At 38.4% G+C, this 72,089-nt stretch overlaps 3 protein-coding genes across 3 annotated transcripts in view; 2 read left to right on the forward strand and 1 right to left on the reverse strand.

The window, feature by feature from the left end:
- Nucleotides 1–3,204: 3,204 nt before the first annotated feature.
- On the forward strand, nucleotides 3,205–20,389 carry LOC104896096 (B3 domain-containing protein REM16). Its single transcript, XM_010682796.3, has 6 exons — nucleotides 3,205–3,484; nucleotides 17,548–17,926; nucleotides 18,341–18,496; nucleotides 18,685–18,795; nucleotides 19,647–19,786; nucleotides 19,879–20,389. Exons 1-6 carry the CDS (start codon nucleotides 3,365–3,367, stop codon nucleotides 20,161–20,163), a joined length of 1,191 nt encoding a protein of 396 aa, XP_010681098.2. The 5' UTR covers nucleotides 3,205–3,364; the 3' UTR covers nucleotides 20,164–20,389.
- Nucleotides 12,815–13,926, reverse strand: LOC130591926 (uncharacterized). The gene is made up of 2 exons (XM_057395918.1): nucleotides 13,523–13,926; nucleotides 12,815–13,426 (listed from the first exon to the last, which is right to left on the reverse strand). Exons 1-2 carry the CDS (start codon nucleotides 13,877–13,879, stop codon nucleotides 12,818–12,820), a joined length of 966 nt encoding a protein of 321 aa, XP_057251901.1. The 5' UTR covers nucleotides 13,880–13,926; the 3' UTR covers nucleotides 12,815–12,817.
- Nucleotides 20,390–46,712: 26,323 nt separating the features above from the next.
- LOC104896097 (uncharacterized) overlaps nucleotides 46,713–72,089 on the forward strand; it is a 29,034-nt gene continuing 3,657 nt past the window's right edge. Inside the window, exons 1-14 of the mRNA XM_010682797.4 lie at nucleotides 46,713–47,034; nucleotides 47,165–47,341; nucleotides 48,225–48,404; nucleotides 50,046–50,454; nucleotides 52,637–52,755; nucleotides 52,945–53,022; nucleotides 56,865–57,005; nucleotides 57,860–57,904; nucleotides 59,043–59,209; nucleotides 61,086–61,164; nucleotides 61,248–61,333; nucleotides 61,678–61,807; nucleotides 63,467–63,599; nucleotides 66,642–66,808. Coding sequence (XP_010681099.2) covers nucleotides 46,915–47,034; nucleotides 47,165–47,341; nucleotides 48,225–48,404; nucleotides 50,046–50,454; nucleotides 52,637–52,755; nucleotides 52,945–53,022; nucleotides 56,865–57,005; nucleotides 57,860–57,904; nucleotides 59,043–59,209; nucleotides 61,086–61,164; nucleotides 61,248–61,333; nucleotides 61,678–61,807; nucleotides 63,467–63,599; nucleotides 66,642–66,808 — 2,031 coding nt within the window. The 5' untranslated portion in view covers nucleotides 46,713–46,914. The remainder of the gene's footprint in view (nucleotides 47,035–47,164; nucleotides 47,342–48,224; nucleotides 48,405–50,045; nucleotides 50,455–52,636; nucleotides 52,756–52,944; nucleotides 53,023–56,864; nucleotides 57,006–57,859; nucleotides 57,905–59,042; nucleotides 59,210–61,085; nucleotides 61,165–61,247; nucleotides 61,334–61,677; nucleotides 61,808–63,466; nucleotides 63,600–66,641; nucleotides 66,809–72,089) is intronic.

The following is a 72,089-nucleotide window of genomic DNA, read 5'->3' on the forward strand; positions in this document are numbered from 1 at the left end:
GTTGTTATCTAATTACTTAATTAAACCTAGAACGCTCGGGCTAGGTTGTTACGCTATTAAGGGTCAGATTAGAGCGCTCGCTTAGTCTTACCACTACGTTAGGGGAGATTGAATCTTATGATTCACAATAGGGCGTTCAAGTAACTTAGGTGTTGAATTGTTCAATGATCAAGGGTTGAATTGGTTGTGAAGATTGATTGCCAAGTTCTCGTTTATTATTTGATTTTCCTTGTTTATGCTTTATTTGTTTCAGTTTCATTCCTCAAACCCCCCCCCCCAATTGTTACCATAGCACACGCCTAGTCAAACCAAACCTACCTTCTCCGTGGATTCGAACCTTACTCCCTTATACTACGTTTGTGTAGGGTAGTATTGATTTATTTGCGCGATAGCCGATACGACTTAGGCCTCGCCATCTTTATCATAAATAGTAAGCAAATTTCATATAAAAGAGTCCACAAATACGACGTCGTCCACATCTTCCAACTGCTCACTTTGAAACTTTGTTAATAAGAAAGGAAAAATAATTAATAACAAAGTAATAAATTTACAAGTTAAAGAAAAAGATAACATTTGTAAATTATAGCTACCTTTTTCAACCTTTTCTAAGTATCGCAAATTTTCTTCCACATCATCTCCATGCACCCAATTAGCACGAAACCAATCTTGTGTGCAAATGAGAGCTTAGACCTTCTTGTATGAACATTAAATTTAACAATGAATCTATTAATTAAAAATAACGCATAACAAAATAAAATTACCAAAGTTCTATTAGCAAATGAAAAAACAAAGATGCATTACCTTAGGAGTCAATGAACTCCTAATGGATCAAGACACCGTCCCCCGGCACTAAAAGCAAACTCTTTCACATCATTAGCAAGTATGAAGCCTCTTTGTTTACCATAAATGTTGCTAAGTGTCAATTCAACTACCGCCATCTTAGCATGCGGATCAAGTATTGCAGCAACATAAATTAGCTTATTCATCTTCTCAACATCCCCCAATACTATCATACTTCTTCTTCATTGAAGAGGCCATAGCTCTAAAATTTTCATCATCACTTTTCTCCCATTTGTTAAGCATATCATATAAAAGGGCAATCTCAAACAAGCCTTTATTACTAGTCACATAATGAGAACCAGAAATGCAACGAGTTAATAGGTAAAACCCTTTCAAAAACACTACCAACCTCTCCACTTTTTTCCAATCATCAAGTTCAGGGGGCCTTTCATTATCTTTCAAATTCACTCCATCAGGTAGGGATAATTCACAGCAGTGTCCAACATTGTAAAGGTTGAGTTCCAATAGGTGGGGACATCAAAAGACAAAGAAGATTTGCATTCTATGTTAGCTTTTGAAACAAGTTCCTTAAATCTTTGTATTCTTGCATGAGAATTTTTCACATACTTAACGATATTCCTAATTCTATCAATGCACACACCATATCTTCTAATACCATCCCACACAATAAGATTGATTATATGAGCCATACATCTAATGTGCAAATATTTTCCATCACCAATACATCCAGTTCGTTGAACCATTCTCCTAAGATGTGCATAAGCAACATCATTAGAACTAGTATTATCAACCATTATAGTGAAAAGTTTATCTTCAATACCCCAAGTTTTCAAACAATGTTCAACCGCTTTTCCAATAGCCTCACTTTTGTGACTAGAAATTGGACAAAAGTTAATGATCTTTTTATGCAATTTCCAGTCATTATCAATGAAATGGGCAATGAGACACATGTAATTAGTTCGTTATATTAATGTCCAAGTGTCAGTTGTCATACAAATTTATTGAGAATTCTTAAGCATTTCTTTCAACTTTGTTTTCACTATGATAAAGTTGAAGACAATCACGAGCAATGGTGATACATGATGGAATATGAAATCAAGGACAAACAACACCCATGAAACTCTTAAAGCCTAGTTTCTCAATAAATCTAAAAGGAAGTTCATCAATAATAATCATACGAACTAATGCTTCCCTAACTTCTTTAGAATTCACAATTCCATACTTCAACTTTCTTTCACCATTTTCATTTTCCACATCTCCATCTTCAGGTTGAAAGAACAACTCACTTTGTTTTCCTTTACCCTTCTCTTTGTTAACCGGATTAGCAACACACTAATAAGCATGATTCTTAACATTTTTAGAACCCTTTAAATTACCATCAGCAACAAAAGTCTTATCACAAAACTTAAATTCGGCTCGTAACTTTCTGTAATCTAACTTTTCGGAGTCCACTTGCACCGCTATTTTCAAGTGCTTAGGCTAGTGGAGTCGGGTTCTGTGCAAGGCTAGCTCCGGGGTTATTGTGAACTGAACTTCTAATCTTCACCCCACAATTACTTAAAATCGCCCAAAAAAAATAAAAAATTACATATATAACCTTTTCTTTTTTTTTTTCCTTAAATCACCACAAGCTGCCACAACCACTCACCTCCTGGCAGGCTACCACCACCACCTCCTGCTAGGCGTTCTCCACCACTAAAATTCACCTCCTGCCAGGCCGCAGACCCCACCACCCCACCTCCAGATAAATTTCGAGACTTTCTCTCATATCCTACCCGTTTCTCTCCTGCCGACGTTTCCCGATCTCACCACCATGGACAGATCTTTCGAACGCACAGCAATCAAACACCATGGGCACATAAATTTCGAGCCTTTCTTTCACCTGCTGCCGGCATATCTCTCACCTCCTTCCGGCGTTTCTCTCACCACCATGGCCAGATCTTTCGAGTTTCGAACACCATAAACAGAAAATTTTCGAAATTTTTTTGGACCACGGTGGCGAACGTCTCGCCTGGACGTTCGCCCCATGGCCCGAACGTCGGGCCTAGACGTTCGGGCCATGGGGCGAACGTCCAGGCGAGACGTTCGCCACTGTGGTCCAACAAAATTTCGAAATTTTGTTAGCAGGTTGGTGGTGGTGGTGGTGGCGGATGGCAGAAGGATGTAGGTGATGGTGGGAGGTGGTGGTAGGGTGGTGGGTGGTGAAATAAAGAACAAGGGTAAAACAGTTCAATAAAATAATCCTGGGGCGATTTTAAGTAATTTCAGGACGATGTTTAACAATCCTCTTTTTTATAAGATCCTCAAAGATTATTCATCTTACAGAAAATTAATATTATTTTATTATATATATATTAAAATTTTAAAAATATCACATAATTACAAATAGTGTAAGATTTCAGGTATAAACATCGAAAATAAAAGAATGAGTAACATTCATTCCCTAAAACGTTTTAAAGAGCTCCAGTTACTAAGCACTAAAGTTTCCAAACGCTATGCCCAATGAGTCTGTAATATTGTCTATTTCTTATTTTGTAAAAAATTTGGAAGATCAGCATTAGATATGGAAGAGCAGAAAAAGAATTCAGGGACATGCAGGAGCTGGGAAGAGGAAACTTATTGGAAACATTTTCACTTTGTGCATTTCTTTCAAATTCTTCCTACTTATTTCCTTCATCACCTTGTAAGTTTTCAAAACCTTTTTCCTCTTTTCTCTTCTGTTTTGAGTTTTTCTTAACAAATATTGGTAGTTTCCTTTGTTACAAGAGTATACTTTTAGTATGTAACATTGGATATCTTGGGTTTTTTTTTTATGATCAAGTATGAGAAATTCACAACAGTTCTGAACTTTGGATTTTTTAACAATTATAATACAATTTTTTGTCTGTTCTCTCGCAATAATACAAACTTTTGATTATGTTTTAATAATACAAAATTTTGATTATTTTTTAGTAATACAAACTTTTGATTATTTTTTAATAATACAAACTTTTGATCAAAATTCCTTCAATAGGACAATAGTGGTTGTCAATTTGTTGTAGGAGGTAACAAGCTGAGGTGCTTCAGGTGGTATGGGGGTTGGGGGAGGAGGGAGAAAGAAAAAAGAACATTTTGTAATTTTTTTGACCTATTTTATCGGTTACTAGTCAACTTGATCTATTGGAGGAATTTCGATATAAAGTTTGTATTATTAAAAAATAATCAAAAGTTTATATTATTGTGAGAGAACGGGCAAAAGTTTGTATTATTGTAGTTAAATTTTTTTTTATATATATATATAAATGTCTTTTAATGTATAGTCCTCTGTACCTGTTTGGTGTGTTTTTTTCCAGCTTATCTAAACTTATTTAGAACTTATTAGATCTAATGAATCTTTTATTTGAACTTATTAGACCTTATTTTGTGAGTATATCAAATTTTATTTTTGTTGAATTGAACTTATTAAACTTTATTATTAGTTTTTATCTCAACTTATTTTTTTCTATAAGAACGAAAAGTGCTTTGAATAGAACAAGATCTTTATCTTTTTGCATGTAGGGTAGGAAAATAGGGAAAAATTATGGTTGAGACCATCACCATATAACTTTAAAAGGAGATACAAGACAAACTAAAATAGAAAATGGGGAAATCTTGTAGGAATAGAGTATTCAACAATGAATGTTGTATATGAAACAATTAATTTCTTAGTATCACAAATGGTGTATATGATAACAAAAGTATCACCATCATCCTATCATATATCATTCATCATCTGTAATGAGTAGGACATATATTGGGTTTCAATATACAACACTTGTGATTAAAGGTGGGCATGGGTTGAGCCAGCACAAGGCCCGGGACAGTTTGGGCCCGGCCCGGTCCGTTGTCCGCTACGTGGGTCGTGGGCCGCGAGCCTGTCACAGTTAAGAAATTTTATTTTAAGCCCGCACCGGCACGTGCCCGCCTAGATGACCCGTGGGCCGAACGCCCTTTCCTTTGTTTTTTAGCCTAAAATTGTCAAAAATCCAAAAAATAACATAAAACACGGGTCAGGTCCGCAGGAGGCACGAGCCCATGAGCCTGAGCCGGCCTGTGGACAAAATATGGAAATTTTAGGCCCGGCGCAGCCCACCACTCACGGGCTCGGGCCCGGCCCAGCCCATGCTCAGGTCTACTTGTGATCTATACAATGAAAAAGAAATAAAATGTATGAACAAACAAAAAAAAGTTGGCAATTGCTCCCTTTGTATAAGTATTAGGGTAATGCTGGAGGTTCGATGTTTGAAAGAAAGTGCATTGTGGACGAGGGAACATTATATTACTCCTGGAGATGTGCTAGAGTATGTCTAATTAATTATTGTGTAAGAAGTATGTAGGGTAATATCCATGTGAACCTAAAGGCCAATTCTATACTTCCATCACCATTAAGGTGCCAGGAGGTTCTACCTTTTATGAGGTACAATGGTAATGCAATAACGTCTATTAATTAACAATAAGCAAGAAGCATGGACATTATGATGAGCCATTTTTATTTGATCCATTACTCATCAAAGAGTTAATACTAGTTGTTGTAGCCTAAAAAATCAACGGCTCTGGTACTGACACGTGGCCTCATCTGAGCCCTACACGTGGCATATGTGCAGGGGAATAAAAGTACAAAAGGGCCTGAAGGTGACAGGCCTAAAAGTACGTTTCTCTGAAAGTGTACTAAAAAGACCTTCTTCTGGCCCCAAAAATTGTACTTAAGCCCAATAAGCATGATTTACACCTTTTTATGAAAGTGAGGTGTACTAACCAATTAACAGCTGCCACGTGTCCCAAAACTTTAATTAGCCAATCAGATGCTCCCAAATTAGGGTGACATCAAGGCACAGCAGTCATTTCAAACAGTATAAATAGTCCTTGATTTCAGGGTGAAAGGTACGTTTTTCAGAGCATAGTACTGTTACTCTGTCATAAATTCTTCTCTCTCTCTCTCTACTTTCTCTCTCTAAAAGTTCCTTTACATCCCTGATATCTGACTTAAGCATCGGAGGGGGAAATACCACCCAAACCTCCAGGGTGGGTCCCTTTTTTGCAGGTTGCTGGTCAGGAGTTTGCTTCGGGATTTGAACGCTCATTGTTGCACAAGTCTCCATTATAAGAACCATCTTTGGGAGTTGTGATATAAGTTGCTAGTTTTACACTACATAACATTTGGCGCCGTCTGTGGGGAGACGCAACAATGACGGACTGTCACTCTCGAAGTGGCAAGGAACAGAAGTTTTAGAGTTCAGGTGGAGATACTGTTGATGACGAGAGGCCACCCGAGGAGGGATCAGGGCCATGCTGCCGTTCACTATGAGGGAGGACTGTAACTCCAGTCATCCAAGAAAATCTTGACCGTCCAGTGACTGCTGGTCATTTGGAAAATGTATTGAATGACTTCCAGGCCAGGATGGCCGCTGTTATGGAAGACAGATTAAGAAAAAATTGCTATTTTTTCAGATGAGTCCGAGAGAAGAGGCAGCTGCGCCACTTAAAGGGCGATCCCAAGAGGGTCGTCCAGGACCTAGTCGGCCACCTCGGCCAGAATTGACTAAGCCGCCTTCCAAAGGAAAGCAGCCGGCAGTCAGTGATTCTAGGAGGAAGATGGACTGGAAGCTGGTGGTCCGTCCAGCAGATAATATCCCTCCTACTGGTCACATGATGGAGACTGATGCCAGGGAGTACTTGGAGGCCAAGAGGGCGGCAGCACAGCAGCGTTCGACCTCTGGCTCCACGCCATATATGAAGGATCCGTCCTTAAGGCTCCCGTCCAGAACAGTGGTGCGAAGCCGTGGTCCATCCGCTTTCCAGCCCAGGCAAGAGAAGACAGTTTTGCAGCCTATGGTGTACAGGCGTCAAGCCTTAGCTAACACCTCATCTAATCCGGTTTTGAAAGAGTACCGTCAGGAGCACATACCCATTGAGGGGCAGGTGGCGGCACTCCAGATCAATTGGCCCACTCCTTTCTCGGTCAGGATCATGGAGTCCCCTCCTTTCCCAAAGGTTAAGCTCCCACCATTGATCCTTTTGACGGAACTACTGATCCGGACGATCACCTATCAGCTTACAAGCATCAGATGTATGTCCAAGGGGTGGACGATGCTACTTGGTGTAAGAATTTCCCAGCTACTTTGAAAGGAGTAGCGCAAAAATGGTTCAACAACTTACCGCCTAATTCAGTGAATAATTTTACTGAACTTAGTATTCTATTCACCAGTCACTTTGTGGCTAATCGGCAAGAACAGAAAACAAGCATGCACCTGGTAAAGTCATCCAAGGTCCTAAGGAAGCCTTGAGAGGTTATGTGAAGAGGTTTAATCTGGAGGCGTTGCAGATCCAAGATTGAATGCGGGTGTGGCGTTTGACGCCTTCATCAGAGGTCTAAGACCAGGAAGTTTTAAGTTTGATTTGGTGAAGAAGAAAATCACTACTTTGACGGAAGCACTGAGGGAGGCTGAAGCATTCATTCATGCCACAGAGGTCTGTGCTGAGCAAAACAGCCAGAAGTGAAGAAAGTGAAGAAGCTGTTCAGCCAAAAAAGAATCCGCCCAAGAAGGCTGAGACTTGGGCCATGACTTCTATGACCACTTCGTCCAAGAGAAGTAGGCGGTCAGAGCCGGCGGCCTCTGTTGAACCAATAGAGTTCAACAAAGATCAATATTCCATTTTGATGGAAATAAAAGATCAGCATGACTAAAGGCGCCGGCCGAGATGAAGACGCCTTATGTAACAGGGACAAGAGCAAGTATTGTCACTTTCACAAAGATTGTGGACATGAAACCAATGAATGCAAGCATTTGAAGCGAGCACTAGAAGAGTTGGCTCGAAAAGGAAAGATGAACAATTACCTACCCTCGTCAGGAAGGAAGTTTCAGAAAAGGGATAACCGTCAAGGAAGAAAATGGACGGAGATAGCACGGATGATGATGTAGTGATGGTCATCTCAGGAGGATTTGCAGCTGGAGGTCCGACAAATCGCGGCCACAAAAACTATTTGAGGGAACTCAGCCAGGTTATGCTCACCAACCAGGCCGAGTCTGATCCTTTTCCAAAAATAGTGGTCAGCGAGTTGGACCGGGGAATATTAGGACGCCTCATGATGATCCGCTGGTTGTGGAAATGAAGATTGCCAATCTAAGGGTTAGGCGAATTTTGATTGATACTGGAAGCTCAACTGACATCATCAGTGCTGATTGTTTGTCTCGTTTAAAGTTTGACAAAAAGATTTGATGCCGGTCAATCATCCTATAATTGGTTTTGGCGGCGGGGTCATACACCCTATGGGAACCGTCACCTTGCCCGTCAGAGTTGGAGAAAAAGATGCGGCCAGGACGCTTTTTGTGAAATTTTTGGTAGTACGAGACTTGACAGCTTATAATGTCATTCTCGGGCGACCTACCTTAAATCACATCAAGGCCGTCATTGTGACCCATTTAATGCTGATGAAGTTTGAATGGGATGGTGGGAAGATTGGATCTCTTTATGGAGACCAGCAAGCTGCCAGAGAATGCTATCTCACCACACTCAAACCATCATCTTGGAAGGAAAAAGCAGAGTGTCCAAGGGCACAAGGAGATGATTCGGCCAAAAAGGTAAAGGCCAGATTGTGAGCTTAAGGAGGAAATTGAGAAGGTTCAGGAGTCGCCTCTTCCTGAAAGCAATCCGTCCATGCTTTTGCCTAGCAAGAAGAGAAAGTGTTTGGCTATTAAGGAAGAAAAGCATTCATCTGAGATAATGGCTATAATGAGTCTGGGACTAGAACGTCCAGAGCCTGTGGAAAGTCCAGTAGAGATTTGCTTGAATCCAGAGCGTCCGGAAAGGACATTGAAAATTGGATCAGTTTTGAGGTCGGAAATTCAGGACGCCTTAGTTGCGTTGCTGCGAGAATTTGAAGATGTGTTTGCCTATGCTGTAGAAGAGATGCCTGGGATAGACCCTGAGGTGGCCGTCCATAAGCTCAACATTGAGCCGGGGCAAAAGCCTATTCGGCAGAAGAAGAGGCATCTGGGGCCGGCCAGAAATAAGGCCGTTGACGAAATTCAAAAGTGCTAAATCTAAATTCATCCGGGAAACATACTACCCCGATTGGGTAGCAAATGTTGTGATGGTTCCAAAGCCGAATGGCACTTGGAGGATGTGTGTTGATTATACAGATTTGAACAAGGCTTGTCCTAAGGACAGCTTCCCGTTGCCAAAAATAGATCGTCTGGTTGATTCTACGGCCGGCCATGCCTGCTAGCTTTATGGATGCCTACTCTGGCTTCCATCAGATTCCTATGTGGCCGGATGATCAAGATAAGACTTCCTTCGTTACTGAGAAAGGGCTGTATGGATGGCTCAGGATGCCTTTCGGCCTAAGAAACGCTCCGGCTACATTTCAGAGGCTCATTAATACAGTATTTCAGCCGCAGCTCGGCCGAAATATGGAAGCTTATATAGACGACATGATCGTCAAGAGTAAAGAGGAGAAAGATCATCTGGACGATCTGAGGGAAACCTTCCTCACCTTGAGAAAATTCAAGTTGAAGCTTAATCCGCAAAAATGTGTGTTCGGCGTAGTTGTGGGAAATTTCTGGGATTTTTGGTTGATCAGAGAGGGATTGAGGCAAATCCCGACAAAATTCAGGCTATTATGAATATGTCTTCGCCGTCCAAAGTCAAAGAAGTTCAGAGGTTGACGGGCTGTTTGGCTGCTCTTGGACGGTTTCTCTCAAAATCAGGGACAAATGTCACCATTTCTTTGCTACATCAAGAAAAATGCCAAGTTTGATGGTCAGATGAAGCTGAGTGCGCTTCAGCAAGTAAAGATCATCTTCGGCAGCTGCCTAGGCTGATCAGTCCGGCCGAAGGAGAGAAGTTGTATGTTATCTGGCTGTATCACCTTCGCGTAAGTGCAGTCCTTTGGCTGAAAGAGACGCGGTGCAAATACCCGTCTATTTTGTGAGCCATGTGCTAAAGATGCTGAGAAAGATATTCTACCATCGAGAAATTCGGCCTGGCCTTGTTGATGGCTAGCCGGAAGTTAAGACCTTACTTCTTAGCTCACAGTCTTGTATATACAGATCAGCCGCTTAGGCAAGTGTTGCATAAGATGGATGCCTCTGGCCGAATGTTAAAATGGGCTGTTGAGCTGAATATGTTTGATTTAACATTTGAGCCTAGAAAGGCAATCAAGGGCCAAGCTTTGGCTGATTTTATTGTAGAGCTTACTCGGCCTACGATAGAAAGCGTCCAGGATCCAGCAGCAGGAAGGCGTCATTGGACCCTTATGGTGGACGGATCCTCAACTGCCAACGGATGTGGGGCAGGAATCATTTTTCAATCTCCAGAAGGGGATAAGTTTGAATATGCTATGAAATTCAAGTTCCAGGCGTCCAATAATGAAGCAGAGTATGAAGCTCTCTTAGCCGGCATAAAAATGTGTAAAGCGGCTGGGGCCTTGGAAATTGAAGCTAAACTGACTCTCTGCTGGTTGTCAGTCAGGTCAATGGTGAGTTTGAATGCAAGGAAGCGTCCATGAGCAAGTATATGAATTTGGTCAAGGAGAGATCAAGTCTTTAAAGAGGTTCGTCCTAGATCAGGTGCCCAGATCAGAAAACCATCAAGCTGATGCCCTCTCTAAACTGGCCAGCTCGGCCGAAGGAGATGTTCCTAGAACAGTCTTTTGGGAGGTGAAGGCGGCCAAGAGCATTGAGGCCGGAGAAGTACTGTTTCTCAGCCGAGATGATGAGTGGATGAGTCCAATCATTGAGTTCAAGAAGACCGGCCGTCTGCCTCTTGATCCCATTAAGGCCAAGTATGTGAGAGCTAGGGACAAGTGGTTTGAGTTGTGGAATGAGACCTTATACAAAAAGTCCTATAATCGGCCTCTTCTCAAGTGCATCAGCCGAAAGGAAGGTCTGGACGTTTTGAAGGAGTTGCATGAGGGAGCTTGTGCTTCTCACATTGGAGGAAGAGCTTTGGCAGAAAGGGCTCTCAGGACGGGCTACTTTTGGCCGTCCTTAAAAGAAGATGCACTCCTCTATGCCAAGAAGTGTGATAGTTGCCAAAAGCATGGTAATATCCATCAAAAGCCGTCCAATTACCTGACGCCCATTCTCTTTCCTCTTCCCTTTGCTAAATGGGGGATGGACATTCTTGGGCCTTTTCCTATTGCTGCCGGCCAGAAGAAATTTGTAATAGTAGCTGTAGACTACTTTACAAAATGGGTTGAAGCTGAAGCATTAAGGGGCATCACCACCAATGATGTCAAAGGGTTCATCTGGAAGAACTTGATTACAAGGTTTGGCATGCCCAGTCGATCGTCTTTGATAATGGGCCGCAATTTGAAAACCCAAGCTTCGTCAATGGTTGGCCGACCAAGGAATTAAGGCTCACTTTGCAGCAGTAGCTCATCCACAGGCTAATGGGCAAGTGGAGGCTTTAACAAGATCCTTTCGGCCGGAATAAAAAGAAGTTAGACAATGCAAAGGGGCTTTGGGTAGAAGAATTGCAGCTGGTCTTATGGTCAATTAGGACGACGGCCAAGAATTCCACGGAGAGACTCCCTTTATGATGGTTTATGGCTCTGAGGCTGTCCTTCCTATTGAAGTTGAGGAACCCACCTTAAGAGTAATGATGTACTCAGAAGATGCTAACTGGGCAGTCTTAGGACGGCTTTGGACTTAGTTCCTGAAGTCAGGGGCAATGCTCTGCTGAGGATGCAACTATATAAGTTAAGAATGGCAAGAGACTTCAACAAAAGGGTTGCTAGACGTCCATTAAAGATGGGAGATCTCGTCCTAAGAAAGATGGAAGCGGTTGGCCGAGCCAAAGAGTTAGGCAAGCTTACTCCTAACTGGGAAGGACCTATAAGATAATCGAAGTCGTTCAGAATGGTACCTTTCGTCTTGAAGGATTGGACGGACGTCCTATTCCTAGGACGTGGAATTCTGACACTTTGAAGAAATACTTTGTTTAGAGCACCCAGCTAAATTGTAATCTTTTCCTAATGCATTACAATGAAAAAGTAGAATGTAGACATGTACCTTGACTATCCGTCAAGCAAACTTCATATAATACAATTCTACTTCTCTATGACTTTGTTTTAATTGTTTGCTTAAGTTACATACTAACGTCAAAAGCTAACTAATTTTACAAAGCAAAAAGACAATGCACCTTTCATTAGGAGTTCGGCTGAACATGTTATCATTCTTAAACGGATAAAAAATGTCAGATTTGGCCGGTTGTTTACTTAAAGAGTTAAACATCTCCTGAACAAGGTCGGCTGGAAATAAGACGCCTTAGTAAAGGTATCTTACTGTCCGTCAAAAGCCACAAAACTTCGAAATAACAACCTTAGTAAAGGAACAAGTTATTTCTGATTCACAAAGATGGACGAGGTTTTCCAAAGAATCAGTTCTCCAACTATCATTCAGACGAGTTGCTCTCCAAAGAGGCAGCCCGTCAGAATATTAGCCTGGACGAGTTGCTTCTGGCATAAACCGCTCGTCCTAGTTGTTTAAAAATTATCTTCTTAACTCCTTCTTGAACAGGGAAAAGTTTAAAAACTCTTCGTCCAAGAAGGGGGGCATATAGGGGCATAATTTATAAATTGACTAAGTCTCTGTCCAAGGACGAACGGCACCCAGGGTCTGGCCGAGCAAACTCTTATACTTGGAAATTTTTAAAATCCAAAAATTAAAAGCAAGTCTTTGCTTGAGCATCTGGTTATGAACGTCCAGAAAAGAGCTACTGGGTCAGACCAGCCAAATATTAGGACGAATTACTTTTATACTTGAACATTGACGAATGTTGTAGTATAATCGGCAAAATGTTATGACGAACTACTTTTGTACTTGGTATAATCATGGAATTGTAAGACAATGCGTCCAAAACAGTAAAGCATAGAACAACAGAGATTGAAAAAGTTAGCTTCCCATAAATATAAAAAGATGATTACAACCTAAATTCATCTAAGTACAAAAGGAGAAAAAGTTACAAGTGGCTCACGGCCAATACAACAAAAGAACTAGGCGGCAGGAGGATCGTTGTCCTCTTCGTCCTGGGCCTCTGCATTGTCCTCTCCCTCTTCATCCTCAGAGGATTCTTCAAAGACGGGAGGTTCTGCTTTAGTTATGGTGGCCTTATGCAAGGCTTCTTGGAATTCCAGCCGACGAGCATATCTGGGGATATCCTCCTCCTCGGCCATCATCTCAAAAGCCTTCACCGCCCATTCTTTTGAGGTATCTATGATGGTGTTCATAGCCTCTTTGGCGCCGGCAATTGTCTCTGCAACCTCAGTTCGAAGGGCTTGGTTTTTGACCTTCAGGACGAGGTTTTCCTTGAAGAAATCGGCAGCCATAGTCATGGCTGAATTCCTCTCGTCCGTCAGAACACGTTCCAACGAAGCCCGTTCGTCTATCATCTCCGTCAACCGAAGAAGATAGACTTTGATCTGAGACTCCAGCTCAGCCGACCTTTTTTCCAAAGCAACTTTGGTTTGCTGGTGCAACACCTCTTGCTCGGAAATGACGAACTGAGCATGGTCGGCGGCCGCAGTTACGTCATGGACGAGCTTTTTATTCTCTTTTCTGAGCTCCTTCGCCCAGTCTTCTGTTATCATGCTGCGAGCAAAAAGCTGAAAACATAAAAGGATAGGGCATGTCAGGACGGATAATAAAAGTAAATGAAGACCAAGTAAAAAGCATAAGCGTCCGAAGAGGAAAGAATGTACCTCGGCAGCAAGCTGAGACATGTAACCTACATGCCCAGACGATGCTCCCCTTAACCCCTTGATATAAGTTTCGGGAAAGCACTTGAACAGCTCCGTCTTGAGCTTCTCACGATCAGACGACGACATCTTTCCAAAGGCTGGAGAAGATTCATCGTCAGAGAGGCTAGGGGAGCCGACAACAGCAGGACCCTTCCCTTTATCTGAAAGGTTAGACTCGTCAGTACACCTGATGGGAATAACCACGGTCTGTTTGTTGGACGGACTCATCGGACGCCCGCCAACCCGTAGTGTTCTAACTACGTTGGAATAGTAGGACTCACCAGAAGAACGGGAAGCCGTCCTATAAGCGGCCGGCATCTGGCCTACCAGTTGGGCCACTGGCCCAGAAAAGGCGGATCCGTCCACAGCCGCGTCCGGCTTGAGAAGATTGTTCAGTCGTCCAGAATGACAACCTCGTCAGGTTGCGAAGGATCGGGTTGCTCAGCCGGACCAGTATAGGCCACCAGGGCTCGAGAGTCAACTTCAGCTGGCTCCTCTTTGGCCTCCTCCTTGGCCGGAAGGTCGATCACGACCTTGGGAACCGGCCGAGTGGTCTTCTTCTCTTAGCAGTAAAACCCTTTGCCTTTTTGAGGGAGGGGCTTCACTGGTGCCTGCTGGCCGTTTCTTTGCGCGGCTTTCTCGGCCAGAGCTTTTGAAGTTGGGGCATTTTTCTGAAAAAAAAGAAAAGATTGAAATGCTCGTCAAGATATCAATCAGGACGAATTGATCCTCAAATAAGCAACTCGTCCAACACTATTCTAGACGGACTGCCCCTCGAAGAGGCAAACCGTCAAGATATCAACCAGGACGGGTTGCTGTTCAGATGAGTAACTCGTCCTATGCTACACCAGACGGACTGTCCCCTAAGAGGCAAGCCGTCAAGAATTCAACCTAGCCGAGTTGCTTCTTGGGAAGTTAGCTCGTCCTGTGTTTCTCTGGACGAATTGCCCCATGGGTAGACAAGTCGTCCAGGCACCATCTTGACGGGTTACCCTCCAAAGTAGCAGACCGGCCGGCTCAAAAAAAAAAAAAAAAAAAAAAAAAAAAAAAAAATATGAATACATATACAAAGCTCACCAAGGTGTCGGCCCTCTTTTCGGCACCTGACTTGCTGTACTCCTTCCATAGAGTGTCCGCAAATCTGGATGAGCTCATTCTCCTATCCAAGACTTCCTAGTTGCTCCTGGCTGAATCTGAAAGAGAAAAACAAATGTTGGACGAATGATAATAAGTCTAGAAATTTGTACTTGGAAGATTCTCAGTTGATATACCTCTGTCCTCGTCCTGCCTTAAGCCGGCAGCGACCAGGAAGTTGTCATGGTAAAACATTTCCTTAAAAGGAATCCAATTGGACGGACCTTTGAAAGAAACATCTTCCATAGTATACTCCGAAACCCGGAAGTACTCCACCATCTCTTCGGCAGAGTTACTCTCCAGTTCCAGTATGAGGCCATCCGTCCAGATTTGTGGTTGTCCGGCTAAAATACCGAAGACGGTTTGCCCGCTTTATGGGCGCCTGGACGAAGAGGAACTCGCCCTTCCATGAGTGCATCTTGGAAGTCTTATCCCAAGACGTCAAGAATCCTTGACGATTGCACACGCTCAGCCAGCTTCCTTCAATGGTCCTAGGGACCTTGGCAACATAGTGAATATGGGTGAAAGCGGCCAGAGAAGGGTCCTTTCCCTTTAAGTTGCAGACGGCCAGAAAGGTGAGGATATTTTGCCAAGAGTTAGGGGCAAGCTGGTTATGTCCTATGCCGTAATACTGAAGAAGTTGGCTGATGAAGGGGTGAAGGGGAAAGCGCAGGCCGGCATCTAATGCCAGCCGATAAACTGCAAAATGGCCTGGAGGAGCACTGAAAATAGTGTCCTCTCGGCCGGGAAGGACAAAGTGGTAGCCAGGCATGGGCATTGCCACCGAAAAAGGACTAAGGTCCGAGCCTAATCGTCCTAACCATGTGTTATCGGCCAGGATGAACCTAGGGTCAGAAAGGGGACCTAGCCGCCGTCTTATTTCAGACGAAGTGGTTGATGGCTCCTCTGAGCCACTAGCAGGGTCAGAAGAGCTAGCCGTCCTCGGCTCATCTGAGATCGTCCTATGTATGGACGGGCTGGCTTCTGGAGAGCCCCTGACTTCTGGTTCCTCCTCGGCATGTTCAGGAGAAGGAGTGTGGTAGGCAGGACGAGCGCTTTGGGTCTCTCGTTCTCCTTCGGCCGGAATTCGCCCAGTGGATTCCTCCCTTTCAGAGCTAGAGGCCGGCATGGTTACCCCTCTTCTGATGCGAGCCGTTTGCTTGACGCGCGCCAGATTACCCTGCACAGGTAAAGACTGGGTCGTCTGACTTTGCCGTCCATGGCTAAAGATAAAGAATGCATGCCCGGCCAAGATAGGACCAACTCTAGAAGATGCCGAGGAAGTTAGGCCCTCTGTTCTAGGGTTAGCACCAACCCTTGAGCGGCCGGAATTGTTCGAGGAAGAGGACGAATCCATTTTCTTAAAATATGTGTGCAATCAAGAAAAGAGTTGAGAATATACCTGTAGAAGAAAATTCGGACGAATGTGAAGATGACTTGAAACCTCGGACGAGCAAACAAACAATGCAAGAGCTTGGACGGGAGTTGTTCTTCTCTCTAAAAAGTTCAGTAAAAATTTGCAGAGTCTCTCTCTCTAGAAAATTTCTCAGCAAAGTTAAAATGATTCCAGGAGCGACTAAGGCACATATTTATAGAGGGGTGAAAATGACCCCCTCATCCGGTAAAAGTAACCGTTGTTCATAGGAAGTTGACCTGTGGAGACCGGCAAAATGGCGCCTCTTTTTTGAAAAAGAGAAGAGCAGTTCCAGGTCGGTTAAAAGAGGAAGATTAACCGTCTTGGCGCCCAAAAGATAATAACTCCCTCTTTTAAGGGGCAAATGTTGTAGCCAAAAAATAAACGGCTCTGGTACTGACACGTGGCTCATCTGAGCCCTACAGTGGCATATGCAGGGGAATAAAAGTACAAAAGGGCCTGAAGGTGACAGGCCTAAAAGTACGTTTCTCTGAAACGTACTAAAAAGACCTTCTTCTGGCCCCAAAAACTGTACTTAGGCCCATAAGTCTGATTTACACCTTTATATGAAAGTGAGGTGTACTGACCATTAACAGCTGCCACGTGTCCCAAAACTTTGATTAGCCAATCAGATGCTCCCAAATTAGGGTGACATCAAGGCACAGCAGTCATTTCAAACAGTATAAATAGTCCTTGATTTCAGGGTGAAAGGTACGTTTTTCAGAGCATAGTACTGTTACTCTGTCATAAATTCTTCTCTCTCTCTCTCTACTTTCTCTCTCTAAAAGTTCCTTTACATCCCTGATATCTGACTTAAGCATCGGAGGGGGAAATACCACCCAAACCTCCAGGGTGGGTCCCTTTTTGTGCAGGTTGCTGGTCAGGAGTTTGCTTCGGGATTTGAATCGCTCATTGTTGCACAAGTCTCCAATTATAAGAACCTATCTTTGGAGTGAGATATAAGTTTGCTAGTTTTACACTACATAACACTAGTCAAAGTTCAAGGTTCATGATTCGTGCATCGAGATTAAGGAGGGAGAAAGTAAGTTTGTAGTAGAGATCAGCCAGGGAAACTTTCTTGGTAAATGTAAACTCATTGTGGACAGATAGAGTAATGAATTAACATTTAGAGATAACATTCTCTCCAATATTTTTGTAAGATCACCATGGCTGAATTCTCTCCAATATTGTATTGAGAACTGGAAATTCCACTTCCTGAGAAGATATCGGAGATCTGGTCATCTGGATCCGTATATTTAATCCCACATGGAATGTATATCATATGTCAAGTTTTAACTTAATTAGAATGCTTAGAAATCTGAGGAATTTTTTTTTTGGATCTTTACTTCTCTTTTTGGGTGGTTTTCCTCTTCTCATTATGTCATTGCCAGATTTGTATCTAATGTAACATCTTGATTTTCACTGCCCTTACAATCAGACACTTCCGACAAAATTTACTGCAAATGAGATAGCCAAATTACCTGAAGTTGTAATTCTCAAAGGCCCCAATGAAATCATTTGGCATGTCAACTTGCTGAAAACTGACAGTAATCATGTTATGATAACTGGAGATGGTTGGAAAGAATTTGTCAAAGCTTACTCCTTGCAAAAGAAAGACCTCATTATCTTTAAGTATGACAGAGCAGGCAAATGCTTTGAGGTGTTGATCTTTGATCCAGCTAGTTCATGTGAGCGAGAAGCCTCTTATTTTGTCAGACAGCATAAACAAACACAAACTTATGGTGGTTTTGATGGACAAGCGAAGAGTACATCATATGAGTATGTCATCTGCTCTTCTGACAGCACTGCTAACACTGGTAATAGCGATATCTCTGACCGATACTTGTCTTGCTAAGCTACTCCCTCCGTTTCTTTTTGTTCTTCATGGTTGGAATGTTTCAACGGCAGAGGCAAATTTTGATCATGAATTCTTAATATGAAAGAAAAAACAATGTCAACTTTGTCAAGGGAGTTCCTGAAAAAATAAATGTCGAGGGATATCTTATTAGATTTGTCTAAATATGTATTTTCGATATACCAACTCTCTATGATTTTTATTAATACGTAATTAGAGATATCAATAGTCAAATTGTCAAATTGTGAACTGTGTGAAAACATGCTTAAAAATAAAGCGAAATGGAGGGATTATCTTGCTAGGATATAGTTAGACACCATAGTAATTTTATGTATTGTTAATATTACTGATGATCTTGATAATGAATGGGATGAAGATGAAGATAGGGAATCAGGCAAAGACAAGTCTAAACAGCAGAAAGCCGAGAAAGTTAATGTTTGTACTCAAAAGGGGGTGTCTACTAGCGTAGGTGCTTCTACAATAATTAGAGAAGTTCCATCAAATTATGCAACTAAAAGGAAGGCCATTAATGGTATGTATTATAAGTCCTTTTGGTGCTCTTCATTTTCGATATGAGTATGAACTTGTTCATGAAGATTTGGAGTTAGTGAGATGGATGCAGAGCAAGTAAAGATAAATAAGGTTTATTAAAGTATGTCAGGAAGATGAAAAAAACTGACTTATTTTAAATTTCCATGTATGATCACAATGCCCTGAAAGCACATGGTAATCCTTCAATAAAAGCTCGCATTTGCTCTGCTGCTCGTGGTAGAAATAGAAACAAAGAAGCGCCATTAAAGAAGCAGTCGGAGACAAGGAAGAGCTACAAAGGTATGGCTTCAGCTACTGAGCTACTATAGTTCATGGACCTTAAACAAGAGAAATGTTGTTTTTGATGCAGTAGGATACTTCTTTGCATATGGTCTGTTTTTCTCCACATTCAGTATGTTATTAGTATATGGCTTACTTTTTCGGATCAATGATTAAAAGAGAAGGGAACTGAAAATAAAGAGTTCTAAAAGAACAAATTACTAGCTAGGTTAGTTTTTCTTTTTGGGTGCAACATAATTTACCAAATAAGACCACTAATGAACTGGTTTGTATTGGTATAATATGGTTTTGACTTTTTGCTGATTAAGGCTTCGTTTGGTAAGGCGTAAAATGTTTTCAGTGTAAAATGATTTTCATGGAAAATAATTTATAATGGAAAACACAATTCCAAAATTAGTTTTCCGTTGTTTGGTTCTATGTAAGAAAAATAATGAAAATGAAAGAAATATGAAAGCGAAAGTAAGGAGGTAGTAAGAGAAGTGTGTAAGAGAGGTAAGGAAAACAGTTTTCCCTTCATTTTGAAAGGAAAATGGTTTTCCATCATTGGGAGTGTAATTTTACTTCAAGGAAAAATGGTTTTACACTCCTTTGCCAACCAAACAATGTAAAACTGAAAATAGAAGAAACCAGTTTTCGAGGAAAACGTTTTACGCCCTACAAAACGGAGCCTAAAATTAAATTTTAATGAACAATGAAACTGATTGTTATGGATAAAAAAAATAATTACCAACTCACTAGTTCTTTTATAATTTTATTGAAACATTTTTTTTTTCCAAGGAAAAGAAATTGTTCTGTGCATTTTTCTTTGAATCAGGGCTATTATAAAATGATTTGGTTCTGCATTATCTCAGGTCCTTGCTATATATCAAACAGAGGGCCTGTGACTGAGTCAGAAAAAAGCAAAGCTTTTGCAATGGCTTGCAAATCAGCTACCAATGAAAGCTTCATCGTGATCATGAGACCTTCGCATGTATATAAACGATTTTCTTTGGTAAATGTCTTCTCTTGTGAACTCCTTGGATTATTAAAATTAGTGTTTGCTATATTACTTTTTCAACCAATTCTTTTGGCACTTATACTCAGGTAATTCCGCGAAGATGGAAAGCCGAAAATTTTTCACGGAAAACATTTCAAGAGGTGATTCTTCGAATCAAAGACAAAACATGGGTGGTCAGCTTTTGTGCTACCAACAACCATGGACATGGTGGATTCGAAGGTGGATGGAAAAAATTTGCACTCGACAATTTCTTGGAGGAATTCGATGTGTGTTTGTTTGTGCCTGGTGGTCAAGAGAACAAGAGTTTTGTGCTGGATGTTAATATTTTTAGAGTTGTTGATGAACTTACTCCACTTAGCCCAGTAAACTAGTATGGAGATTTCAATACCTCATATCATTACAAAGTTCAAATCATCAACTACCCAAGATCAGATATGATGCCGTATTTTTCTTCCCAAGGTGGGAACACGTGCTTAGCCGTTTACTCCCCTGGATTTGATAAACTGTTAGGACTCTATATAATATGTATTATGATTGGGATTGTTATTTCTAGTAAGACTCTCTAAATAAGTTGTATAAATATATTCCTATGATGAATGAGTAGACTTGGCAAAGTTGATCCTGATCCGAAATATCCGATATGTGGTTCGATTTGGGGTCCGAACCTTGGTTCGAATCCGAAACGATCTCGTCCGGTCCGAAATAATCTTGATCCGAAACTCATGCAAAATTCAAATGATCCGATATGATCTTGCCCGATCTGAAATCAATCTGATCCAAAGGTAACCCGATCTCAAAGTAATCAGAAAGTATTGGCTTCCATTAGGCTTTGATTAGAAGTACCTGAAATTGACTCGTTTAAAAAAAAATGATTATCACAAGTACTTTTTGGCACAAGTTCTGACTATGCAAATTAGTTATGTATACCTTTAGAAAACACGAAGAGTGGTAGTTCCATATATACATAACAAAAGCTCATCCGATCCACACTCGTCCGATCCGAAAAGCATCCCTATCCAATGATGATCCGAAACATAATCGGAAATTCGGTCCGATTCAAAATAGTCCGGTCCGAATCCGGCTCGAATATAACTTGATCCGAAAACGGTCCGATCTGAATTGATCATGTCGAAATCCGATCCGATGGGTCCGATTGCCTGGTCTATGAATGAGAAACGGAACGAAAATTGACCATAATTTAACATGGTATCAAGAGCCTAAGAAATTTTTCTCTCCCACAAAAGAAAAGAGAAAAAAAAACACAAAACAAACCCACACATCAACAACCCACTGACGAACACCACCACCAACTTGAACCCAGAACCACAAAAGCTAACCGAAACAACCTTGACCTAAGACCAACCAACACCACCCAACTCCACCACAGCACAACGAAATCACTACAGCCAGCTGAAACCGAACCCCCCACGCCCGGCATCAAGACTCGCTACTTTTCGAGTTCTTCGAAAACCAAAATCACCACCACCCGAGCAAACCGAACACCACCGAAAACACCCACCAACAACAAAAACTCGACCCTAGCACACCGGAAACACCAAACTCCAACGGAACCGCACCCCAAAATCAGAAAAAATCGAACCACGACATCTGAAAATACGACTCAAGACTCAATTTTTTTCGAGTTCTTCTTTGATTAAACCGGCCACAGATTCGAATCTCACCCTCGATTTTATTATTGACCACGCTGAATCCGATCGTGCTGACTTTGAGGCCATCGATATGGCGAGGTATAAAGCAGCGTTGAAAATGAGGCATCCCGTCCAATTAAAAGAAGAGTGGAGATTTAAAGTAAAGAAAATGAGACAAAGAATGGCAGCGGAAATACCAATAAGACGGAGATGCTACTCTAAGGAGTAGATTATGAAACTCTAAATAGGTAAAGCCTTCAAAGACATTAATCAACTCAAAAGTCATATATATAAAAAGGGAAAATGAGGTCTCATACCCTCATTCCAACAAGTCTCAAAATGTCATAAGATTACCATAAGAAACCTCCAAAAGAGTAAATTCAAACCAAAAACAACTGAATCCGTAGTTCAAAACAAATGACAAACAAAGAGGTAGCTACTTAAAACCAACTAAGTAACTAGTCCTAATTCCAGCTTCAAAGTGCTCGTCCACTATAACAAGCACCACTTTCTTGCTCACATGGTTATAACGCGCAACCCCGGTCCAAACTGTGACAATTCTAAACAGCATCACCATCTGCACAATAATTCAACAACTTCCACAATCAGTGGGGAGTAACTAGCAGTTCTCCCAACTCAAATAGAAACAGATAAAGAACTTAAATAATTAGAAACAACATCAAAGAATACATCATCAAGATACCATACTCAGTACGAGGTACAATCGGTCTTAAATAACAAATAAGGCAAACCACTACCACAACAAATCCCCGTCAACCATGCAACAAATGCGGTCAACAAGCTCAAACACAACAGACCATGCCGTTTGTGAGTAGACTCATTGGACCATGCCGCCCAAGGCCTATGTTGCATCTTCGAGGAACCATACCGCCCTTTTCGAATAGCCAGCATATTCGAGGAACCATACCGCCCTTTTCGAATAGCTAAATTCTACGGATCATACCACCTGTAGTGAACCAATGGACCATACCGCCCAAGGTTAAGTAACCAAATCCTAGGACCATACCGCCCTTAGGATAATCAAACACAAGTTCCTAGAACCATACCGTTCTTAGGATCATAAACCTCTAGAACCATATCGTTCCTAGTATCACACTACTCAAAAACGTACAAGTATACACGTCAAGGTATACGCCAATTAATCCAAATCCAACTTTCAATGTATATACAACAAGTTATAAGAGCAAACCAAAACAATCTTACCCATCAAGGTTCAATCATGAGCTTACATAGCCAAGCACAAGCAACCGACCCATCTCAAGGCAAATAACCAGAAGCTACCCAACACGATTGGGCACATACCCTTAATGTAACACTTAAACCAACCAAAGTTTACTCAAACACCCTTAGTATACGAACCTAAGACCAACCAAGCAAAGATACATAAGCTGTAAACCAAATAGGAATTTAAAACACAGCAGCACGACCCAGGGGACAGACCCCTCGTCGCGGGTCGCGACACCCAGCCATCGCGAGTCGCGAGCAGCGACTGTCCGTGGCCTGCGAGCTTCGCTCGTACGCCCACCTAAAGCCCCACAAATTCACACTTAGCCTCCTACGCCCACTCCAACTCAAACCCATGCCAACACACGACACCAAACACCCTCACATGTGTCTAAACCTCATCAACAACAACAACTCAAACCCAAAGAAGAATCAAAGTAAACCAATTACATAACTTCAACCACAACAACAAAAGAAGACAACCAATTGACATGTTCTAACAATATGATCATAGTAGCAACTAAAGTATGAAAACAACACCAACAACCATAGAATCAACATGAAACTTCTATCATACAATCACCTAAGTTCCACCTAGCATGATACTACGTTCTCTAACGCATTTCTAACAACCTAAGTTCAAAATCTATACTCTACCGAACTAGAATAACGCTAGTTACCTTTTCCTTGAAGAAAAACGTAGTAGAAAGCTTCAATGTACTCTAAACGCCTTGTGGAATGTCACCACCTTCGACTCCTACGAACACAAAGCAACGATCTCAACACGTGCTTGAAAACCTGTGCAAAAATAGCTTGAAACCAAGAAATGTGGACTGATTTTTGTGTGAGAAAATGTGAAGGAAGAACAAACTTTTCCTCTCCCTTTTTCCTTGTGTTAGGCGTGTAAAATGAAGGTGATATGGGGGTAAGTTTTCTGATTTTATTTTCAGAAAAATGAAGGTGAAGAGTTTGTGTTTTAAGAGGTGTATTAAGGAGGCAAATGAAGAGATAACTCTTGATTAACTTTAACGTTACAAGAGCTTAAAAAGGGTTGTCCACAACCGTTCATATACCACAAATAAAATCAGAAATTTTTGACTCCCTAAAGCAAATAATACAATGTACAAAAGCGCTAGTACAATGTACGTTTCAGGCACCAAGTAAAATGTTGAAAATAATATGTATAAGTAAATGTTTTTATAATTAAAAATTATAATTATTAACGTAATACAAATACGCACGCTCTACACTATCACATTTTATACTTGGCACATACACGAGCACTACATTGTCCGTTTTGTATATATAACGCAGATACAAATATTATACGACTAACAACAATGCCACACAAATAAAACACATTATAAACACATTGAACAATAACGATTAAAATAATGTAGATGCAAAAAAATATATATTTATACTTTCCGAAAATATATTAGTAAAATATAATTTAACACTCAGTTAATAATAATTAACGAGCGAAAATTTCAAAGAAATTTTGGGGTGTTACAGAAAACACCCACCAACAACAAAAACTCGACCCTAGCACACCGGAAACACCAAACCCCCAACGAAACCGCACGCCAAAATCAGAAAAAATCGAACCACAAAATATGAAAATACGACTCAAGACTCAATCTTTTTCGAGTTCTTCTTTGATTAAACAGGCCACAAATTCGAATCTCAGCCTCGATTTTATTATTGACCATGCTGAATCCGATCCTGCTGACTTTGAGGCCATTGATATGGCGAGGTATAAAGCAGCGTTGAAGGCCATTAATTGGGTGAGTGTTTTGGTTAAAGCCAGTCGCCTGTTGTTGAAGGTTTGTGAAGCTAGGAATGTTAGAAATAAACAGGACAAGGAGAAGACATGATGAAGGAGATTAAAGAGGAGAGACAAAGTCCTAACGGTCTGTTTGATAGTTGTTAATAAATTGCGGTAATGGGAATGAATTTTAAGTGTAACTTTATTAGGGAAGCACCCTTTAAATCTCCGTGGGGAGACATTTTTTCTCCATGGGTAAGCAATCTCACCTCTAAACTTGTGTTTTTGTCTCCAAGGGGAAGCAATTTTCATTACCACTCATTACCACCTACAAGGTAGTATTGGATGGGAATGAAAATTCAAGAAGGAAAGTGGAGACTTTAGGATGAATTAGCATTACCATGGGAATGGACAATGATATTTTTCACAAATTTGCACACAAAGTCATTCCCATTACCACCATTTATGACCAACTACCAAACGGGCCGTAAGAGTTTGACGCAACGTGCTGTTATGTAGTCCCTCAACATTACAAAGAAGATTAGTGTTGATTTGTTGAATTTTTGTGCCATTAATAATGTCGTCACTAGCTCATGTCTCTCCCACAAGACCATATGTGGCGTACAACATCCCCAAGATCCTACTGCCGCGAGTCTTGCGAGCATTATTACTGAACAATGGAAAAATCTTTAGGATTTGTTAACTCTTCCTAAACCAAAAAGATCGTTTGAATGGAAAATTGTTGTGGATTTTAGATATAGGTGCAACTCATCATGTCACAGGCACTTTATCATTTTTACATAATGCACGAAAAAATGCTGGATGTCCGATGGGTTTGCCCGATGGTAGCTCTGCAGAGGCTACCCATGAAGGAGATGTGATTCTTCCTGGAAATCTTCAAATTACTAATGTTTTATTTGTGCCTAATCTAGACTGTAATTTGATTTCTATCCCGCGGTTATTAGATTTCGCAAATTGTGTTATTCAATTCACTAAGACAATGTGTGTATTACAGGACCGCAGGATGTTGATTGGAGCGGGTGAGCGGGAAGATGGACTTTTGTTTTCCCGAGGTGTTCTAAAGGTAACGATCTTGGCTGTGGATGGAATGGCATCGATTGAAATCTGGCATAAGCATTTTGGTCACCCTTCGGAGAAAGTTCTATGTCATTTTACCGTGTGTGAGTCCATATAGTATTAGTAGTTGCAATAAAGATGGATGTGATATTTTTTTTCGTGCCCATCAACCTAGAACTAGTTTTCCTAAAAGCAATAGTAGAGCTAGTAGAATTTTTGAATTAATTCATTGTGATTTGTGGTGGCCATATCGAACTAAATCTGCTTGTGGTACTTCATATTTTTTACTATAGTAGATGATTTTTCCTGCACTATTTGGACGTGTTTATTATATAATAAATTGGAAATTCAGACTATGTTTCTGCATTTTGTGACTTTGGTTGATCGCCAATTTGAATAGAAAATAAAATGTGTGGGCAGTGATAATGGTACCGAATTTAATTGCCTCAAACCTTATTTTGTGCAACAAGGGATCATTTTTGAAACTTCTTGTGTTAAAACTCCACAACAAAATGGTAGAGTTGAGAGGAAACATGGCCATATTTTAAAAGTTGCATGTGCTTTGTGATTCCAGGCTAATCTACCTTTGAAATTTTAGGGGGATTATGTGCAGGCAGCTTGCCATTTGATAAATAGAACTCCCTCTATTATTCTTGATTACAAGACCCCATATGAGTGTTTGTTTGGTAAGCCTCCTAAGATGAGGAATATCAAAATTTTTGATTGTTTATGTTATGCCTATAATATTTTTCATGGGGTGATAAGTTTGCTAGTAGGAGTCGTCGATGTGTGTTTGTTGGCTATTCCTACACTTAGAAAGGATGGAAATTGTATAATTTAAAAACCAACAAATATTTTGTTTCCCATGATGTGAAGTTTATTGAAAATAAATTTCCTTTTGCTGTGTCTGAACCTGTAAATGAGTTAGTTGGAGGGACAGACAGAAATGGATGAATTATTTGATGAGGAGATATTTATGCATGCTGTTGAAGTTCTCGTCGATGTTGACGGGGGACTTCGCGTAGGTGATGAAGTGGAGGTGGCGCCGACAATGGACGCCGAGCCACGGGTCGAGGTGGTGCCAGCTATGGAGGCCGAGCCATATGCACCGAGCCCTGCAAGTGTGGCCAGGGATGTTGGCACGTAGGGAGGGTATAGGGAGGATAATGGAACTGATTTTGGGTGCGAAAAACAAGCTAAAATTGCAAAAAAAAAGTTGCAGGATTAAGTGACTCATAATGTAGTGAAAAAGAAAAGTTCATCAACTTATACACCCGTTTCAGCATCGTCCTCAGGTACTCCCTATCATATTACACATTATGTTAGTTGTGAATAATTTTCTGACCAACATTGCAGATTTCTAGCAGCCATAACTGTTGGGCATCCTCCGAAATCATTTAGAGAAACTATGAAGCATAAAGGATGGCGTGAAGCAATGGGATCTGAGATAAAAGCTCTGGAAGATCAACGAACATGGGAATTGCAACCTCTTCCTCCTGGCAAGAAGGCCTTGGGAAGTAAGTGGATTTAAACCGAAAAATATAATGAACAAGGGAAATTGCAGAGATTGAAGGCCATATTAGTTATATTTGGTCATGATCAGGTGGAAGGAATTGATTATAATGAAACATTTACCCCTGTAGCAAAAATGACTACCATTCGCACTTTCCTGGCCATTGCAGCGGTGAAAAAATGGGACATTCATCAAATGGATGTAGGGATGGGCATGGGCCGGATCTGGGGCGGGTCCAACTAGACCCAGACCCAGACCCGCATTTTTTTATTTGGACCCAGACCCGCCCCAGACCCACAGGGTCTAAAAATTTTGGACCCTTACCCAGACCCAATGGGTCTGGCGGGTGTTGGGTCCAAAATGGGTCTCAAGTATATTTTGACTTTCTATTTTTTTTTTACCTTGCGATTTTTTTATGAACATTTTCCTTAGTAAGTAAAATGATTTGAGACCAAAATAGTTGTTTAATTCTTCCACAAAATATCCTAAATTAAACAACCACAACAATGTAATACCAAAATGTCACAACTCACAATTGGTCTACAATAAATTTAAGTTACTCAAATTCAAAATAATAATATATTCTTTCAAAAAGTCGAACTAGGGATTCGAAGTTCGAAGTGAAGCAGAGAGAAACAGGAAGGTCGAAATTCGAAGTGATCGTCTCTGGCCTGTGTGTATTACTGTATTAGGGTGTAGGGACTTAGAGGAAAATTAATTTATATATTTTTTATTATTTATTATATATTTATATGTTAAAAAAATACACTAGGTCTCTGGGTCGGGTCTGAGTCTAGAATTCTCAGACCCAGACCCAGACCCGTTTTCAGACACTTAGACCCAGATCCGACCCAGACCCAACGGGTCTCAAAATTTTAGACCCAGACCCTTAAAAATGGGTCGGGTCCAATCGGGTCGGGGTCGGGTCCTGGACCCCATGCCCATCCCTAGATGGATGTCCATAACGCCTTTTTACATGGTGATTTGGAGGAGGAAGTGTATATGGAAATTCCTCCTGGTTTTCAGGGTGGAAATACTAATATGGTGTGCAGGATGAAGAAATCATTGTATGGCTTGAAGTAGACACCTAGATGTTGATTTGCTAAATTAGCCGCTGCGCTGAAAGCATACGGTTTTACGCAGTCGTATTCTGATTATTCCTTGTTCACTTTAACCAGGAGGAACGTTCAGTTGAACGTTCTTATTTATGTGGATGATATGATTATTGCAGGGAACGATTAGGAAGCTTTACTGAACTTCAAAGCTTACCTTAGAAAATGTTTTAAAATGAAGGATTTTAGTGCTTTGAAGTATTTCCTAGGCCTTGAAATTGCCAAGGGGCACAAGGAATTTTTATGTCTCAATGCAAATATGCCTTGGATACCATATCTGAGGCTGGCCTATTGGGCGCCAAGCCGGTAGAGTTTCCTATGGAGCAGCACCATCAGCTCGCTTTGGTTTATGGTCCTTTATTTGAGGATGCAAAAAGATATCACAGATTGATGGTGTAACAGCCCCCTCTTTCGAGCTGCTAGCGGAACACACTTAACATCGATAAACTAAAATTAACTCTTAATCAAATTATTTCGCAGTGAAAACAACCTTAATTACATCAATAGCTCCACTAAAATTCCCAAAATTATATACAAAGAAATAAAAGTAACTAATCCTGAATCAACTATCTAAATAAAAACTTAATCCTTAATCCATATGACATCTTTATTTTGCTCCACTTCCAATTCCGAGCTCTTAATACCAAACCTGCAAATTCAGAGAAGAAATACAAAACAAACAAAATTCTAAAATGAGTGGAAAACTCGTAACCTTTACTTCAGCCCGTTATAAACATTTTATTTCTCAAATCATTTTCATCTCATTACAACGTTGGCATAACTTACTCTCTTACACAAATCAGTGGCAAGTAGAGGCTTTGGACAAACGTTGCCTCCAAGGTTCGTTATGGAGCCCAGCAATACTACCCCCAAGGTTCTTTATGGAGCGTAGCCAACCGCATCAGGTCAAAAGAAGTAACTGTCCTCCACCCATACTTTGCCCACTTTATATTTTCAGTTCATAAACTAAGCCAGCAAAACATTTTCGTATTCATATTCATCGAATAAAATTCCAAGAATCAACTCATAACATCACATTCATAACTATGGCCATAGTACGAACTTATTTATCGAAAACAAAATAAAGAGATCCACACACAGAAGGGCATGAGTAAATGAGTTTACTGAACATAAAAGTTACCTGAATCGCAATCCAATTCTTTAGCTCCGACAATAAGAACATTGAGAACTCCATAACTCCATCATTTCTCTTGAATTCCATAACAACCTTCAACCTCAATAACGACGATAAAAATAATTAGTAAAACCATTCTCACACTAATATCTAATCTAGAAACATAATCGTAACCAATTCTAATTAAGAAATTACCTCCACTTATCATTCTAGTTGTAAGTAGAACACTATCACAAACTTACCACATCAATCCACTTATTAATATAGTACATAGTTTGACAAAATGATAACCTACAATTAGAATTCTTATTATATATTAGGTTTGCCACGTTTCCACAATTCAGTAAACTTCCATCGACAACAACATAGAAACAACTTTCATATATCGCATAAACAAAACCAAATAACATGATTTCATTACTATTTTAATATGGTACTCACGTCGCCTTCAACCACTAATAAAGACATTTAAGCCAAAAACTAAGACTTTTGTAACATAATTAACAATGGACTAGAACAACTACTCTAATTGATATAACATGAATATAATTTAAGGGCTAAAACTTTCTATTAATACTAGAACCAAGAAAGATAGATTGTGTCTAATTAACTCAAAACATTCCAATTCTTTTAGTCCTTAACTAATAACAAGTATTTCTCATCTAGCTTAATTATATAAAACTAACTCAATTACTTTTCTTAAATAAGAATGTCTCACGAGTGTAATTACAACTCTTTGATACGGAGAAAATAACACTAACATATTCCATTCTATACTAATAACGTTCTAAGAATGATCATCGCTCCCCAAGTAATTCCTTGACTCCATAACTCAGTTCCATGGTTTTTCACCTCAATGATAACAAGTGACTTAAATAACCATTTCTCATTACTCTTAACATAAACCATTAATCTAAATAAAAATCTCTAATCCAAAGGTAATAATTTAATTAGGTTCTTGCTATTGCAATTAACTAAGAGATTAATCTAATTAATAATAGAGAAAGCAATAAAAGAAGATTACCAAACTGAAGAACTATGAACTTGCGAATAATCCAAAGGTTTGATCTTGAATCCAAAGTGGAAAGCAATAAACTAGGGTTCTTGAATTACTCTATAGCGAAAACTATGAAAAATAAGGGTTAAAACAAAGATGAATAAAAGATATTCGGATTTGGCTATTATACTACACCTAAATAATTAGGAAAAGTATTATAAAAATAGCCCGAAACTCATGAAATGCGCTTGTCGGGTTAACCGTCCTATCAGGCCAAGCATGCTCGATGAAATCGGGGTCAATATACGCATCACCGCTCAAAATGTCAAGCGCCCGATGCAATCAGGCCAGATTCGGCCGATGTCCTCGGGCCGCCTAACTGTCCTCAGCAGCGCACACAACAACACCCTCAAGCACGCCTGATGGGATCATGCCGAACCCCCCGATCGGGCCTCAAAAACAAATAACTACAGGGCGAAAGCGCCCGATCGGACTCGCAACCAAACTGATTGTTGTCTCTTGTGGGCGCTCGATCGGGCTAGGCCACCAGATGGGACCGGGACTGACCACTTTTCTTCGTTCTTGGCTCCAAACGCCAAATCTTCAACTCTTCTTTTGCTCAAGGGTCCCGGAAAGTGTCCACGGGACCTTGGGACTCAGCATCAAACCTCTCAATAGTGGTCATATAATAGTAGAAACTAAGGAAATGTTTCCCTAAAACCTGCAATTCGACACAAAATAAAAACCACAACTAGATGGAGAAAGTTAGCACAAAATAGCTCCTAAGAGCACCATTGACATCCTTTTTAGCTTATAAGTAGGGGGAAAACTCTATATAAAACCATAACATAAATGTCAAAGAGGTAAAAAATTATAATATTGTCCTCTTAGTTAATATCAAAAAGGGAAAATATATTGTCTTTGTTGACATTATTATAGAAGGCAATCAACTAGTTGCCCTTTTAATGAAAACAAATTGCCTTCTTTAATTTGCTTGTGTTTCTTGTAGTGTCACATACACATAAAAAATTTGTATTAGAAACTATGCATGGTGGCATATAAGCTTTCTCAGTCACAAATTCACAATTCAGAACACTTCTCATTATTATTTTTCCCAACCGAACAAGCTCTTAATTTTGGCGCTTAACGGCCCAAGCTGTGTACTACTAAACCCCTAAACCTTCCCCTTTCAATTTTGCCCCTTTGTTGCCTCCATGACCAGAACCTCAAAAAGTGATATACGACGTCAAAAGCTACGTCTCCTAACTGCCGACGTTCTCAAACGACGCAAAACAACTCCTTATATGCTCCAACAATGTTGTCTCTGTTTTCAACACCTCCACTGCCTTGCTGGTAATTCTCCTCCCCCGTCAAAACAATAGTCCATCTACAAAAATACTGTTTTATTTTACTATTTGTTCTGAATGGGTCACTTAGAAAGTTAGTGTAAACAAAAACTATACACAAAGTGTTATTTATAGGTCTTATTACAAATTATTATAAATAAAGTTGTACAAATCAATGAATCATGACCATTTATTTTATATTTGTTGTGTTTGGGAATGAAGTTCAGATTTTTTTTTTAATACAAATTTCAATTTATCCCTCAAAAACCAAATCTATCCGTTGGAAATAATGTTTGGTGGGACATGACAATATTTCTATTATATAAATCAAGGGGAGTTGTGGTATCCCCCAATGAAAAGACCTTTTCACCCTTAATTCAACAAGAATTATTACCTATTAAGATTTTCTAGAATTATAGCCCCTTAATTTAAAATATGCATATCAAATAAAGTTCGAAGTTGCTAAAAGTAAACTGTCATAAATATATGTTTAGCTAACGGAAAAGTTTATGATTGAAGAATAAATTAGCATAACTAGAGCAATTTTCAAATCAATTACAAAACCAAAGACATTAAATTTTAATTCTACCTAATCTTTTAAATGCAACAACAGTACCAACATCCATTAACAAGGGTTTGTTCTCCCCGACTTATTTTCAGTTCAGTTCAATTTAGTTTAGTTCCATTCAGTTCCAATCATTTCAGTTTAGTTCAATTTCTAATTTATTTATAATTATCATTACTATTAGTAATAATTTAATTCAATTTAGTTCAGTTCAGTTTTTTATGCTAAAGGGAACAGACCCCAAGTCATGAAAATACTGAGAAAACAAAAAGAATAGTCTCAACGTTTTACTTTACGGGGATCAATGATTTTCATGTGTGTCAGTTAGTAGTATAATTTGTCCTTTTATTTTTTTGGGAATAGTAGTTCTCATTTGTGTCATTTAAGATAATCTTAGCATTGTACTTTTTAGGAGAAATATGTAACGATTGGTCTTGTAAGAGACCGCCAAATTTTAACTTAAAATTAGGCATGACCCAAGCCCAATATTAAGAGGAGAACATGCTACCTTTTTTTAATATAGTGACTAGTTTAATCTATTTAGGGACCAAGTTAATCTATTTCGTGACCAGTTTAATTTATACAATAATGATATTCTTTAATCCATTCAGTGACTAGTTTAATCCATTTAGTAACTAGTTTAATCCGTTCGGTAAAACTATCGAGTTATTTTTTTGAAATTATGTAGTTCGATAATCAAGAAAAAAAAGGAAGGTCGGAGAAGAGAAGAGATGACTAGGATAGTGTTGGGTTAGAGTTAAATGGAATGGGCTTTTCAATCTTGAGTTCGTCTAATTTTATGTTAAAATTAGACCGTCTATTCTAATAATTTGTGAATATGTAATGATTATTAAAATAACTCATCTATATTATATAAGTCAAAACAGATGTATGTGATGTTTACTTAAAACTAGTTGTTGGCCCGTGCGCTAGCGCGCACGGTCCCCCAATGTAGCAAAATTTAGTTATTAAATTTTAGAAAAAATTTCATTGGTGACCTTGTAGTTTTCGGTTTTCCAATGGTAACCTTGTAGTTTTTAAATTCCCAAATATGATCTTGTATTCTTGTTGAGTTCGCAAACGTGACTTTTTTCGTTAAATTCCTGTTATATCTAACCGTTAATTCAATGAACGCATATTGTGGAATTCAAATTGAGGGGCATCTATTTTTTTGCATATTTCGATCTCAAATTTGACTCATAAAGGGCTAAATTGACCCCCAAAACCTTGATCGGACTATTTTTTTGGCTCACAAAATAATGCACGTAAATCGAGATATTTTTGGAACACAAGTTATTCCGAAAAAATGGCTTTGTCAAGGTTTTGGGATTATTTTAGCTCTTTTTGGGTCAAATTTGAGTCAGAGTTTGCAAAAAATGATCAGATTCGCCTTAATTTGCGTGCATTGATTTAACAGTTAGATTTAACGAAAAAAAGTCATATTTGGAAATTCAACAAGAATACAAGGTCATTTTTGGGAATCTGAAAACCACAAGATTACCATTGGAAAACCCAAAAAACTACAAGGTTACTAATGGAAATCTCCCTAAAATTTATAGTGTTATTATTTTGGACAAAGTATCTTAATTATTATTAGTTAATATAATACTTCCCTTGTTCTTTAATAGTTGCAACATGTAGCGATTGCGCATAGCATATATGCATATAAGGCTTGTTAGTGCAAGCCCCCTAAGGTAGCGAAAATGGTGGTGAATAACTAAATGCAAATATTAGCGTAATTGATTTAAGCAAACCAAAACATGTAACTTGGTAGTTAGGAAGATGAAGTAATTAGATAGCATATCATAAATGCAGATAACTTTTGTTAGTGCAAGCTATTTTTAGGTTGGAAAACACGTGTAATGTTGTTCAAATCATCTAAAATGTCCTGAAGTCATTGTTATATCTGTTACAAGAACTCAATCATGCATATTAGCAAAAAAGATTAGTTCATATTATGTGATGATTAACACTGTTAACATGTACCATTAGACTTTACAACAAACTAATAAGCAAGCGGATCACGTTGGGTGATGTAGTAGCATTATTGCTAGGCTTCGTAGTATCTTTGATGGTAAGTGCGGTCCTTCAAGGGGGTAAAATCAAAAAATGACCTCATAATGCAATTTTTTTTTAACTCTAACCTGATATTGAATGAAATCGATACAAACTCAACCCGATTGCGGATAGTCACAAATTTACTAAAGATTGGTAACTGTACAAATGATAAATTTTCCATAATAGTACAAGTTTAGCAAGTCAAATGCCTAAATTCTTAAGAATGTCAAATTTAAAAGAGTATGCTTAAATTTACACTTCTGCACATTAATTTTGAGGTAATTACAGAATATTAGGGCATATTCTACAATTGTGATCACAACTTCATCGAGAAGGCCTTATCTAAGCTGTCTCACAAGTCACAAATTGTAGCACTGAAGGGTCTGAAACGATGAGTAAAGGGGAAGATCCGAAGATATGAACAAGGAGGCCGCCTTAACAATGAGAATATAAAAAGAATTCACTACTCCCTCTATTTCTTATTGATGTTCCTAGTTTGACTTGCATATTTGTTAATACACATCTTTGACTATTAATATATATAATTATGTATTAGCAAAAAAATTATAAAATATTAATGTTATTAAAGTATTTATTGAGACGAATCAAATAAGACTTCACATGGCTATATTTTTTCTTGTATATTGAGAAAAATTTAGAAGATTTTATGCCATTCTAAATATTGCCAAAATTTCAAGTAGGAACATCAATGAGGAACGGAGGGAGTACATATCGTTGACGCAGCTACGTGCTGGAGCAAGTCCAAGAAGAGAAACTACTTCACCTTTGCTCTGTTCTATAACATCATTTCTCCTGCACAACATATCACCAATTAGCTTCAAATCCGGCCTAACAAAGAGCAGAAATGAGAAAAAAGTAAAAACAAAAAAATATAAAAATTTAAGTTATAGAGGCAAAATTCACTATTGTCGGTATCATTCCATCAAAATATTATGATGATCATACAAAAAGAATAGGATATACAGAGGCAAGATTCCTCAAAGAGAGAGTTATTGCAATAGAAGTCTCTACTTGATCCAAAAGGCCTAGAACTTTGATATACATGTGGGCTATTCAGCTGTGATGTGATTGCGCGGTTGTGCCTCGAGGAGCCTTGTTGTTACCTCAAGATCTCTACCAAGCAAATGTTTGATCTCTGAGGAAGATTGAACCAAGATACTACAAGAATAAGTATCTCACTTAACATGATCAAAGCAAAATTGTCTTACTTTTATAATCATGTGTCGTGCAGAAGGGTATCATCATCCTGATCGAACACATCCATACCAGAGATTAGTAAATCCAAGACATTGTAGATGTGATCACTATCCAAATGTGATTTATCCCCAGAAACAAATGCTGAAACCTCATCCTTAACCTTAATCCATGATGATCCTGCTTCTTTTACTACCCCTTTGGATCTCATCAGCTTTCTGATATCCGTAGCCTCTCTTCACTTTCCATTTGCAGAGTAAATGTAAACTAAGGCAGTAAGTGTCCCTGCACAATGGGGAGTATGCTCAAGAATTCTTTCAGCAGCACGTCTGGCACGCTCAACATCACCATGAATCCTACAGGCTCTCAGTAAGCTTGACCAGATAACATCATCCACATCACATGGCATGTTATCAATCATGTTTCTCAGCTTCTATTAACCTTCCAGCTCTACAAAAAAAGGTCAATCATGCAGCCATAATGTTCCTTAACCGAACTAATCTGAAACTTCTAACTCATAGAATTGAAATAGTGATAACCCAAGTCTACAAGCCTTGCATGGCTACAAGCAGAAAGAACTTTATGTATGTTACAATATCTGGCTTCAAACCGGTTTGCAGCATTTTCTCAAACAAATCTACAGCTTCTAGATTGTCACCATGTTCAGCAAATCCATTTACCATTATAATCTGAAATAGCCCTCTAGTACAAAATGAGGTGAATAAAAGATACATTATAATAGTAAGATTGAGCAAAACTCATATTACAATCTGATTCCAAGGCAAATGCAGTGAGCATTTTAGCTAACTACTTTAAAATCATACATTTTCTTACTACTGCAAAAATATGAGGTCCAAGAGGAAGGAGGTACAGTGTCAACTATCAGGTTCAACTATCATAATAGAACAAATAAGGGCATTAGTGTCCCTTGTTAATTAGCAAACACGTAAGTGTAAATATTATTAATTGAGACTTTGCCTGCCAATCATTCTCGACTAAACGAAAATGATTATTCAAAAGTTACTACTTCAGCTCACATATGGTATTTATACAAGAAAAGTTCAAGCAGAGAGAAAAATCTCAAACCAGCTTTGTATAACCCAAATCAAAGTATTTTTAAAAGGTGTTTTCATAAGAGGGTACTATGAGTCTTAGACTAAAATTAATAATATAATAGTATCTAAGAACAATGGATGTATAGGTTCAATAGTTTAATATATATCATACAAATAATAATTTAATTAATATTCAGGCCATAAGTGAATTTTACAGCACTCAGAGCCATCCCTCTATATTAGGCACTATCTTTATAAGGTAGTTATGGTTTATAGATAGCTTGAAGAATAAGTTAGGGAGTTAGTTATAGAAGAAAAGAAGGAAAAAAATGAGTCCCGGTAACATAGCTCTTAACACAGTCAGACGCTAACCAACATCTTCATATTATGACCCCTTAAAAATTGTAAAAACAAGCCATCAAGGTTTATGCCATAAACATTTACTTAGGATTGTGCTTCTAAGAAAGTAAAACCAGAAACTCTCAGGGTTCATGTCAAGATCGTATCATATACAATCATATCTCATCTTGAGTTAACAGCACAAGCTAAGATTTGGAGAACATACTCGGAAAAGAGGAAAGGTAGGTAGCTAGAGCAATATATAATGACAGTTTTTGTTGTACCCAAAGGATGTCCTATTGCCATAGCCCCTCCATTTACTTTGATCTTTTCTGGATCAAGTTCTATCTTCTAACGGCAGTACGCAAACTGAGAGGCAAATGCCTGTAAAGTTAAGATGAGAGAAACAAATATCATTTACATGTAATGTAAAATCAAAATATCATCAACAGCCATGGATTGGTACGCTCTGAACTTTATTATTATGCACACAATAGTATAATACACTTTGAGGTCACATTTTTATTCGTGGGGAAGGTGCAAAACTTAGGTTCACAGTAATTTAGATGCAACATAGTTATATCAAGAGAAGATCCCACTGAACAAATGGACTAATCATAACTACATTTACTTGTATCTAAAACAGTTAATAAGTATTTCATTTTATCGTCAAGTACCCATGTTGGGTGCTAGACACACAAGCATGGGTAAAGACTCCATGATATATACTTTTCCAAAATCTTACAAAATATGCATAAAAGAATGGAATCAGACACTTGGTATTATACGTATCCGATATGGATACCAAGTCAAAGTAATAGGACGAAACCTGCTTTCCTGCATCTTCTCTGAAAAATATAGCCTTTCACATAAGGTAGATTTGTTTCATCATTAATGATATTTTTCAAGGCATCCACATTGAACTCAGTACCACCTTTGGAAGATGAAATCGTAGCTGGAGGTATTGAACGAAACTTTATTTCAAGAGATCTTCTTGAAGAAGCGACCATAGGTGATGCACTAAAGGTTAAAGCTTAAGAACCATATATATTATGATAATCATACTTATGATATCCAAATGGAACAAAAACTTCCCAATGAGAAATCTTAATAGTCATTATACATGCATCTTTTCGGAAAATTCAGTCATCAGAAGTATCTGTTGGACATAGTTATAACCTAATCGATATACCAACCTGCAAGATTCTGAACGTGGAAACAGCATCAAGGAATCGATTATTAGTCTTTGAGATCAATGCAACACCATTTTTATAACTATATATTTAGATTCTATGGCAGTATATTAGTAGCATTTTAATGACGAAATTGCCATATGATTACAAAACATATTCATATTGGAGATAAAGTGACGAGTTCTCAAATCAATCATCCGATTGACTTCCTGAGCTCAAATTACACAAGTTTAAGCTTTGATCACCCAACAATTTCATTACGACCACATAACACCCCCCCCCCACACCACCACCACCAAGGTTTAGCAAGTTCCTACTTCGAATTCTTGACATGACCTTTAACGGCGTTGGCTCTTTAATCCACCTTTTGAATTGGAAGTCAAAACGAAAGACGGTCACCACACCAAATGCATCTAATGAAAAGTTCACAAAGTTAGGATAATCATAACAATTGCTTGGATTTCATTTCACCTTAGGACATGGATCCTCAGTCAACCATATCCAAGCACGTTGATCACACATACACACGGATGACACAACCCAAAAAAAGGAAAACTACTAATTAGTTAATTAAAAAAAGAAAAACCAAAAGTATTAAAAATTAAAACAAAATAAACAATTTTCAGAAATCAAAGTTATCAAATATCACTCTGTAGCACGTCCTCCAAAAAATAATGCTCAAAAATCATACATGTTTCACAATTCAATACTTGAATTGTCAGAGAATTAGAATTTGCAACCTGCTAAATTAATGCTATTCAACAATTTAATTTAGGGTTACAACTTTCAATTGAATTTTCAACACAACCGAATCGAAATCATACAAGCAACAAATATCTAAGTAAAGTCAAATTAACATAAAGTTTAGAATTAATAAATCAGATAGGTTACCTCATAATCAATCAAAGATTGAATGAAGCGCGATCAGAACACACCAGCTTACAAAAATTACCCCATATGAAAGTATGTTCAGTTCTCTTCCCCACTTTCATCACTAAAATAGCTAGGGTTCTTCTTCACCTTCTTCCCTTTCCCCAATTTCTCTTGTTCCAATCCCATATTCCCATCAAAAATCTCTAATCAGCACCACTATCAACCAAAGAAGCCCAATTATCTTCCTTATTCCAATCTATCTCTTCCTCGGCCTCGGCCTTTTTCCTCTGCTCAGTCTCTCTCCTAGTCTTCTTCGAAACGGCGCGATCCCTATTACCGAGATGATTCCTGGGACACTCATAGCTGAGATGACCTTCTTCACCGCACCCATAACACCTGGACCACCAAAAGATTGCATTTGAACAGAGAACTCATAAATGGGAAGAAATTGCATACTCTTTGCAAAATTTAGTAAGAAATCAATATAAGTGGAGAGAAATGAAGTAAAAATGGGAGAAAATAGGAGAGAAAACAATGAAGGTATCTAGGATTCTAGGTTAGAGACGATGATGAAGATAGGAGGAAAGAGAAAGGAAGGGCAGCGAACAGGGGAGTATGGCCAAGGTAAGGGCAGGGCAGGGCAGGGCAGTAATTCTATGAACTTGAAAGGATAAAAAGGTAATTTCACTGTTCCTAAGCTACAGTAACTCAACTTCTCACTTTTTAATAGGTATGGATTACAGTAATATAACCCCGTGTATATTAATTACTAATAAATGACAAGGTTAATTGTATAAATTTGATGCCATTACCATGTGTGATTTTTTATCATGCAATCAAAACAGAAGTTGCGAAAATTTCTCGCAATTAATTAAACAATGACAAAACAACTTGACAAAACAACAATCATAGAAATTTTGACATAAAGAACAAAATAATCAATCAAACAAAAGAAAAATCTTTCACAAATTTGAGTTGACAATATAACTTTATATCTAAATTCGCACAATTTCCAAACACTAAATACAATATTCTTTCTTTGCTTTAGTAGTGAAACAACTTCTTCATCAAGGTATTTGTATATTTTGTATTTATATAACATAATAAATTATTAATGAGTACTAATGGCGATTATAAATTACATCCTTCAAAATTACATACTTCAAAATTACATTTATACATCACGTGTATAGAAGACTAGTATCAGCAAAGACGCGAAGAGTCTGAGGGTGTGCGTTCTCTTCAACTTATTGGCCCTGAACTTATTGGACCTTATTTGAACTGAACTTATTGAACCTGAACTGAACTTATTGGAACTTATTAAACCTGATTGGACCTGATTCAACTTATTGGACCTGATTGAACCTGATTGGAACTTATTGGACTTTGGGTGCGTTCTATTCAACTTATTGGACCTGAACTTATTGGAACTTATCTGAACTGAACTTATTGAACCTGAACTGAACTTATTGAAACTTATTAAACCTGATTGGACCTGATTGGACCTGATCTAACTTATTGGACCTGATTGAACCTGATTGGAACTTATTGGACCTGATTGAACCTGATTGACCTTATTGGACCTTATTGGAACTTATTGACCCTGATTGAAACTTATTAGACCTTATTGGACCTGATTGAAACTTATTAGACCTTATTGATCCACATGATTCAACTTATTGGACCTGATTGAACCTGATTGACCTTATTGGACCTGGTATGAACTGAAGACCAAGTGGACCGGAATCGGGTGGGATGAGAACACTGGATGCCCGACAATTGATCCACATGATGAGAAGTGGAAAGCGTTTGTTCAGTTATATATTAATATGTAAACATATTCTTTTATAATTTTTATATCTCGTCTGATTCATACTCACTAATCTTTATGTATTACTATTTCCAGGTTCATAAAGGAAGACCTTCAGCCTTTTTAAAAAAACCACTACAATTAGAGAAAAAGATGTTTGAACTCTTTGGGGGAACTTTTGCCACTGGAAGTATGGCTTGGAGTATTAATTCCACGGGGCCAAGCTTATTTGACAAAGGGAAAATGGTTGGTGTTGATGAAGGATCGGGAGATTCCGATGATGGAGAAGTTAATGGGATAAAGGATATGATGACGACTCTTGTGATGCTAGTAGGTCCCCAAGTAAGAGTTTATCTGGGAAAAAACGTAAAAGCACTGATAGTAAGAGAACTATGAAGGAAGACCTTGAAACATGTATGGATGTTTTAAGGAAAAACATCCAATTAGGATCCTCCAAAGCACAATCCACTCCATCATCCTCTTTATATGAAAGATTAATCACAACTTTGCAAGAGATTCCCGAAGTTAAGGTTCATGGAAAAGCTTTCATTATTGATTGCTTGGATTACTTACGTGAACCAGAGAATAATGGTGAATTGTGGCTTGCTCTTCCCGATAATGAGTATAGACTCATTTTCTTAAAAAAGAAAGTTACATTTCCCGGTGATTGTTACATCCCTCAATTTGATGATTAGAGTGATGTTTGATTTCTGGGACCTAATTATCTCTTATGTATTTTTATTTTTCAAGGGCGTCGTTTCTAGGACATAAGAACTACTTGCATTTAAATTTATTTTATTTTCAAGGACGACATTTCATGCTTTTAATATGTATTTTTATTTTCATGGGTGCTATGACGATGCTTATCTATGGTTACTTTATGTTCAAGAAATACTAGTTGCTTATCTCCATCTTCCTTTTATGTTTGGCTTGTAGAATGGACGAGATGTTGGTTGAGAATTGTATGATGTACATAGCTTTACATGAGCTGAAAAGGTTGCTTACACGCATGGATAACATACCATTGCATGTTGGAGGTGAAAATGGTTCTCATTGGATCCATAGATTATTGAATGGTCATCCACAATTATGCAAGGAACAATTAAGAGTAGAAAAACATATTTTCATCAACCTTGTGAATATGCTCATGGAAAAACAACTAATCTCAGATGGAAGGTTTGTACTTGTTGCGGAGCAGGTTGGCATATGTTTGTATATCCTGGCGAAAGCCGATTCATATCGTGATGCAGCTGATAGATTTCAACACTCAATATCAACTATTTGTATCTATAATAGAAAGGTATTGCAAGCCTTAGTTGCATTATCAAAAGATATCATTCGGCCATATCAAAGTTTAAATGAAGTTCCAACAAAAATTTCCAACAATGATAAGTATTGGCCTTTCTTTAAGGTAATAATCACTTCCCTCAACTTTTTCAATATTGTTATGAAGATGATCGCCATTACTTTATGATTACTGTTTCTATGTAGGATTGTATTGGTGCTCTAGATGGGACCAACATAGACACAATAGTAGGAGATAAAGCTGCACAACCATTTAGAGGTCGTAAAGGAAACAAAACATGGAATGTGTTAGCTTCTTGTTCTTTTGATATGCTTTTCATGTACATTTGTGTCGGGTTCGAAGGAAGTGCACATGACACAGCGGATTTGAGGCATTGTTTCAGCGATCCTAATATGGGATTCCACCACCCACCTCCAGGTATCATATTATTGTTGCTAAGTATTTGAAGCATTATTTAACTAAGATTATAAATTATCTTTTTTGCACTAACAGGAAAATATTATTTGGTTGACTCTGGATATCCAAATTCTACCGGGTATTTGAGTCCATATCAAGAGAAAGGTTTGAGAGTTCATACTCCTGAATTTAGGAATGGTCCTCCACCAAAGGGAAAGTTAGAGCATTTTAATTATCGATATTCTTCATTACGTGGGACTGTGGAAAGAATTTTTGGTGTACTAAAAAATAGATGGAAGATTCTAAGAACACTAGTGGAAAAATGAAGAAGGGCTGCGCTGAAAATGGGTTGTAGGGCTGCGCTTTTTAGCAGCAGCCCTTTCAACAGCAGCCCTTCACTTTTTCAAGTAGGGCTGCGCTAGTAAAGCGCAGCCCTTCACAAGGAAGGGCTGCGCTTTTTAGGTGAAAGCGCAGCCCTTCAAGATTAGAAGGGCTGCGCTTTTACCTAAAAAGCGCAGCCCTTCCTACCAAAAAAAATAAATTTTTTTTTTTTTTTTGACTTTTTTTTACTGTTCTTTGTGTTTTTGAAATATTTTACAATTGAATCCTGCGTTCTGTTTCTAGTTAATACTATAGACTTACATGGTTGTCACAAATCAAATAAAAAGCACAAAGCCATCATAATTTGTAACAATAATCTCTATCATTTAGCTGTAAATATAATAGAAATGTCGTAAATTATAAAAATACAGAAGAACTAAAATGAACAAAAATGAAAAAAAAAGAACAAAAACTAAAACTAAAATACAGAAGAACCAAAATGAAAAAATGACACGATCTTCGCCGTTTGTTACATTCCAGTTTATAGATTTCAGTTGCTCAAAACAAAAATTAATATCCTGAAAAGGAAAACCAAAAAGGAACAAAAATAAAAAAAAATGAACAAAAAATAAACGAAAATGAAAAAAATGAAAAAAAAAACCCTAAAATTATAGATCTGAAGTTGTTGACACGATCTTCGCCGTTTTTTTCTATGGCTGCCAATGAACGAACAAAAATTAACGAAAAATGAACGAAAAATAGAACAAAAATGAACGAAAAATGAACGAAAAATAAACAAAAATGAAAAAAAAAAACCTAAAATGCGCGCGACGGTTGTTGACTCGTCGGGGTTGAAGGCGCAAATCTGATTCCGGCGAGAAAGATGTTTCAGATCCGATGTTTCAGAACCAAAATGACACGAAAAATGAACAGTCCGACGAAGGTTGAAGGCGCAGATATGATGTTTCAGATCCGACGAAGGTTGTTGTTGGGTTGAAGGCGCAGATCCGACGAAGGTTGTTGTTGGGTTGAAGGCGCAGATCCGACGAAGGTTGAGAGAGAAGAGGGAGGGTGAGAGAGAAGAGAGGGAGGCGTGAGAAAGAGAGAGAAGAGAGGGAGTGTGAGAGAAGAGGGGCGTGTGAAGAATAGAGCCTAGAGGGCTCCTTAATTATTTTTTTAAAAAAAAGCCCATAGAAGGGCTGCGCTTTTTAAAAGAGCGCAGCCCTTCTTTAATAATAGGGCTGCGCTTTTTAAAAAGCACAACCCTTCTGTAATAGTAGGGCTGTGCTTTTTTAAAAAGCGCAGCCCTTCTGTGACAGTAGGGCTGCGCTTTTTAAACAAGTGCAACCCTTCACAAAATAGGGCTGCGCTTTTATATTAAAACGCAGCCCTACTGTAACGAAGGGCTGCGTTTTATTTAAAAGCGCAGCCCTACTGTATAGAAGGGCTGCGTAATGAAGAAAGCGCAGCCCTTCCTTTTTTTTCCCCTAGTGGAATGATGCCGAAGATGGATGATGCTTACTAGTTGGCTATTATCGTGGCAACATGCACGCTACATAATTTTATTCGTTTACATGATTTAGGAATTCCAGTTTCGCAAGTAGTTGAAACCATGGAACCAAGAGCTGATTTAAATTTGACTGACAAGACGAGAACAAAGAATATGGAGATAACTCGGGCGAAAATTGCAGACGAAATATGGTTGGCTGTTGATGAAGAAAACGTATTGATTGAAGAGGATGATGTAGAAGATGAAGAAAGATACTCCGATGAAGAAAGATACTCCAGTGATGATAATGAAGCAATCAATTGATAACATTTATATCTTTCATAGTTATTAGTAACGAAAACATGTTATCTCTAGTTATTTAAAGACGAATTGCAAAATATTGTAATTATAATTATTATTATTATTATTGTTAACCTTAATTATTTGACCATGATTATAATATTATTCAATAGCAATATGAATAATCAAATAATATTCAATAATACAAATATAATACTATAAATTGTGGTACTTTAATAAAAAATTCTAATAATAACATAATCAGCTAATAGTAATATGAATAATAAAATAATAGACATAATACAAATAAATAATAATATAATAGACATAATACAAATAAATAATAAAATAATAGACACTAATACAAGTATAATACTATATAATCATTGTGGTACTTTAATTAAAATTCTAATAATAACATAATCCGCTAATAGTGATATGAAATTATGAATAACAAAATAGTGGACAATAATACAAATGTTTATTAAACATTGACTATTTGGACCTTATTAGACCTGATTGGAACTTATTGGACCTTATTAGACTTGATTGGAACTTATTGCACCTGATTGGAACTTATTGCACTTGATTGGAACTTATTGGACCTTATTAGACCTTATTGGAACTTATTGCCCTTATTAGACCTTATTGCAACTTATCTGAACTTATCTGAACTTATGTGAACTTATCTGAACTTATCTGAACTTATTGGACCTGAAACTTAATTTTTTAAGTTGAACAGAACGCACCCTTATTAGACCTTATTGCAACTTATCTGAACTTATCTGAACTTATCTGAACTTATTGGACCTGAAACTTAATTTTTTAAGTTGAACAGAACGCACCCTTTATTGGAACTTATTGACCTTATTGAAACTTCTTAGACCTTATTGGCCCTGATTGAAACTTATTAGACCTTATTGGACCTGATTGAAACTTATTAGATCTTATTCGACCTGATTGAAACTTATTAGATCTTATTCGACCTGATTGAAACTTATTTGACCTTATTAGACAAAAAAATTGACCATTAATAACATAAATATTACCCCTAATGTAAATACAACCTCTCAAAATTTATTATGAAGTAATAATTATTAAAATTCGTCCTTTGAAAAAATAATAATTATTAATTATCTCTTATGACAATTAATTTAATAAATTTTTTTTACTATTTATATATTTGCCTATACATAACTTTGACCACTAATATATCTAATACTCTTGTTTTGATTTTATAAAGCACTAGTAGAAAACCAAAAATTGATTAACATTTATTGCTAACAAGTTAAAATTGGCACATATGAAAAATTTCTCACTCCACTTTCATTTATGTGAAGGTAGTAGAATGCATTAACTCCTTATCTCTCACTCTACTTTCATCTCTCACTTGTTACTTGTACCAATTACATACTATGCATTATTATAAAGGAGGGAGAAAGTAAAAAGAAAAAAAAGAAAGAGAAAAAAAATCAGCTAATATTATTTAATAATAAGATAATCAGCTAATAGTAATATGAATAATCAAATATAGACAATAATACAAGTATAATACTATACATTGTGGTATTTTAATAAAAATTCTAATAATAACATAATCAGCTAATAGTAATATGAATAATAAAATAATAGACAATTGTACAAATATTTAATAAAATAATAGACACTAATACAAGTATAATAATCATTGTGGTACTTTAATTAAAATTTTAATAATAACATAATCAGCTAATAGTGATATGAAATTATGAATGATAAAATAATGGATAATAATACAAATATTTATTGAACATTGACTATTTGGACTTTATTGGACCTTATTAGACTTGATTGGAACTTATTGGACCTTATTAGATCTTATTAGAACTTATTGCACCTGATTGGAACTTATTGCACCTGATTGGAACTTATTGGACCTTATTAGACCTTATTGTAACTTATTGTCCTTATTAGACCTTATTGCAACTTATCTGAACTTATCTGAACTTATTGGACATGAAACTTAATTTTTTAAGTTGAGGAAAACGCACCTTGAGTTTGGAGACCACAACTACATGCAAACTTGCAGTGGCGAACCCGCACGTACCAGTTGGTCGTGTAACCAACTAATATTTCCGGAATTTTTTATTTTTAAAACAAGCGCTCATTTCTCTTTCACGCTAATAATAAACCCTAACTCTTTCCCTTTCTCTCTCTTTCGTCGTCACTAAGCTCTGTGGGTTTTAGTGAAGAATATCGCACAAGACTCACTGAGTCTCTGTCTCAAACTTGCTCCTCTCCTCCAACCAGCGTTAAACTCACCCTAAACCCTCCCCTTTCAATTTCCAGCCTTTGCTGCCTCCATAACCAAAACCTCAAAAATGATATACGGAGGCAAAAGCTACGTCTCCTCACCGCCTACGTTCTCAAACGACGCAAAACGACTCCTAATATGCTCCGGCAACACCGTCTCTGTATTCAGCACCTCCACTGCCTTGCTGGTAACTCTCTTCCCCTCTCAAAACCATAGTTCCTCTACAAAAACACTATATTACCTTACTTTACTATTCGCGCAGTACTAATTCAGATAAGTAATTTGTATTTTTTCATTTGTTGTTTGCGTTATTGTAGATAACTGAGTTGGAGGGTCATAAAGCACTTGTTACTTCGGTTCTGGTGGTGCCTAGCTCAAGTAAGGTGTTGAATTTTTGTTGGACCTCATCTCTTGACGGAACGATTCGGTACTGGGATTTCGTGGTGCCCGAATTGATCAAGACTGTTGATATTCGGCTGCCCGTTTTTTCTATGGTACTTAAAACAAAAGTGTTTGAAGAAAGTGTTTTTTATGTTGATAGATTGAATTCATGAATTGTGCTTGTATTGAGTTGAATGATGCTACGTGTGTTGGTGAACTTTTTGATTATTGAAATGATGGAGATTGTTGATTTTGGTGTTGATTGGTGCCATTGATGAAGATGATATTTCTAGGACTGGTATTTTTCTCACTAATGTTTATATTTGATCTTCTACAATTGGAAAAAGCTCTGCCTAAAGAACATAAATTGAGATATGATTGAAACCATGTGTGACATGTCGTGGCCAATGCACATAGTTTCAGTATTCTCCAATCTTTGAAAACTAAGCGTTGTTTGATGAAGTTTATTTTTGATTGTTTAATACTTCCAATGGTTGATTGCAGTTAGGAAGAGGGAGAATAAGAGATATTGGGCAAAGGGTGTAGGGTGATAAAAATAAGAAACGAGAATTCCAAAAGCACTTACAAAACTGTTGTCGGAATCTCAAGGAAATATGTTTTTTTAAAAGAGATTGCAGAACATGTTTTGTCCTTGCTTTGCCCAACAAATGGGAAAATGGGATACTGTAAGCTACCGAACAGACCATTAGCTTTTGTTTTTGTTCTGTTTTCTAATGATGAGACACAATTAGACTTATAACGTCCATGGACTTGTATGGAGCACCTTCCACTTTTAGCTTTTAGTTTTTAGTTTTTCAGCCCATAGGTGTTGATTTTCTGTTGCCATTCCCATTCATGAAACAGGTGTGAAATGAAGGTGGCATCTCTGGTGGCTTATGCAATTAATAAACACTTTTGTTTAAGTGCTGCTGCTTTACCTATATAATGGGTTTATATGATTACTTTTGAATTATCTTTTTCTATTTTCTAATTCAGGTGATCCCTAATTTTCTGTCTAAACAAGACGAAGAAGGTAGCAAACCAACTGATGTGTTTGCTTATATATCAGTAGAAGACGTGAATCATCCCAGTGACAAGTCTAAACGTTTGAGTGGGAAAATTAGAAAGTGCAATTTAACTACGTCTAAGCTGGCTGCTGGAGTGATTTTAAAAGAGGTTGGTTGTGCTAAACCCCCAATTGCTCATATAGTATGTATTGACTTGCTATTGCTTGTGATTATAATGGATATTTGACCATCTATCTTGAAGTATACCTTTGATTATTGACTTAATATTGTTTGTCTCTGTAATGAATCAATGACCTCTATCTTAAAGTATTCCTCCATGTTTGATGAAGTAAGCAGAAACTTTGATTTTGTTCTACTTTTATCTAGGATCCTGCCTGTGCAACTTATGAGAAGGCTGTTTCCATTTTTGTGTTTTTGGGGTTTGAATTACGGTATGAGCATTTGGCTCAAGCTTGTTAATTTATGTTAGTAGTTTATATGAGCTTTAGAATATAGGGATGATACTCTGTTACCAGGACTCAGCAAAATTCGCCAAATACCCGGGTCGGTACGACACGACACTGACTCGGGTATGAAATACAAGTCGGATCCTACAATTTGCACTCCGACACGGCGCTAAACCCTAGTTGTTGGATCTGAAAATTTGTTGTTGAATCATGACAAATAGGTGAAAAATATTAGGGCTTTTTGCTTCCCTAGTGAGGCGATTCCAATGATGTTGTTTTCATCCATTTTTATGGTTGTTGATGATAGGAGGAAAATTATAGAGGAAAGAGGTTGAAGAAGGTGAGTAGTAGGACGCAAAGGAAGACGAAGAAGATGTATGGTTGGTCGGCCAAATTTTGTACTTTTTAAATTATGAACAAACGTGGGCTAAACTTTACTTTTTAACTTATTAGCAAATGTGGGCTAAAAAGCTTTTCTTTTTTGAGGGAACCAAGAAGCTTTCCTTTGGTCTTCCTTCGTCAACTAAACTACCCATACCTAATTCTTAAAGACGAAAAGTCGAAAATACCCTTGGTCTCCCTTATCTTTTTCTATTGTATTTGTGTCTTCATTCTTCAACACAACCTTTTTACAAGCTCTTATCTCTCCTGACCAATGCTGATTGCTTAAGATTTTTGTGAATTATAAGTAATATTAATTATTAAATTTTATATTGTAAAATATTAATTTCATACTCGTACCCGTGTCCAAATTCCGGACAGAGTCCCCGTGTCCTGATTTTTTGGAAGTGCCATACTCGACACTCGGATCCGTACCCATTTTCGACACTCCTAGCCGAGTCCAGGTAACATAGGGATGATCTATATGGCTGGAAATCAGGAAAAATATTAGATGGTCTAGCTCGATCACGATGCTTTTATGTAGAGACTGGATGTTGTTTGGTTATGGAGCAAATGATGTCCCGTGATGTGCCCTAGTGATGGTTTGCAGATGTTATTACTTTTTGAAAATTTGGGTCCGAAGTGCCATTGTGAATGGTAGCTACTGTTTGAAACTGTTCTATTATACCCCCATGGCCCCATCGAAGACATACTGTTGTTTTAGCACTATCTCCTTTGTTTTCTCTCACATGAACTATTAATTGTCATTTTTTGCCCCATTGAAGTTATCCTTTGTGTTGTCATTGTTAATTCTCTAGTTTGTGCTTGTAGAGGGTAAGATCTTAATTAAAACTGACCCATATGATATTTCGTATTTATATTTAGTACCAGAGCTGTATGGTGGATTTTAGTATCTTCGTGTGGTAGATTTACAATAACAACTCATCTAATTTCTTTCGCAGACTGCACGGCCTCAGTTTATCACCAGTAGTCCCTCGGGGGAATTTTTTGGTATCCAAAATAAACGCACACTTTTTATTTGGAAAGTTCCAGCCCATGATAGTGAGTTTGCTTTAGTGAAGAAGATGAGCTTGCACCATACAAAAAACTTCACAACATTAGCTTTCCATCCGAATCAGAGCATTGTGGCTGCTGGTGATATAACTGGGAGGATTTTAGTTTGGAGGGGTTTCGGTAAAAAAACACTTACAAAAGGCAGTGAGCAAGCTAATGAAAAACTAGTGCAGTATGTAGATGAAAGAGCTGGGGTCAGAGGAGAAGATGATGCTGATTCATGCTCTACATGGCATTGGCACTCATCTGGAGTGAAATTTCTTTCCTTTTCTTCTGATGGAGCCTATTTGTACTCAGGTATATAGTCATTTTAAGTAGGTTGCTTTATGTTCAACTCTTAATTTTCTGTTTAGTTTTATGTTATTGCTTCGAGATGGACATTCTTTTGTTTTACATAGGATATATAATTTGCATAACGTACTGGTAGCTTTCCAGCATTTTGTCTTTATGTCTTGTTTTTCTTGTTACCATTTGTAGATTATTATATATTCTCCTTAAGCATTTTACTTTTTCGTCCTTGATCAGTTACGGGAAAGTTTGTCTCGGGTTGTTTTATGAACTTTTTCAGAATTATGTCTTGGAATCCCCTTCATATAATATGAATTTTAATTTCAATTACTCTTAAGGTTGACCACAATTAAATTTTTATTTAATGGACTTACTTCACTTGGTGCTTCCACTGTGTCAAAATGATGGGTTAAGTTCGACTTTTTTCGGTGAACTTTTATTTATTATATATATGTTTGTTGTTATTGTTTGTTGGCAATTTTATAATTCGAGGATATTATAGAAGTTTTTATGAAGATAAAAATGAGACTTAATCAACTATAGACCAGTACATTACAATCATTTACAATGGAGTTGTTTTAGACTTTTGGTTTTGTAATTGACTAACTTAACGAAGTCGTTGTGTGTCAAATTGAAAATCATAATGATAACATTGTTATACCCAACTCCTCTTGGCTAAAGCAATTTTAGAGGAATCAGGGTTTGTCGTTATGCTTCTTGTTGTTTGCCTATTAAATTAACACAATTATTACTAGTCAAAATTTTTAAAACTCAAATGTTGCCTTTCATTCTGAAATGGAGTCAAGCCTTTATTGCCATGATGAACAACTTTGTTGGGTTTTGTCACAATGTTTGCTCGGAGCTTTTTGCCCATTAAAATAATATTTGGTTTGTGAAAATGTGCTGAAAATGTTTTTTTTTTCTTTACATGGCCAACCACCTTTTGATAGCTTCTTGTTAGGGTGTCGGAGGGGGGGGGGGATAATATCTATGTTGATATTTAGCCTCAACACAAATCGTTTTATGACAGAAAGTGGCATAAGGTGGCTTTGTTAAACAAGAACTATTGTCCAAATGGTTTCCTTGGAAAAAAATTGGAGGTAGCTTTTGTCTTTCACCATCATATTGAAGGTGGGGTAGCTTGCTCCAATATTACTTTCTGTTTACGTATAATCTTTTGGTGGCTGTTCTTGTGTTGAGAGATCTATTTGCTGTAGTTTGCTGTTTGCACTTGGTACATTATCCATATGAGGCTATGAGCAGGGCTTGGTTAGTCTAAATGTCTTATTAAGCTGTTCTTCTCTATGCTCTTGTGCCATCGCTTCTTTTGGATGCAGTTGGATGTCCTGTTTCACCTTCGCTAGGCGTTGTCTATTATTTTTCTGTGCTGAATGTCCTTCAAGCTCTTACAATCCTGTATTTCTTGTTTCTCACTTTAAAGAAAGGTTTAGTTCATAGTCGAGGCCTTGTTAAACGAAGCTAGTAGTGAACAGATGGAATGCTTTTTGCTTGTGGATACTATGTAAGCATAAAGAAATAGATTACTCTATCTCTAAATACGAGACTGTTTTTCTCGTGGATATTTAAAACACATAGAAATATATCATGTCCAATAGGATTTGAAGCTATGCCAAATTTTTTATTGAACTTCTATCCTAGACATTAGATAATCGACACTTTTCATTCTGACTTTTGTCAGATTTTTGTTTTTAGATTATCTTTCTTTTGTTCCTTAAATGGTATCTGATTCTACATAATATGAAATGAGAAAATTTCTTGAATTGCTAATGGGTATATTATCATCACGAATCACGACTATCATGTGTTATTTCCATCTTTGTTCTTAAGATCTTCATTGCTACTCCCTCCGTCCCATATTAGTTGTCATGTTTGGGGGAATGGAAATAATTAAGGGAACATCATTTATTATGTTGTTTCCCAACTATTATATTACTTTTGACCAATAGAAATTAAGTTTTGTGGAACATTTAATGATTTTGTTGTTTATTGTTGGAAACTTGACAACCTTTTTCGGACATACAAGAAAAGGAAAATTTGACAACTGAAATGAGATGGAGGGAGTATAATCTTTCTACTGTTAGTACGCTCCTACTACTCTGGTTTCTGATTTTTGGTTGTGGCAAACCTGACTGTCAGTCACTGTTATGCTTTGAATATTAACCATTAACAGGAGGAAATGAAGGAGTTCTTGTCCTGTGGCAGCTGGACACTGGGAAGCGGAAGTTTCTTCCCCGAATTGGATCTCCCCTTCTATATTTTGTGCACTCTCCTGATCCTACACTCTCTGCGGTAAGTATATACTGATATATGTGTGATGCCTGACTAAGTTGAAATCATACTCCTTGAATTTGGAAAAAAGAAATGGGAAATGCTCGTATGCGGTCATGCGGTCACATGTGCTTCCACATATTTATCACTTCTGTCCTCTGATTGAACTCCACTTTGAATTTACTGCTCTATTAAAAGAACAATCTTCAGATATCTTGTGCAGATAATCAGATCCAGGTTTTGCAGATGCCGTCATTGGAAATCTCAAAGTCCATTGCAGGAATTAAGGTTGGCAACTTGGCACTGCTTGTTCTTATCTCTAGTTTGTGTGCTTTACTCTTTATTGAGGGAGGGGGGGGTGGGGGTGGTTGCAAAATTAAGCATACCTAGAAATATGAATTGGCACTGTAGTTGGAACTTGGAATGCTTGTGAGTGAAAAGTTTCTTGTCATTGCAGTGGGAAACATATGCAAGCTCAAATGATATGCGACACTTTTGTTGTCCCTTTGTTTCTCGATCCTAGGTTTCAAATGTAAACTGTGTAATCTAACTTGGAAGCACCATAAAGAGAAAAGCAGTAAGTTTTTAACTTTTAAGTAAAAAAATTTCATTGACAAAAACAATCCAATCTATGCGTGAACTTCTTTAAATAGTTCCAAGTCCCAACTAAGGATAGACCATACTGTACAACCCATTTGGCACCATTGGACCTTGGACATAATGTACCTGCTGTAGGCCTGTAGCGGGTAAGCCATGTCATGTACCCCTTGCGTGATATTTAATGGAGGGAAAACTGTTCCTTCTTCCTTTGTTTTCTTTTTTTATTTCTCTTTCCTTCTTCATTTCCCCTGATCTCTCTCTCTCTCTTCTCAATCATGTGTATATTCAGCAAAATGGATATCAGATCATGCATTTTGCAATTTGAGTTTTTCAGCTTCATTTTCTTGTTCATCTTCTCTTGTTCTACCTTCACTCTTACAAGTTAGCTCTCTCTCCTCCCTCACCTCCATTGTAAAATCGGGTTTTTAAAGCTTGAAACTTGAATGGTTAGTCGTTTATGAATTTGATTGAATTTTGGTTCAATATGACATTCGGGTTTCACCTTTCGAGTGATCAATGAATCATAGTCTTTATCATATTTTTATCTTTAATTAATCTTTTTTTTTGTAATTGGTAAAATAGTTTTTATGTAATTTTTGAAAGAAAAAAGAATATTAAGTATCATTAAAATATATAACAAACACTCAAATTAATGATAGACCAATAGAAGAAGAACCCGGAATGACTACTTGAAGGAGAGATGGCATGAGTGAGTGGGAGGCCTTCTTCTTTTTGAAATTAACCTTCTTGCATGTGAAATTGGGGGACAAAAAACATACATAATTATTGTTACGTGTCAACAATTTTTCCTATCGATTTGAAATCAACTCAATGTGATTCTAGCAATATCTCAATGGGGAACAGGGGAAGCATGTCTGGAGGATTATTTATGGGTTTTGAGACCCATACTAATTGAAGTAATGTCACACCATTAATTGAGGGCTTTTGCTTTAAATTGAGTTATCTTGTTTTGATTTTGATTTTAGAAGTTTGGTCTTTTTTTGGTTTTTAGCTCAAATGTTCGTTCTCATACCTCCAATCTAAAAGTGGCCAAGGGTCGACGACACCTTGCACCTCTCTCAAGGCTGTTTGAGGCACGCGCCTACCTGCTCAGATTGTAGGTTGCTGTGCCCGAGTCTGCAAGCTGTAACAAATATTAATGTATTAGTTGACCAACATGATAGAATTATCGGGTTTTCATTCTAAATCGGAAGTGGGGAGTATATGCGTAAGATTGAGCGATTTAAAATGAAAGACTTAAGCTTTTTAGTGGTTGGCTTTAGTGTTTGAAAAGGTACGCTTGAGACTGTGCTGCTGTCCAAGTGCTTGGCACAGTCTATCGAAGCTTTTTTAAGGTGGCATTGAGGCGCTGCTCACTTAAGGCACTCAAAGGCTTAGGGTCAAGGAATTAAAACTCTCCCGTTCAATCACGTAACGCCCGTTCTGTAATGGCTTTTGGATTTGTCGTTCCGCAAAATCCCGTTACGGAACGCCATAATAAAATTCACATACTTCTCGCAGCGTTGTCCGTTCCGGAACGCGAACTCGCCGCGTTAGAACGCTTTTATCCCCGTTACATCGGTTTTTCAAACATTGGTCAAATTTTTTCGATGATTTAATCATATAGTTGATGAAACATGATATTCTATTAGATTTGATTATATTATGTCGTGATAATGCTTCATAAACTAAAAAAATGCAAATAAGGTTGAAACATATTTATGTACGCCGTGTCGGCCGCGAAACGTTCTATTTCCCTGTTACAAGCCGTTCCTGCGATAACGTGACCGTTCCCGCGAACGCGACCGCGTTTTTTTTTTCTCTGTGCAAAACTAGGTGCATAAATTTGTGGTCTAATATATGTTTCCACAACCAGAATTTTGTGCTCACTTGGACGAGCACGAGGCGCGCACTTCACTCCCGCGCTTTGCTCCTAGGCTCGATGGCTGAGAACTGTTATCTCCTTAGTGCTCCTTTAGCCTTCTCACCTTTTGATTTTTGATCACCTTTTGATCTCCAGAGAATTGTTAACATCGTGCAATGGACTCAGAGCTATACCTTATATGTCTAGATTTTAATGTTTTTTCCTCTAGATATACTACCTCTGTTTCGTTTTAAACGCAACAGTTTCCATTTTGGGAAGTTTCAAATTAAATGCAACAATTCCAAATTTTCTATTTTTGTAAGTTTTTTAGGTGTAAATTTACAAAAATACCCTTACTAAACAATTAAACCACACTTAATTGTACTTAATGAAAACTAATCAAACCCTTAATAAGAATTTATCATACTAATGAAATCAATACAAATCCAAATCATCTTCCTCTTTCTATCTCCTCAACTCTCACCCACCACCACTTTTCTTCTTCATCATCATCTAAACCTCAATCATCACCCACCTTAAGATTCTCTTTCCTCAATCCCACCCACCTCATGTTTCTCTTTCCTAACTCCAACCCATCACCACTTTGTATCTCCACCACCAACCGCCGGAAATTAGTCAAAATGCCCTTTCCACCAATGAGAATTCAGAATTTACCAACAACTGCAATGTCGAATTGAGATCGTTGATAGCCGTCCTCGTGAAAATTGAAAATAGAGCGCTGTTTTTATGACCAAATTCATTAAATATATGAGACAATTATCACATCAGTACTATTGTATGCTCCAAATGCCCACGTTCGCGAGTTCTGTGGAAGGTTTCGACGAGGGTTTGAGGTAGGAGAGATGGTGAGCGAGTTGACTCATATTTGGGGTAGGAGAGATGGTGAGCGAGTTTGTCTCTTGGTGTGATTCCGGTGAGATTTCAGTGGTTTGGGTGGTGAATTTCGGTGTTTTTTGGTGGCGAGTTTGAGTGGTTTGGCTGGTGATGCTGGTGGTGGTGTTTTTTGGTGGTGAATTTCGGTGTTTTTGGTTTGGGTGGTGTTGTTGGTGGTGGTATTTTTTGGTGGTCAATTTCGGTGTTTTTGGTTTGGGTGGTGCTGTTGGTGGTAGTGTTTTTTGTTGGTGAATTTTGGTGTTTTTGGTTTGGGTGGTAAATTTTGGTGTTTTTGGCTGCTGGTGATGGTGGTGTTTAGGTGGAGCTGGTGATGGTGGTCATGCTCCGTGGTGGTAGTGGCAGTAAATAGTGGTACTGGTGGTGCGTGGTCCCACTTTCTCTCTCCACTTAAACTTAATCACATACCCTCACATCTTTCTAATCACCCCTTAAGAATTTTCAACTAGGAGTCCGTGCCACTCCAATTGTTGCGTATAAAATGAAACGGAGGTAGTGTTAATAATTTCTATCAACTTGCAACTCTTGACAATTGACATGCTATTAACAAGCCTACTTGGTTGTAATTTGTACCATTTGCTTGGTTTTGGGTTTGCTTTGCTGACTGGTTATGCTCTTTTGCTCTTGATGTGATCCATATTGCAACTTTCCTTCACCTTTCCTAAAATCTAGGGTGTATGTTGCAAACTAATCAGCCATTTAAGTTTTAACTTGCCATTGTTTGAGATGAAGAATCTAATGCAGTGCTGTGCAGCTTCCTTGTTCATTTCCAGATATGTGGAGTGGTTTATCTAGTGGATTTACATTTGATCATTCAGCTGGATTGGTTGCTCTGCCTACTGAGAATTATCGTATCCAGTTCTACAGCTTGTTTGATGACGTTGGAATTTCAGAGGTGTAATTCTCAATCTACCTTTTCCTATACTTATCATTATATTCTTAATTGACTCAATTAGTTGTCGTATTTACTCTTGATGGAGCTGAAGATTTACTAGCCTGCCTTTTGGATCATAATGGGCTAAGTGAAAATGTCTCATTAAATTGCGTGCTTTCTTTTGTGTGTGTGATTGTAAAGCTTTATTTGTTTGTTGCATATTGGATCCAAAGGCATATGAAAACAACTTGTGTCTCATTGTGGGAGTAAGGTCGGGTTAGGCTGTGTGGATTCCTACCCCTCACCCGCCCACTTACATACAAAAAAAAGAAAGGAGCCTCTTTAAAGGTCGCTGAATGAAATACGTGCATAGTTATCCTTTTTATGGGGATGAAAAATTCTTTTGTCGTTCTAAATTAGTTGCAACATGGGGGCATGCACATATTTTAAGGAGCCATTGTGATGAGGAGAAAGATAAAAAAGGAGCCCATGGGATGTTGAGATAGAACCTACTAATGTTGCATTTGATTTAGAACTTCCTCAAAAGGTAAGTGTTGCAAAGATAGGACGAAGTATTTAATATTTTTATTAGCAATATTCTATTTGAAGCTCGCAAATTACAGAGTTGGTGCAAAACTTGCATCATATTAGTAATTTCTCGAAGTTTGATTTTCTTTAGACAAATTACAGGATAGATCAACTCGGACGCTCTTATTCTTGCTTTTTTGACTAGATAGATCATGAAATGTTCCAATTTAAGGTCCTTCCAGTTTTTTACTGACATTTGAAATGCACCAATGATCTCTTTTACTTAATTTCAGCTTTATGATTCCCAAGTATGTTTTTTCATTGTCCATATAATGCTTCATCTGCAGGTTCAAATCTGTGAAAGAAATCATCAACCAAGTGACGTTATGATGGTACTTTTCTCTACTTGTCCTTTCCTCTTTTATTTGAAATGACTATGTGAATGAATACGTGATGGTTTCATTGTTCTAGGTCCTATTCTATCAAAAATGTAGTTTTTCGGTATTAACTATGGCTGTGCGCCAAAGTGTGTATATGGCTCACTCGATTGTTTGAGGTAGTTGTGCTTGATTGTTTTGCTGTGGATCTGTATGTGTGAGCCCTCTTTTTTAGTAGGCATATATCCAGCTCTTCCTGATGATCACAGGGGTTCTACTCGAGGTGGTAGAGTATGTTATTTTGTGGCATGTAATGGGTTCCATCTAGTGGTGATCTGTATCTGTCTATGACAAGTCCAACTTTGCTGTATAGCCACTCCTGTCTATTTTTATGAGCATGTTTACGTACTATTGTATCTTATGGCACATAGTGGCTTGCCACATTTTACTGGGATTTGACTTCCTTTTGCTTTTTTTGTTTTTGAAGAAAGACATATTCGCTCAGTACATCCGTCTTTGATAGCAATTTAAGTAAACTGAAGGAGCGCTTTTATGTGTCACAAAAGTGAACTTTTTAGTTCACTTTTTTTCCATTTCCTTTGCCCACTCCCATATTTCTGGATCTTATTCACCACCATTCTATTGGGTCTCGTTTCCCTCTACTCCTCGAGTGTAAGATAACCACACTCCTCTTTCCACTGCCACCACTATAAATAGCCTTAACAATTAACAACCATACAACCATAAATAGCTTCAGCAACTAACAACTATACCACCATGAATCCAGCCCCATGACCTCAGCAACCAACAAGGAAGAGATAGAAAGAGGGCGTTATCATAAAGGATCCTGGGTTTGCTCCTCTGATGCCCTCCACTTCCCTCATTACCACCGGGTTGCCATCATCAGATCTGAGTTCCCAACACGACCACTGGTATATCCCCAACACCATCAGATCCAACAACAGCATGTCCACCATAACCATAAGGCTTCAGTCGTCCTATTCGTTGATCTAATATCACCAGGAAATCCCCACCATGATCACCTTTGCTTGTTTGTGTTTTAATCTGTTTTATTGTCCCATTGTATTCTCACCCTTGGGAACTTGGAGCTGCTTAGAAATGCTTTTGATCGTCTTGCACGTTTTGTTTACAGGTGGTAGTGAACTTAGTGGCACTTTCACTTGATGGTTCTTTGATGAGTACTGTTGAAACCAGGCTAGACGAAGATGAAGTTGGAGGCTTTATTTGCTTGAAATTTTGGGCTTCTGAGACCCAGAAAAAGGATTTTGAACTCTCTACCATAGTTTATGAACCTCACAGGTTTGTTTCTTGTAGCATACACACTCCACAATTGCCTCTGTACTTGGTAGTCCTGTTTCACAATTTTGCTTTCGTTGTATTCCATTTCAAATTGATTGACTTAGTTATTTAAATGTCTTGTTGATATAAATGTGACTCTAACAAATGATAACAAATGATTTCTAATAATGGAGCAACTGCATTTAAATCGTTTTTTTGGTAGCTATTTCTTTATGGGTGTATGTTTCCTACACCTTCTGGATCTGAAACAGAAGTTGCTTTAGACTACAAATGCAAGTTTCAAAGCAGAAGCAATCTTTGAAATTATTAGAAGCATTTAATAATTGTTTTTGCATCGCTTATTTTTTGATGCAGTAAGCTTATCGAAGTGAGGGACACCTTGTTTTTACATGTTTTTGGACTTTGACCACACAGTTTTGTAGCGTGTTGGACATATAGTCCTAATTAAATCTACAAGTTGTTTGCAATTCCTTGTGTGAACAATCTCGGTGTCTAACCTCTGCAGTTAATGGTCTATATCTTGTTTCTTCATTTAAGTCTCTAGAATAAGCCTTACGTATACTAGTTATAGTAGGCAAAGACGAGGAAATAAAACCCAGTAAGATAAGCTCCATATTTAAGTAAGTATATCAATGGAAGAATTAGGTTCTGAATACTGACCTAGTGTCAGAATTTGGTGGGGCAATATTAAAGTACTATGGATCCATAACCTTGTTGCATTGATGAGATGTCACTTACTCAAATCTTGGTGATAATGCTCGTACTCTTGGCTTTAAGGAGCAAAGCAGTGGAATTTTAAGTTTAAGAGCATAAAGTTTGAGTGGCAGTTCTAGAGTAACTATACTGCTTACCAAAATCTATTCAGCAGAATACCAGAAAGAGCAAAGCCACCTGCTTTGGTTATACCTTATCTTTGCTCTAGTTTCAAATATTTTCCCTGTATGTTTTAAGTTCAGGGATCTCTGTGGTTTAGACTGCAAAGCTTTCTGTATTACATTCTGTCAAGAAAAGGCTTATTTATTAAGTAGGAATAGGATAGGTTGATATAGTTCAGTATCGCAATTTTGTTTTATGAACAAGTTGCACTTGTTTTGGCTAAAACAATGTTCAAAACAATTTTGTCAATGATTGTTGTTGGAAATCCTTTATGTTCATCCCCTTTTACAACAATGTAGTTTAAAGCTTTAGGATTTATGCTTGGTATTGGACATGTAGACCTCCTTAAAAATCACTGTTGGCAGGTTAGGATTCCGTATTACTCATTTGTCGATCTGCTGATTTTGGAGTTTCTTCATGAGTGTTATGCTATGATGATAGTCTGCAAAAAGGGTTCTTGGTGATTTTCATCTGTAACCTGACTCACTATATATGTGTTTTGTTTTGTTTAATTTATCATCCTGAAGACTGATTGTTGTTTTACTGTGGCTGCTGGCACAAAGTTTGCTGGGAAGCCGGCCCTTTTCCTTAAGTAGCAAGGACTGAAACTCTATCTCTTTTTTGTAGTTTTCTTTGGCAAGGGAAATTGGTTTGGCATGGCCTTATTTGAAAAGTGTGATTTCCTTTGGTACTCTCAGGAATCTTTACGAGTTTTTGTTTTATCTTCGGTTTATAAGTTTGTGCTCTACCAGTGGATTGTGATTTTGGTTCATATGTGTATCATGTAGTTGATCTTGTTTTGTCTAAGAAGTGAATATCATTCTGCAGTGATGAAGCTGTATAGAATTCAAGTACCTAATGTCTGAAAAATTTTGGACTTTTTTCTCCAGAATTAAATAGCTTAAATCTCAATGTTCGCAGCAATCATTTCCGTTTACTCAGTGTGAAAGAGTGATTGAAGTCTCATGTTTGCTTGTCTTACCTGATTATTTATATGTAGGGATGCTGCTATCTCTGCCATTGCTTTTCATCCCAGAAGTAAAATGGTTGTCAGTTCTTCCTATGGTGGTGATTTCAAGGTACTTATTTAAAATACATCATGATTTGGCAGTTATCTTGATTAGATTCACTGACACCTCTTACTATTTATCTACCTTTTCAGATTTGGGTTCATAGTAAAACTACTGAAAGTAAAGATGGTGTCCGTGAAAGCTCAGGCTGGGTTTGCCATTCTGTCGGCTCATACAAGTAGGATTTCCCTAAAAGCTTGTCCTTGAGGATGTAATATTATTGCATATGCACTTCATATTACATCAATCACGAGCAGTTAAATCTGCAGTCGGCTCTGATATGATTAAAAAGGTCAAATTGGAGGTCATAGCTGATTATTAATATACACCTTCTTACCATCTATATTAACCGAACGTTTACTTGCTCTGCAAGTTATTGGTCTTTTTTTTGCTTTGGTTATAATTTTGGTCCGTCTATGTGTTTCTTTATCTCATTCTTACTGCTGCTTTCGTTGCCTTTCATGCTATTATCTTATGCCTTTTGATTGTTCTATCTATAATTGTCATTATATATTTCCTCAGAGGGAAGTCCATGACTGCTGCCACCTTTTCTGCTGATGGCTCCATTTTAGCTGTTGCTGCTGAAACGGTGATTACATTGTGGGACCCAGATAGGAACTATCTTGTGGCTGTAGTTGGAGAAACTTACATGGTAAACTCGGTATCTTTTTGTTTGACATATTTGTTGTGCATGCATGATGAGATAAATTGTTCCAAGGAGTTGGACATGAGTACTTCTACTGAAATCTTAATAGAGGTGGAGATATTGTTATCTGAACATCTGTTTGGGTCATAGATCTTTGAGCCTCTTTCTTGCTATAATCAAGTAAGTAAGCTGCAATAATTGTCTACAGAAAACATACTGTTGTGACTGATGACAAACCCTGAAACTTCCTTGGTGAACAGACTTTCAGAATATAGAGGAAGAAATTGGATTAGTGAGAAGGAAGGAGAGAGAGTGAGACCACTGATTTGGTATTCTGAGGAGAAGAGATTGACCAAAGAAGGTGCTTCTTTTCCCCCTTCCTATTATCGCTCTTCTAAGCAGAAAATGTCCTTTTAGGGGGTTTTTGGGGGGGGGGGGTTTATGATGATAGAAATACAAAATTTTGTTTAACTACTACCCTGAATTGACTTTTCATGCGAACACACCTAATTATTTCGTAAATATCCAAATATTACTCCATGTGCAGGATCTTCTCAATGAATCTACAATTTAAGTCTCTTTGGGTGAATTAGTTTTTCACCCTTTATGAGCAATTCTCTATTGCTGGAATACATCATATGATGGTTTTTTGAGAAAGCAACTTTACTTATACCAAAACTTCTTGTCAAGGACTTCAGGTGGTTGCTGGAAAAGAGGGTCTCTGGAGGTGTTAGTTGGGCAAAGCCTGCTTTATTGGTTTTCTAGCCATGGTGTTTTTGGAGTATTGATGGGGGGTGGGTGTGGGGGAGGGGGGCATCGCGAGGGTGGTGAGGGGGGCTGCGGCAGGTGGGGGATGGGGGCAGGGGTGGTGGGAGGGTGGGGGAGGGGTGGTTAGGGTTAGGTTTAGGGTTATTGTTAGGGCTAGGGTTAAGTGTTAGGGTTGGGGTTAGGATTAGTGGTTAATTAGGTTGAAATCTAGAAAATTAGGGTTAATGACTAGCAACGGTTAATGCCGTTAGTCATTAAGGGTATCTGAGTGTATTAGTTTGAAACTTAGGAGTACCCCGTGTATTTTGAAAAGTTGGGGGTACCAGGTGAATTTTTTGAAAACTCGGGGGTACTTGGTGAAAAAACCGCTAATGTAATTATCTTGAATCTCTTTGTGGCATTCATATCAGTGGAATAGATGGAAATACATGGGGTGTGACCGTGTGAGTGAAAAGACGTATAGTACTTTAGGATGTAAGATTTCTATTTCACTAAGGGGTGTCCATTTGAGGTTATTTATCTGTAAATTTTCCCATCTATTGTGTTACTAGGATTGTTTCTCAATTGTAATGCTGCAGCTCTACACTTCTACATAGTAGGCAATTGTAGAAACAATCTCGAGGAATGATGGTGAGATGGAAGGGGAATACTTGATGTTTGGTTAAGAGGATTGTGGGTGTTTCTTTAGGACACTTGACAGAGGACATCATCTTAGGAGTTAAATGTAGGGTTTGTTTCATAAATCAAATATATTGTTAAAACGATCTTGCTGAATAATGAGTGGTATTTGTTTAAGTTAGTTGAGTTTGCTAATTATGGTGAAAATGTTGTTATGTTTCTGGAACCTGATTTTGGTCCCTTCTAATACTCACTTGTGAAGTTTTGTTTTCCTTGCAGCCTATTGCGAATCTTACGTTTGTTGGAAAGTCTGAGTACATTGTGTCCACTTCACAAGGTTCAAGGCCCCAATTATCTCTCTGGTGTTTATCAAAGCTGTCAAGAACATGGTCCTACGACTTCTGGGTTGAAGGTTTGTACATTTCTTTGACATTGATACTCAGGTTTTTCCTTATGTTTGTTTTGGACTTTTGGTGCTCTTTTTATTGAGGGATCTTACATGTAAATGTTTTTTAAGATTTTTTAGAGTGAATCTATTAAAAACTTGTAACATTTCTTACGTAATTCGTTTAAATACATAGTTCAAAACTTGTCCGCAGAATGAGGAAGCACAAGATATGATTAATATTATATCAAAGAACATACTTCCTTCGTCCAAAAGTAATTGCGTCATTTTCCTTTATGAACCTTCACAATTAAATTGCCCCATTCCTTTTATAGCAACATGATCCCACTATATTTGAAAACTTTATTACCTCTCTGGTCCCCTACTCCCTTTCTCATTGTCTTCTGCCCCCCCCTTCCTTTCCAGTCTCCCTTCCCAGATCTGCTTCTCTGCTGTCCCCCTTTTCCTCCAGCAATGTACAATTGAACAAATCTAAGGCTTGGCTTTTGACCTTGTTCTGGTCATAAGGAATGGCTTTGTAGCCAGAGTAGGCTTTTCCAGCAGCGGATTCTAATATAGGAAAGTGTGTTGCGGGGGTGATGGGTGCAGTGGAGGGTGGATCTTTGATTGGGAGCCACAGACAGGTCGGAGGAAAGAGTGTTGGGCACTGCGGGGGGGGGTGTTCTGTCTGCTGGGGGGAAGTACAAGAATGGGGGGTGGAGCCAGGAGAGGGTTGACAGTGGTATTGGGCGGGTTCTTTTGGAGGGGAGAGGTATTTGCATAACACTTCCACATTACCATAGCAATTACCAGTGCGCTAACCAATATATATCACTGAGCATGCTAAAAACCCAAAGGGACAATTATATTGGGACTGTTTTTAAGTTTTTTTAGAGTGAATCTATTAAAAACTTGTAACATTTCTTACGTAATTCGTTTAAATACATAGTTCAAAACTTGTCCGCAGAATGAGGAAGCACAAGATATGATTAATATTATATCAAAGAACATACTTCCTTCGTCCAAAAGTAATTGCGTCATTTTCCTTTATGAACCTTCACAACTAAATTGCCCCATTCCTTTTATAGCAACATGATCCCACTATATTTGAAAACTTTATTACCTCTCTGGTCCCCTACTCCCTTTCTCATTGTCTTCTGCCCCCCCCTTCCTTTCCAGTCTCCCTTCCCAGATCTGCTTCTCTGCTGTCCCCCTTTTCCTCCAGCAATGTACAATTGAACAAATCTAAGGCTTGGCTTTTGACCTTGTTCTGGTCATAAGGAATGGCTTTGTAGCCAGAGTAGGCTTTTCCAGCAGCGGATTCTAATATAGGAAAGTGTGTTGCGGGGGTGATGGGTGCAGTGGAGGGTGGATCTTTGATTGGGAGCCACAGACAGGTCGGAGGAAAGAGTGTTGGGCACTGCGGTGGGGGGGGGTGTTCTGCTGGGGGGAAGTACAAGAATGGGGGGTGGAGCCAGGAGAGGGTTGACAGTGGTATTGGGCGGGTTCTTTTGGAGGGGAGAGGTATCTGCATAACACTTCCACATTACCAAAGCAATTACCAGTGCGCTAACCAATATATATCACTGAGCATGCTAAAAACCCAAAGGGACAATTATATTGGGACAGAGGGAGTATCATTTAACATTTGTGTTGCATGAAGTATATTTTGCTCTGCTATGTCTTATCCTGGCCTTTTTTGTTTAATATATTTGACCTTCCAAATGTACATTCTTAGAGAAAGAGCATATAGTTCTTTTGTATGCGGACGGGAAAAAGTAGTTTTGACATAGTCTGGGCAATGCTTGATTGGACAAGATAATCCCAACTAAAAGTCCAAAATTTGAAGGCTATTGATGTCTGTGATTTGTTGGTGAGGGATTCTCTTGCCAGGAAATACTTACTGTTCCAGAAAGTTCTTATATATTTTTTTATATTAATAACCGTTAAACAATTTTCGCTGCTTTATCATATGATGTTAACCAATAATTCTACTTTTTAAAAAAAATCATATGATGTTAACAGGTTATGGAAAAAAAGCAAAATAAAACAAAAGACAAATAAAGTTAAGATGAGTTTTTTTTTTTTGAATTCAAAATGCTAATATTAAGTTAGAAGTTTCTCTTTTGTATAAAAAATGATTTCTAGGAAAAAAGGAATGTAGTTAATCATTTTCTTTTTAAAAGCTATAAAATGGAATTGAAAATTTTGCAAGAAATAACATATTTCTCATTTCAAAACGATATTATCATAGTTGAAGTGTCCTTTTTTTTGGGGACCAAAACATGTTTATCAAAATGTAAATATTGGTAAAAAAATTCATAAATATTAATATATTCAATCTCGTTCAAGACATGGGACTGTTTCCACTTTCCAGCAGTAGTCCAATGGAAAAAATTGCGGATGTGGTCGAGATCGCAATCGCGGTAACATTTGTTGCGGAAGCGGCTTGTAACGGATGAATGGAACGGATCGCGGCCGTCGTGGCATGAAATTTTCCAAAAAATTCACATTAATATGTTCTAACCTTGGTTGCATTGTTTTAGTTTATGAAGCATTATTACAACATAATATAATCATATCTATATGAATATCATGTTTCATCAGCTATATAATTAATACGTAAAATATTTTTGGCCAATGTTTGAAAAGAACAGATGTAGTAGCGATAAAAATGTTCAATCACGGCGAGTTCGCGTTACGGAACAGACAAGCGGCGAGAAGTATGTGATTTTCATCATGGTGTTTCGTAACAGGATTTAGCGGAACGACAAATACAAAATCTGTTACATAATGGCCGTTCTGTAATGGACGTGAGAGTTTTAATTCCATGAATGTCCATGAAATACCATCGAATTTTAAAAGATTGGGGTGAAATTAATTACCCTTGTGCGTAGTTCAGAATTTTTCGAATTAATTTTCATACAAGTTATATTACTTCTGTTCTCCTCAGATCTTTGACATCTTATATTCTTGTTTCAAGTGCTTGTTTAAGAAAAATGACTATAATATTTTAATGTGCTGAAGATGCATCCTGATTCAGGCAGCTACTTTTTGTTGGTTGTGCAGCTGTTGCTTGTATGGAGGATGAATCCCTTTTTGCAGTTCTTGCTGTTTTTTCAGAGTCATCTGTCTCCACCGAATCACAAGGAACTCCAACTTCTTCTGGAGATGGCATAATCTTATTATTTGATGTGAATGTTCCGGTTCCAGTTGCTACGTGGTTGGTTAGGAAGGTATTACTCTTTCTAGATAGTTCATATATATGTTATGATTTTAGCCATTGGTTCTGACATGGTGTAGATTATTGCAAGTAATTTAATAAGTGACAAATATACTTCATGTACTCTTTTCCTATAATTGGATAAGTGACAGATATACTTCATTTCGTAATAATTCTGCTCAATTTGCTGTCGAGGTAGTTAACTGTGCAACTTTTTTTCCTTTTGGTTGGTGGGAGGTAGTGTGCGCACAATTTTTTGTCTCATGCACTTCTTGGGTACTGTGGTCGTCCAGTCCAACAAACCAACCATATAAAAGAGGGAGGGAAGGGAGATGGGGAAAGCTAGTTCTAGATGGAGCAAAACATTGGTTGGAGCCTTGATAAGGGTGTAGCTTTTGTAGTTTCTACCTGATTGAAAGTGTCCACTATTCAACTTCCTAATTCACTTTCATGACATAATGGTGGATGTGAACTTTTGAGGATTTTCAAATCTGGCCTTCTGTTTGTAATAGCAAAGACCATTGGAAAAAAGGACTCTTGATGTCGTGTTACCAAGTACACATGGAATTGGGACAAAGTAAAAAGAGATGCTTCTTGTTCTCTGCTGTAAAAGCTGCACACCCCTGAATCCACAAGTACCAGCAGAAGCCCAAGAAATCACTCGACCTCTTACATCTCTAACAGTCACAATGGTATTTCAGTTGATATTTCCTTTTCCCTCTGCTGAGGATTGAGGATCTTTCATCAATAATTGGGTTGAGGGATCCCAGATAATGTATGAGAAAGACTTTTGTATATTCCCTTGTACCATTCGGACTTGATCCTGGGCATGTTCAGTTACTCTATAGGGAAAGCCTTGAATTACTTGATTATCAAATTTAACAATTTATGTCTCGTCCTATTAATGGCAGCCACTCTCTAGACTACAAACCAACCAAAATAACTCTAAAAAATGGAAATTCGATCAAAGAACACTAGGAAAGAGACAAAAATATGGGCAAGGAACAGAAAATAAAACATCAAAAATTGCAGTTTTCTGTCTCAGCTTGGCGATTTGTAATAAAAATTTCTTTTATTATCAAGGCAAGCATTTATTTTTATTTTTCACTACTAACTTTTTTAGGGTGTTTACTAGAATTGGTTCAGGAATCAGGAGTCAAAATAGCGTATTACTGTTTTAACTTCTTTTGGGTAATCTAAAGGTTAAAGTCACGTGGGGACTAGGAAGGGCTAATTTATTGGGTTTCATTTTACTCCCTCTGTCCCATAATATAGTGCTTGATTCCATTTTTTCACGGGAATTAAGGTAAATAGAATCTAAGAGGAAAGTAAAAACTTTTTATTATTAAAGTAAATATTGTGTGGAAAAAGGTGATCTTAGGAGAGAGAATTAAGAATAATTGGTGAAAGAGCATTAAATGCAACCCTTGGGTTGAATAAACAAAGCAAAAAAACTATTTTCAAGAAGCAAACAAATTAATGATGACACATTTTTCTAGGCAAATCACAAAAAATTATGGAATTAAATATAGAACCAAGCACTATATTTTGGGACACCCAAAATGGAAATGAAGCACTATATTATGGGACGGAGGGAGTACTTTTTACTTTATCTACTTCTTAACACTTTTGACTATTCAACTCTATATTTTGACTACAAGTATTTCCTAACTACAACAAATTTTCCTCACCAAACTTATTGGATGAAAATTTTCAGAGATAATATTTATATAAACGCCGTATGTTCGTACCCGCGTCGCATTTTAGGACGCTATCCCCGTATCCTAAAATTTTAAAATTACCTTGTAGCACATTCGGATATTTACTCGTATCCAAGACTCGTACCTTGTCTAGGTTAACTGCAATACACCCACCTAGGCCACCCATTCGTTTTACTTACAGCAGGAGGACAAAACCATGACAAAGGAAAAATGGTGGTTCTAGAAAAAATGCCTCGTCACCCATTCTGTTATTGCCTGGATAATTATTTGCCTAGTCATTATATTCTGTTATAGAATTCTGTTGTAGAGAGAGAAAGGTGATGAGGTGTAATTAGGGGGGAAGAATCTGGGGAGTAGTTTCTCTATAAATAGTAGGATGAGTATGTAAAGAAGGCATTCAGAAAATTAGCCAAGTAATGAAAGGAGGGAGTCTGCCTCTCGAAAGCAGCACTAACTTAGCCTAATCTTGTTTGTTTATATTTCCTTGAGGTTTTTCTTGTGAAATCCAGTGGGTTCACCACAGTTGGTATCAGAGCAGCCGAAACTAAGGTGATTTAATGGCACCTAGTAACGTTTCCCAGAGAGTGGAGACTGTGGAGCAGAGCTGGCCGGAATCCGAGCGTCCATGGAAAAATGCGCAGGTTCTGTGCAGACCCAGCAGACCTTCCTCGATGAAGTGGCACGGATGAACGCTCAAATGAGGATGTTCATGGAGGGGCACAACCGATTCCAGGAGGAGGTGAGGGCCAGCCTACCGGAATTTGCCAATATACCCAACACCCCGAATTAAAACTAGAGCACGGGCGGGTCGAACTGGAGGTTCAAAAAACTTGACATGCCTTTATTTGACGGGACAAACCCTGATGGTGGATTATGCGGGCCGAGAGGTACTATGACTTCTACCGGTTGACGGAGGTCGAAAAGGTGGAGGCCGCGGTTGTGGCAATGGAGGGCGACACTCTCTTCTGGTACCAATGGGAGCATCGACGGAGACAGATAACTCAGTGGGGTGAGTTAAAAACTTTACTCCGGCGGCAATTCCGAGCTACCCAAGAAGGGTCACTGTATGAGCAGTGGCTAGCGGTGACTCAGACCGGGACGGTGGCGGAGTACCGGAAAAAGTTCATTGAATATTCGGCACCGTTAGAGGGGGTATCGGAGGAGGTGGCCATGGGCCAGTTCATAACGGGGCTCAAGGGGGAAATTAAGGCCGAGATCCGGTTACTTGGACCGCCCAATCTCGAAACGGCCATGGAACTGGCGTTTAAGGTGGAGGAGAAGCTCAGACACACCCAACCTAGAAACTCAGATCCCAAAACCTCACAAAACCCCAACCCATTTTTCCATAAAAACCCGAACCTATATACCAATTCCGGACCGGGCCGAAACACTTTTTCCAACCCAAACCCACAAACCACAAGAAGTCCAAACCAAAACCCAACCCTTAACCGAGCCAATCAAGGAGGGATAAGGAGGTTATCTGACAAGGAATACCAACACCGCCGGGAACGGGGGTTGTGCTACCGCTGTGACGAGAAATGGAGTATGAGTCATCAATGTAAACGACCGGAGTTGAGTGTGTTGTTGGCCACGGCCGACGAAGAGGACGAAGAGGAGAGCGACGTGATAGAGACCGGTATTGAAGAAACCAACCAACCCCTGGTATCGCTAAACTCAGTGGTGGGGTTTACTAACCCACGAACCATGAAGATGGTGGGGACCATCGGAGGGAAGGAGGTAGTAGTAATGGTCGATCCGGGCGCCACCCACAACTTTATCTCAACCACCACCGTAGCTACCCTCCAAATTCCGACAACCTCCACCGCCCAATTCGGAGTATCCTTGGGGACGGGGGTGGCGGTGCAAAGCCATGGTGTTTGTAAGGGGGTCAAGCTGCTGCTTCAAGGGTAATGGTGGTGGAAGACTTCCTCACCTTGGATTGGACATTCGGACCTTATTTTAGGGGTCCAGTGGCTGGAGAAGCTTGGGTCAGTCACCACCAATTGGAAGACCCAAGTGATGAGGTTCAGGGTTTAAGGGGAGCCCATCACCTTACATGGAGATCCTTCACTGGGCCGAACAAGGATATCACTTAAATCCATGATCAAGGTAATACAGAAGCACAAAGGGGGTATCCTTGTGGAGTTGTGTGCTTTAGGAGCAGACCCCATGGAAACCAAGGCCCAACCCTACCAAGCCCCGAAAAACCAGCCCTACCCAATATACCCGAATTTCTAAAAAGCGTCCTAGCCCATTATGAATCTGTTTTCCATATGCCAGTGGGCCTACCACCCAACCGAGCCCATGAGCATGCCATTAACCTCAAAGAAGGCACTAACCCAATTAGCGTGAGGCCATACCGCTACCCACAGATCCAAAAGAATGAAATAGAAAAGTTGATCACCGAAATGATGGAAGCCCGTATAATACAACCTTCATCTAGCCCATTCTCCAGCCCGGTATTGTTGGTAAAGAAAAAGATGGATCGTGGCGTTTTTGTGTGGATTACCGGGCCCTTAACAAAGAAACCTTCCCCGACAAATAGCCGATACCCGTGATAGATGAATTGTTGGATGAATTGCATGGGGCCACCATTTCTCTAAGCTTGATCTCAAATCGGGTTACCATCAAATACGGATGAAAAGGGAGGATGTTCCTAAAACCGCCTTTCGCACACATGATGGGCATTATGAGTTCTTGGTAATGCCGTTTGGGCTTACCAACGCCCCGGCCACATTTCAGTCCTTAATGAATGATGTATTTCGGCCTTTTTTGCGGAAATTTGTACTGGTTTTCTTTGATGATATTTTGGTTTATAGTGCAGATAAGGAGCAACATGGTCATCATATGGCCCAAGTGCTGGAGATCCTAGTGGCCCACAAGTTATATGCCAACATGAAGAAGTGTGAGTTTGGTCAACCCCAAGTCCTTATTTGGGCCATGTGGTGTCTGCCCAAGGGTAGAAGTGGACCAAAGCAAGATACAAGCTATGGTGGATTGGCCCATTCCCAAGAATATCAAAGAATTAAGAGGATTCTTGGCCTGACGGGCTACTATCGCAAGTTCATTGCCCAATATGCCACCTTGGCTGGGCCCCAACCGATCAGCTCAAAAAAGATGCATATGGGTGGACTGAAGAGGCGACTTGGGCCTTCGAAAAACTGAAAAAAGCAATGACCCACACTCCAATCTTGGCCATGCCCGATTTTAACAAGATTTTCATCATAGAGGCTGACGCCTCCGGGTACGGGTTAGGGGCAGTACTTATGCAAAATGACAGGCCCATTGCATATTATAGCCACACTTTGGGGCCAAGAGGAAGAGCAAAGCCCATTTATGAAAAGGAGTTAATGGCAATAGTGTTGGCAGTCCTCAAATGGCGTCATTATCTATGGCCGAACTTTTGTGATCCGCACCGACCAGCAGAGTTTGAAGTTTTTAATGGATCAGCGTGAGGTGGGGCCGGAATATCAGCGTTGGGTCCGGAAATTATTGGGCTTTGATTTTCAGATTCAGTACAAGCCCGGTGCGGCCAATAGGGTTGCTGATGCCCTTTCACGAAGGAGCCCCCCT

Source organism: Beta vulgaris, chromosome 6 (genome assembly GCF_026745355.1).
Source record: "Beta vulgaris subsp. vulgaris cultivar EL10 chromosome 6, EL10.2, whole genome shotgun sequence".
NCBI lineage: Eukaryota > Viridiplantae > Streptophyta > Magnoliopsida > Caryophyllales > Amaranthaceae > Beta > Beta vulgaris.

Bases quoted from the DNA above. Each gene is read 5' to 3' on its own strand.
- LOC130591926 (XM_057395918.1), bottom strand. From the start codon at position 13,879: ATGCCGGCCGCTTATAGGACGGCTTCCCGTTCTTCTGGTGAGTCCTAC. The intron at 13,427-13,522 runs GTACATTCTTTC...TTATGTTTTCAG, and splicing joins TGTCTCAGCTTGCTGCCGAG to CTTTTTGCTCGCAGCATGAT.
- LOC104896096 (XM_010682796.3), top strand. From the start codon at position 3,365: ATGGAAGAGCAGAAAAAGAATTCAGGGACATGCAGGAGCTGGGAAGAG. The intron at 17,927-18,340 runs GTAATAGCGATA...AATGGGATGAAG, and splicing joins TGACAGCACTGCTAACACTG to ATGAAGATAGGGAATCAGGC. The intron at 19,787-19,878 runs GTAAATGTCTTC...ACTTATACTCAG, and splicing joins TATATAAACGATTTTCTTTG to GTAATTCCGCGAAGATGGAA.